General features: G+C 34.4%; 7 protein-coding genes across 12 annotated transcripts; 3 read left to right on the forward strand and 4 right to left on the reverse strand.

Moving 5' to 3' along the window:
* The first annotated feature begins 3,354 nt into the window (after positions 1-3,354).
* On the forward strand, positions 3,355-11,049 carry LOC125848048 (uncharacterized). 5 transcript variants are annotated; one of them, XM_049527837.1, is made up of 8 exons: positions 3,355-3,709; positions 5,111-5,214; positions 6,862-6,929; positions 7,834-7,906; positions 8,261-8,370; positions 8,446-8,553; positions 10,214-10,313; positions 10,682-11,049. In XM_049527837.1, the coding sequence occupies exons 2-8, from the start codon at positions 5,131-5,133 to the stop codon at positions 10,856-10,858; spliced, it is 720 nt and encodes a 239-aa protein (XP_049383794.1). In that variant the 5' UTR covers positions 3,355-3,709; positions 5,111-5,130; the 3' UTR covers positions 10,859-11,049. The 5 variants fall into 5 exon arrangements, with proteins under 5 accessions (XP_049383794.1, XP_049383791.1, XP_049383793.1 ...); XM_049527834.1 differs by having other exon boundaries at positions 3,356-3,709; positions 5,061-5,214; XM_049527836.1 differs by having other exon boundaries at positions 3,356-3,709; positions 5,068-5,214.
* A 1,051-nt stretch (positions 11,050-12,100) lies between these two features.
* On the forward strand, positions 12,101-18,576 carry LOC125848049 (ras-related protein RABF2a). Its single transcript, XM_049527840.1, has 7 exons — positions 12,101-12,327; positions 13,044-13,121; positions 13,227-13,394; positions 13,507-13,555; positions 13,927-14,000; positions 17,421-17,514; positions 18,284-18,576. The coding sequence occupies exons 1-7, from the start codon at positions 12,289-12,291 to the stop codon at positions 18,382-18,384; spliced, it is 603 nt and encodes a 200-aa protein (XP_049383797.1). The 5' UTR covers positions 12,101-12,288; the 3' UTR covers positions 18,385-18,576.
* Positions 18,577-19,940: 1,364 nt separating this feature from the next.
* Positions 19,941-21,401, reverse strand: LOC125848044 (probable aspartyl protease At4g16563). The gene has a single exon (XM_049527827.1). It carries the CDS (start codon positions 21,399-21,401, stop codon positions 19,941-19,943), a length of 1,461 nt encoding a protein of 486 aa, XP_049383784.1.
* Positions 21,402-25,716: 4,315 nt separating this feature from the next.
* On the reverse strand, positions 25,717-34,046 carry LOC125848047 (uncharacterized). The gene is made up of 9 exons (XM_049527833.1): positions 33,669-34,046; positions 32,453-32,697; positions 32,070-32,158; positions 31,850-31,988; positions 28,849-28,923; positions 28,642-28,763; positions 28,476-28,551; positions 28,017-28,076; positions 25,717-26,383 (listed from the first exon to the last, which is right to left on the reverse strand). Exons 2-9 carry the CDS (start codon positions 32,609-32,611, stop codon positions 26,255-26,257), a joined length of 849 nt encoding a protein of 282 aa, XP_049383790.1. The 5' UTR covers positions 32,612-32,697; positions 33,669-34,046; the 3' UTR covers positions 25,717-26,254.
* A 2,724-nt stretch (positions 34,047-36,770) lies between these two features.
* On the reverse strand, positions 36,771-42,145 carry LOC125848045 (probable RNA 3'-terminal phosphate cyclase-like protein). Of its 2 annotated transcripts, none has more exons than XM_049527830.1 (8): positions 42,047-42,145; positions 40,500-40,537; positions 40,159-40,418; positions 39,909-40,058; positions 38,204-38,385; positions 37,925-38,100; positions 37,598-37,811; positions 36,771-37,269 (listed from the first exon to the last, which is right to left on the reverse strand). In XM_049527830.1, exons 3-8 carry the CDS (start codon positions 40,361-40,363, stop codon positions 37,060-37,062), a joined length of 1,137 nt encoding a protein of 378 aa, XP_049383787.1. In that variant the 5' UTR covers positions 40,364-40,418; positions 40,500-40,537; positions 42,047-42,145; the 3' UTR covers positions 36,771-37,059. The 2 variants fall into 2 exon arrangements, with proteins under 2 accessions (XP_049383787.1, XP_049383785.1); XM_049527828.1 differs by having other exon boundaries at positions 40,500-40,755; positions 42,047-42,080.
* Positions 42,146-58,859: 16,714 nt separating this feature from the next.
* Positions 58,860-61,018, forward strand: LOC125848041 (transcription termination factor MTEF18, mitochondrial-like). The gene has a single exon (XM_049527825.1). It carries the CDS (start codon positions 59,204-59,206, stop codon positions 60,968-60,970), a length of 1,767 nt encoding a protein of 588 aa, XP_049383782.1. The 5' UTR covers positions 58,860-59,203; the 3' UTR covers positions 60,971-61,018.
* Positions 61,019-63,836: 2,818 nt separating this feature from the next.
* On the reverse strand, positions 63,837-69,468 carry LOC125848043 (BTB/POZ domain and ankyrin repeat-containing protein NPR1). The gene is made up of 4 exons (XM_049527826.1): positions 68,248-69,468; positions 66,717-67,467; positions 65,766-65,942; positions 63,837-64,348 (listed from the first exon to the last, which is right to left on the reverse strand). The coding sequence occupies exons 1-4, from the start codon at positions 68,800-68,802 to the stop codon at positions 64,086-64,088; spliced, it is 1,746 nt and encodes a 581-aa protein (XP_049383783.1). The 5' UTR covers positions 68,803-69,468; the 3' UTR covers positions 63,837-64,085.
* Between the last annotated feature and the right edge of the window lie 1,545 nt (positions 69,469-71,013).

Consider the following 71,013-nt stretch of genomic DNA (forward strand, 5'->3'; position numbering starts at 1 on the left):
TATTAAATACATAATTGTGTCATTCCTTTTGGGGGTAATTAGACTTCTCATATGCTAACCAATAACAAAACCAATAAAATAGTTTTAAACAATTTTCAGTTTTGGTTCTTAACGGTTTGCTTTCAATTTAACCAATAAGAAAATGTTTATAAAATAAATATATGACTTCTCCAACAATTTGACGCGACGAGACAATAATGCAACTTTACAAATGCTCATACAATTGATGCAATAATAGCTAACATGAAAATAACTATATAAGTGTAACACCAAGAGAAATTAAGAAGAATTGGATTCCTATTTTAGATTTTGACATTTTGTATACTGTAAAGTTGTGAACTCAAAGTCAATGTAAAATGTGAATTGTATGCTAAAAGGATAAGGGCCTAGGGCTGCGTATCGGTCGGTTCGGTTTTGAAGTTTATCGGTTTGGCTTATTATTGGTTATTGGTTGGTAAAGATGCTAAACCGTTAACGAACCATTAAGATATTGGGTTATCAGTTATTGGTTTATCGGTTTTTGATCGTTATCTGTTTAACCGTTAAGATTTGACACAAAAAAACATTGAAAATCACTTAGAAACAAGGTGACAAACCAAATGAACATGAGTTCACAAGTTACATCTTGCTCAAAAGCAAACATTTTTACATTGTAGAATAACCAAGTATTTGAGACAACCAAGAAACCAAACTCTAAGTCAAAGACTTTATATACAAAATGGTATAAATATAATTCGGGTTATCGGTTAACCCGTTAAGAAAAAACTTCAAACCGTTAAGAATCGATAACCCGATAAGAAAAAAAATCAAAACCGCAAAACTAATAACCCAATACTGATAAACCACTAACTTTTTTTCAGTTCGAATTATCGGTTTCGATTTGGTTTTTAATAGCCCTAGATAAGGCAACCAATAAGGTACTGAAAATAATATTTAGTATTTATGTAGGGTAAATAGTAAATTATTATAGTCTTAACGGAAAAGGGTCAAAATTGCCCCCGAACTATATGAAATAGACCATTTATGCCCTTCATTATATTTTGGGTTAAAAAATGCCCCTGCTATTATTCTAAGAGACCACAAATACCCTCAAGAGTTAACACCCCAAATTTTTGTTGACGTGGCAAGCCACATGGGACTAATCCTTCCACCTAAGCGTTGCCAACTAGGATTCACTACAAAAGAACTAGACCTTTAGCGGCAACAACAGTCGCCACAAAAGCCCAGAAAATCGTCACTAAAAGTTTTTAACATTAAATTCTAATTTTGTGTTTTTTTCTTCATTGTTTTTAAAAAACCAAATATGATATCGATTAAGTAGGAGTTTGAAGACACTATATGTTTTATTTTTATGTCATATGTAAATGTATAAAATGTACAATGATGCGTTATATATATAGTAGGAGATTTGAATCGAGAAGTAATTTTGATTATATTTCGTAATAATATTGGATGTTTTTAATATGGATATTGCAAGTTATTTATTTTAGAAAATTAGGTCGCAATCGAAAATTAATTATCATATTTTTTTGTTGAAAAAATAGGTTTTACTAGCGAATGGTTGTTGGAGCCTTAGTCACCACTAAAAATCACTTATAACCTTTAGTGGCAATATTTTGGGATTTTGTGGCGACTTTGTCGCCACTAAAAGTCAAGTTCTTTTGTAATGAATCTTAGTTGGCAATGCTTAGGTGGAGGGATTAGTCCCATGTGGCTTGCCACGTCACTAAAAAATTGGGGTGTTAACTCTTGAGGGTATTTGTGATTTCCTAGGATAACTGCGGGGGTATTTTTTATCCCAAAATGTAATGGAGGGTAAAAGTGGTCTATTTCGCATAGTTCAGGGGCAATTTTGACCCTTTTCCGTAGTCTTAATGAGTTACCAGTTTACCCAATCGCCCAAAATTGAAAAAAAATCGAACGATAACTCGAATTTTTTTTTATAAAATCATTAACAACTCGTTAACCCAATAACCCGATAGCAATAAATTGATAGCATTTTTTTTATTCGATTTATCAATCTATTCAATTTTTGCTTTTACAAAAATAAAAAATAAAATTTGTGATGGAAAGTTTATTTAAAAGAAGAATTAAATAACCACATAAATATTACTAATATATTTAAAATCACAATTTTAATTTGGTATTATAATAAGGGAAAATTACGCGATTAACCAAATTTATACAATTTAATTACTGAACATAACTATAATTTGCTATAATTACCACTCGCGACTAACATTAACCATTAGTTACATGGGCTGACCTCCAGTTTGTATAATTAGCCACGTTTGTATATGTATAATTCGCAACTAACAATTTTTTGTTTGATTTGTATTTGTATACGATGATTTGTATTTGTATATGACGATGATTTGCTTTAGTTTTTTAATTTTGTCATCACATATATTCAATCTTTTTGTGTATAACTTTTTAAAGTTTGTATAAACGTGTAGTTTTCAGATTTTGTATAATATAATTTATATAATGTAATTTATATAATATATTTGGATAATTGTTTAAAGTTCATATGTTTATGTTTGCATCAATTCGTTATTTTGAGTTTTATTACATTTGTATAATTCCAGAATTTATATTACTCAATATAAAAACACGCGAATTATACAAACGTACATGCGAATTATACAAACGAGATGCGAATTATACAAATTATTGTCCTCTCTCCTCCCTCTCCCAATCTCGCTCGCCTCTCTCCTCCCTCTTCTAATCTCGCTCGCCAGAATATATACAAAATACATATGTGTAGTATACAATTATCTAACTGATATACATATATACAATTCACCTCTCTCCCACTCTGTGGCCTTTCTCACTCACCTCTCTCCTTCCTCTCCCAGTCTCGCTCGCTACTCTCCTCCTTATAACATGTAGCTACGAATCGTAATTAACAAACTATAACTATGAATATATGCGAAAGTTCCTCTTATAATAGTACAGTATTTTTTAAAATCAAATCATCAAACTCAAGTTTAAAAGTTTTCCATACCCATATCATACTTATAAGTTATAACCTATCATGATTTGAAATATAATGGACATGCAATATGAAATCAAATTGATATGAAGTTGAAATTTGATTGGTCATATAATTTGGGTTTCTTAACTTATCTTTTTCATAAACATAAAAACCCACAAATTACGAAAACTATCAAAATTTTCTCAATTCTTACTCAATCTTACCAAATCAACAAATCATAGTTCATAAACAAGATATCAAAATATTTTAATTCACCAAATTATATCCATTTTTAACCCAGAATTATAAATTTATAAATTATATTTTGTAAATAAAGGACATATCATTTAAATTTTACAACAAAATTCATACTCGGAGGGAGGAACAGGCACAAATTTTTGGGGAAAAAAAACGGATACAGAAACAGAGTGAACAAACTTGATTCTCTGGGAATCCGATTAAGGACGTGAGCTTCATCTGAAATCATCCATTAGAACTTCTTCCCTGGTAATCCCATTACGACTGGGTAAACTCTCGATGGTATTGGTTTTGACATAGGAGTTGGTTCGATTGCATGGTTTGAAGTTCCGATCGAGGTTTAGTCGTCCGGTCAAGGTTCCAGGTCCTGGTCCTTGGCATTGCATATACTCAGTTTCATTGTTGTTGGGTCTTCGTTCATTTTGCTGTGTCGGCTCGATTCAATTTTGGAAAGGAATTTCAGCTATACAGAAGGTTCATTTCTAATCCTATAGTATTTAATTAGTGCTTGGATTTTGATAGATCTATGTGTTACGAATTGAAATGCTTGGTTTTGATTCTTCTGTGATATTTTTTCATGTAGTGTTCTTATCACTGTTAAATTTTGGATTGATATTGAATTGAGATTTTAAATATATTTGTTGTTAGACAAAGTAAAGGGATAGTAGGAAGTAATCTGAAACTAAATGAAGTGTTTGAGCTCAGGTTCATGGAATTGATCGTACCGTGGGTGTTGCTAAATATTGAATTCGGGTTTCAACAAGTAAAAGGAGTTTTGGATTGTTACGGATGATAGATAGTGTTTGGGTTGGTAGGCAATTCTAGGTCTGTTTAATTGCATGTGTCTTTATTTGCTTTCAATAAAATTAATGTACTTTTCCCAGGAAAATGCCCCGAAGAATGTTTGTAAAGGAGGAAGGCTGTTCATGGACATGTAGCGTAGGATTCTAAGATAGGTACTTTCATTTCGGTTTATAATAATTTAGATATTGTTTTGAACCCATTTTTGGTGCCCGTGATTGCATCTCTTTGAGTTTTTCCAAATGAGTTACTATTTGAGCCAATACAAACCACATACAAGTCAACTAAAGCGACCGTGCTAAAACAACGAGACTCAAGGAGTGCCTCACACCTTCCTCTCGTTCAATAGAATTTCTTAACTGGAATCTCTGTCGTTGACCAGTCTATGAGTCAAACTTGTTTAAAAAGGGATATTTGTTTATTAAAGTGACTTGGCACACCAAAATCCAATGTAAAGTGGCGACTCCGATTTTAAAAATGAATCCCTTTTGAAACACATTTTTTGTCACTTTCAATCTTGGAAACCCTTTTGGAACTTAAAACGTAGATCTATCTTTTATGGTTAAAAATGGGGTGTGACAGTGCTATCTTAGTAGTTTTCATGTTTGTTTAGAGAGATGAATAAATTAACATATGTGACTATAATTATTTCAAAAAGGGACATTTGTTTATTAAAGTGACTAGTTCCTGAGTTGGTTATAGTATGCATTCAAGTGGGCCTTTTTGTTTGATTGGATCATGGTGCATTTATTATGTAGTGAAGTTGATTACTCCATTAATCTGCTTCAATTATTAGTTTGTTTTGAATTACAAATATTTTGAATATGTGATTATTAAGCAATTGAAGTAGGAAATATGAACGTTTAAACTAGGACTATGTACACTTCGTTAGTTCGTGGTCTTAAGATGTGAAGAATATGCTAGAAGTGCATGATAGAGCTAGATGGAAATTCTAAAATAAAGAAGAAACATAATCTGATGTAATGAGTAGAAAAATTGCATATTGTTCTACATTTTTTGCTAGATTACAGACATGTTCGGAAAGATTTGATTTTCTTGATCAGCTATTGACAGCAAGTTCCCCAGAGGGTGTCATGGGGTTGAGCAAAACTGAAGTGAACTTGAAGAGGTTACTTGTAACTGCACCACAGCAGCAAAATCAAGCAAAGCTTATACATGTATGCACAGGTCATTCGAGTTCAACACTTTAAAGAATTGATAATTGTGTTTGTTTATTTTTCTTTACATTCTTCCCTATGGCTTGGGTTTGCATGTATGTGAGATTTGTCGTGAACATGGTGAATTTATCAGCCCATTGATTTGATTGTGCTTTTTTTTTTGATAGTATACATTAAGATATTATATTCTTGAACAGACGATTCTAGTCCTTAAAGGCTTAATCTTTCTGTTTCTGTAGCATGCCTACACTCTAATATTGGTTTTTGTAATTTAGTTTCATTTTTCAGTCTTTGAGTGTGGGTATATCTGGATTGTAATTTCATTTCATTTTTCAGTCTTCGAGTGTGGGTATATCTGGTTATCTAATTTGGAAAAGTTGTGCTCGATCTAAATCACATGTTATAGTTACACAAAACAAAGACATCTGGTAGTCTTGATTTCCTGGGTATTAAGACTTCAGAGGCTCATTTCTTTGACTTTCATGATATGCTTTGAGAAGCTAACTTTGAAACACTAGGCCTGTGTAAATGAACCTTATAGGTATTGACTAGCAGTAGTTTGATGGCTATATGCTTTTCGATATCTTTTTGTTTTCTCTTCCTCTTGCCTATTATTTTGCTAGAGGTTTTGAAGAACTTATGAATTGTGCTATTTAATGGAACTCATATAATCTGTGTGGACCGTAAGCATGTAAGGAAGTCTTCTTTCTATTTTGGAAGCTTTATATATTCGAGCAGCTTCAAGTGAACTGGTGATTCACCAACAGAATGAAGGATAACGAGGATTTCCACTGTTCTGATACCAGTATGAGTTCATCCATAAAGAAGGCTATGTATCTTCATCCTACTTGGGCTGATTGAGTGGGTCTTTCCTCAAGTAATTTTATATGGACTGTTTGGGAAAAGATGGACCATTGTGCCTTTGATGGACAGAGAGGCTAATGGTCAACTCTGTCCCTTGTTAAATATATTCTCCTATTTTAGTTTATTATTGAGTAAAACTATAATGGAAAATGATAGTGTTCTATGGCTTTAGTTTTGGGACTTTAGTGCATACAGAGTAGTTGCATTCTCTAAGGATACATCTTTTTGGGCTTTGCAATACAAATTTTGTATACAATGTTGTACCCCACTTGCATGCCTTCAACACATTTACCTGTCAAATATATTTTTTGGAGAAAAAGTACTTTTCTGATTTTCTGATCTCAACATGGTGATTAAGATTAGTAGTACTGCAATATCACCATACCTAGGATGAACAGGGCTCAGGAAGGCTCCGCCACCTACTGAAGTTTTTTAATCAGATGTAGGATGAGAGATAGAGTCATAGTAATACCTCCTTGTCTTCCCTAATCTTCTGAACAAACATGCATCAACTGTTTTTTTGATGTCTCTGGTGGAGCCTCTATTTCAGGAAGCTGATCCTTTCCTTTTCTGCTGTATGTTCTCTGATGTAGTTGTTATATGTGAAAGTTGATAATTTTCTGTGCATACAGCTGCAACTTGTGGCATAGGTTTTTTCTACTTTCTATGAAAAGCTTTTCAGAAATCATGGCATAGGCAATTGCTTGTACAATTTTTGTCATCTGAATTTTTTCTTCATAGGGTATATGCATTTACTATTTCCTTTTTTTACATCTTTCACAGTATGTTGCCACTTTGCGGGAACTACTGGAGCAGTTGGCTGACGAGAGGAATTCTGATGGATTACCAAGGTCTATATGCTTTGTTCTTTTCCAATTAGATAATTTGAAGAAAACTCTATGTTGCTCGGACTCTTCAAAATCGTCAGGGGGTGCGTGTCGGATTCTCCTTCCATAGTGTATTTTTGAAGAACCTGACACGGGTGCGGCATTGAAATCGAAGAGTCCGACAACTTAGAGAAAACTACATGCTGCTACAAAAATTTCCAGACTGTTGGTTTCCTTACTATCTGTGACTGTTTTTTATAAAGTCCCCGCCTTCTGTTTGTTTAGCTTGAATTATCATTTAAATTTAAATGTATGCTTCTTCCTTGCCTTTTCACTCTACCTAATCAATAAAGTGGAAAGCCCTTATCATGGTCAGTTAGATGGAAACTCACCTTCCTTTGAGCTCAACTCTGCCTACCCTCCTCCAAATTGGACATATATTTTAGTTATATTTTTTGTAGAGTTGACTAATATCCTGCCTAAAATGAAAAAATCGCATCCTAACAGTATGACTAGTCTATTTTATCTCCTTCTATGGAGGAAGTTATGATGCTCTATGCGGACCGTTTGGTGGTGTGTGTAAGCAGTTATTTTCTGCATTTTTCTGCTTTTGTTATCTGTGAAATGACCAGGGATGACATAAAAGGAATTATTGTCTTCCTGTGTTTAGAATAGAACTTTAGCCATATACTTCTAACAACTCTAAATTTTTTCTTTACTGTGTGAGGAGAACGTTTTGAACTTCTATAGACTAGTCATGAGAGTTTTTCCTGTATTAAAAAAGCTAATATAGATTGATTTAATGCTTGAAATACTTTGCTTGAGGGTGTATGTTCTTATTGGATCTCTTTTTCAAAAAGAATAAATAAATTTACTAGATGCTTTCTTCCTGATGTGTGTTCAATTTTCATGTTGTCTCCCAATATAGGGTTTCAAAAGCCAAGGTGAATGAATATGCTGAGAACATTGAAGCTGTTGCTGCCAAGTTAGCTGTGCCCATGGTATGCATGTGCTAGTGTCATTTCTTGTGATTTACCATTCAGATTCACCTTGCTTTCTTAAATGAAAACATATCATATTGAGGTATTTTACTGATTTTGATGGAATATGAAGGAGCTGCCATTTTTTTAAAAATCAAATAGACTGTACTTGAAGTTTAGTGCCTTATTATTTGCTTTTAGTCCATAGAGCTCAGCATTTCAGACTTCATTATCCTTATGAATGTGGTTCAGACTTCAGTCTTCTCTTCTGGAGTTACCTTTCAACTTATTATAAACATATGCTAGTAGTTATTTGAAAATTTTCTTGCTTCTATTTATATGATTAACAAATAAATTATCTTCAACCACGTCCAGTCTGATATGCATACACCCGAGGAACCTGTGGGTGAGACTTCCAGCAGTGGAACTCCTAAAGCAGAAGAAAGTGTGAATTCTGCTTCTGAAGGATTGAGAAGAAGATTTGGGTACCTGTATTTTAGCCATTGTAATGTGCCATTTTATAATTCTCTCTCTTGACCGTTGTTCTTTGAATGAAACAGGGTCCATTCAAACAATGAGGAGAGATCTCGAGATACCATTGATTCTGATCAATCATCAGCTGCAGTCAAACTGGATGATGCTGCACGGACACATATTGAGAAGCATAGGTGCTCTATCTGTACTTCTTTTCTGTATTAATACTTATAGACAGTTTTTTTTGTTTGTTGACTTCTGTTCCACCAAGGCTTTCCCAATGTGTATCTGTTCCTGAGAAGGTACAGCTTGCCATGTGTGACTAAAAGTGTAGTATGTATGTGCCATCTAAAAAAAAAGGTGTAATAGATATCTGCTCTTATGGTGTAATTGATCTAGTTAAATATAAGCAGAACAGTGTAGGAAAAAACTCAAAAAGATTTATGGGAGTATTCTCATGGATAACATACTAACATAGGTATTTGTAAGGTCGAAGTTAATATTTACTAAAGTAGTTCGATGTCACTGTGCTTTTGTGAATGGAGGCAGAAGACAATGAAAAGTAGGTGTCCGTTGTAAATTAGATGTGGAGAAGTGGCCATGTGAAGTGGTCGGTTTTGCTTAAAGAGATGGATTTTGATAGAAATCGAGGACTTGGATAAACTATTGTGTTTCTCTGTTAAGTTCGGTTTTGATTAAAGAGATGGATTTTGATAGAAATCAGGAGTTGCATAAACTATTGTGTTTCTCTGTTAAATTTTCTACATTAGTAAATAGGAGTTATGCTGATTTTTCTTATCTCAAGCTAGGCAGATCTTCTTCCCATTCCTGTTACTGAAATGTCTTGGTGGAATGTTAGACTAGACAATGGAGAAATAATGTTTTAGTGGATTTAAAGTAGGTCCAGAGGACAATAACTTGAAATCTATCTTTTTGGAAAAATAAGAAGACTAACATAAAAACTCACATAGTTTCTACGCGAATGATGCACTGTTAATGTGTTAAACAAGGAAAAACATATGATGTTCCTTAAGGTGGTCGATTTGGCTATGAAAGTTGTTTCAGGTTTGAATATAAACCTAAGCAACGTATGATGTATCCTATTAGTAGTATGGATTATAAGCTAACACTTGCAAATATATCTGGGTGCAAAAGTTGGAGAATTCAATTTATTCGGAGCTCCCTTTAAGAGAAAAGCATAGTTCTATTGAAGTACATGAGAAATTTGAAAAAGGTTAGCAAATTGAAAGAAAAAATATTTGTCAATGTGGGGAAGATTAACTCATAAACAGTTGATTAGAGTTAGACATCAGTCCACCCTACTTTATGTCTTTGTTTCTAGTGCCTTGATAAATTTTTGAAATATTTGGACAAAAGAAGAAAGAACATTTCATGGGAAGGCAACCACAAGTCAAAAAGTTGTGTTAATACTGAAAAAAGAGAGGAAAAGGTGTGTGTGTGGAATGTGGGAGTTGGAAACAGTTGTGAAGATAGAACCAAGAAGATGACACTTGGTGGGGAAGGTTGTTGATGCAAATTATGGTATATAGATGAACATTGGTGCACAAATGTTGTTGTTTCCTCCTATAGTTTAGACTTCATCTGTAGAATTCAAAATTAAGTTCTGTTTTAATTTTAGAGATGGTAAGATAAATCCTAGACTGACTCATGGCTGGGGCATACTCTTTGCCACTGCCATATGTTTGGCCAGTTTTTTTCATTGTAGGAGAAAAGTAACCAGAGAAAGTAATCACTTATTTGTGCAATATTTATTTTTCTCAGAGAGGGGTGAGGTTGGTTAGCTATTAGGTAGAGTCTACTTGATAAACTATCAGATGTTGTCATCTTTTGCAGGAAACTTCAGGAGGATTTGACTGATGAAATGGTTGTTTTGGCACGGCAGCTCAAAGAGAGCAGTCTCATGATGAATCAATCCATCAAAAATACCGAGAAAGTAAGTCTTTTGTTTCGTTTCACTTTGCTTAAATTGATGGGAACTTCCTCAAACCGTTTTTGCTTTGAGAATGAATTTGCTATCTACAATCTAAACTATTATGTCTCTTAAGGAGGCAATTGAGGCCATTGGTAGCTCAAACTATCTTTGCTTTTCTGACACAACAATATTTATTATTCTTCCTCTGATATTACAATATGTTTGAGGATTCTTTACTAATTCAGTGCGAAATAGAAACAAAAAACAGTTAGTACTCAATTTATTCAGATTCATCTTGTCTAGTTACAGACTTCTTCCCTCAGTCTCTGGATTTACTAGTCACTTTGTTTATATTGTCCTCATAGTTTTCATATACAATGTGGATGCAGATACTCGATTCAACTGAGAAAGCAGTTGAGCATAGCCTGGCAAGTACAGGGCATGCAACTTCCAGAGCTATGGACGTCTATTCTCGGAGTTTCAAGACTACATGCTTCCAGTGGCTTTTGATTTTTGTCATGACATTAGTCTTTGTCATGGTTGTATTACTTATTCGAGTCACTTAGCACTTAGCAGCCAACACCTTTGTTACTGGAGATATAACACACAACTCTTGCCTTTTCCCCATCTGTGTATAGTACCAGAACATACCTCATTATTAGGGACAGGCAAAACCACCTGCATTACTCTCCTTTAATTTTATTCAAGTTTAACTCCATATGCTTTATGTTGGATATATTATTGGTTGTTTTTATTACTACACTCTTTCTTTAGTTATTTTTTTTTTCGTACTTACTGCTTGCCGACACTAAGCAGAAGTTCTAATAGAAGTCAAAGTAGTAGGTAAGCGTTGGCGTGTTATTACTCAAAAAAATTAAAAAGGGCCCCGGTTGGGTTAATTACGTGCAACTCCTTCAAGTTTGTAATTTTTAATTCTACCCCATTTATCAAGTTTTATTTATGTATGACCAATGTTTATATCAAAAACAAAATCTCGTTTTCTACCTTCATAGGATAGATACACTATTATTGGTAGACCCTCATCATACAATAACACATTATATTTATTTAGGAAAAATTACATAAGTGAAGGTCTTTTATTTAATAATTACCACTTTAAGTATACTTTTAATTTATTACTATTTTTGTCAACTTTTAGCAATACTTACTTAAAACAATTTTTCCTTTAAACTTAGCAAAAAATGCTGTCATTCGCAACTTTTAGCAATACTGTTATTCAGCCAAATTGTTATATATGGTTAAAAGAATAATGTTGACAAATGACGTAAATATTTTTTAAAAAGGGTACATGTAAGTGATTTTCCCTTATATTTATTAGAACTACCAAAACAATTTAAAAGATAACAATATTAAAATGGAAAAATAAACACAACTAATGAAACTAAACAAGTTAAAATGCAAAATAATGATGACAAAATGACAAGATAAACACAACTAATAAAACAATAATTAACAAAAAAAAAAAGTAAAAAAATACTATACTATATTTATTACTAATAAGAAGGGAAAAAAGGGAGACTTTCACGTCTCATTCACGTAAAAATATTAGGTAAATCACATAACTACCTACTAAGCTTCCATTATATCTTGCGTTCAAACCTTCCTATACTTTTTTTCATTTATTGATGAGATGAGAAAAAGAGGAAAAGGTGGATGGATGGTGGAAAAATACGTAGCAAATTTGCATTATTTTTTCTTTTTTCTGTTTTATAGAAAAATTCAAACGACTAAAAAAATGAGGAAATTTCGAGATAAAATAAAAAGAATCTTTTCTTCATCATTATTCATCAACAAGAGAGAGAAACAACTTTGGTTGAGTGTCCCTTTTTTTTTTGCAATTTCTTGACGTCAACCCTTCTTCTTCTTCCTCTTCCGTCTTTGTGAAGTCTAAATTCTGATCAGAACCCTAATCGAAACAATCGTTAAATCTCCAAAAAATCACTTTCCGCTTTCCCAATTTTGATCAATCATAGCTATGGCGACCAGTGGAAACAAGAATATGAACGCCAAATTGGTGTGCTTCCTTCTCATATTTAATTTATCAATTCTGCTTATGGGTTTAGCTTCAAATTTCAGAAAGATTCTTTCTTTTTGCTATATCTGATCTGGGTCCTCTTTAATTCTTCAGAATCATAGCTCATGACCTATAGTATTTTGTTTATTTTGGGTTTGATCACAAAAAGTTCCTCAATTTGAATGATTTATTGCGCTTTGTGTTTTATATCAAAAAATTGGATATGGGTTTTTTTTCTTTCTCAAAATTTTGCCTTGCTGATAATTTTTGTTTTTTTGTACTCTAATTTGCTAAATTTGATCTTTCACTTGGTTTTTATTTGCTGATGCTATGTTGTGGAAGTGTTGCTTGTTTGGAATACATTATACTTCCTTTTTCCATGACTTGGAATCCTCTTTTACTTCTTCAAGTGCGTACCTATTGTTCATGATAATCCATGTTATTCTTACTGTGATTATTGATTAGTACTTCCGATCTTGAATTTCAATATTTCTGTGCTCCTTTTCCCCTTTTACTGCTTCCATCTTTTAATGTTTGGTGTTCTGTTTCAATAAATACACTTTACACTAGGGGATCATTGTTTCACTTATTCTAATGACGTGGTCCTGATAAAAAAGGATTATTCTAATGATGTAGTTTTTTCTGAACTGCAGGTTTATGAACTTGATGTGTTGACCCTGACACTGATAAACTAATGAAGTGTCTTTTGGTTTTAGGTGCTCCTTGGGGATGTTGGAGCTGGAAAATCTAGTCTAGTTCTGCGTTTTGTTAAAGGACAATTTATTGAATTTCAGGTAGGTGCTTAGTTTACCATTTGATATGTGAAGAATGGTTTCTGAACTTGCGTTTTTAAAATTGGGACCTTGAGACTTGACATAACTTGCTTATGTTTTATGTAGGAATCAACCATAGGTGCTGCATTTTTCTCCCAAACAGTAGCAGTAAATGATGCAACTGTAAAATTTGAAATATGGGATACAGCAGGCCAAGAGAGATACCACAGTCTAGCTCCAATGTATTACAGAGGAGCTGCAGCTGCTATAATTGTTTATGATATAACAAATCAAGTAAGTTTTTTAACCAGATTCTGTCAAATCCTTATAATTCAGTCTATACTGCTGTCAGTAGGTGCTAGCATGTTATCTTTGGTAACTAAGATTCTCAATTCATTATTGATAGGCATCATTTGATAGAGCAAAAAAATGGGTTCAGGAGCTTCAAGCACAAGGTACCTTTGACATCTTAAGACTCATTATTGTAAGGCTGTTTTTAAATGTTCCTAACTTCAATTAATGTAAGAAATAGTTGATGTATAATTAGGGAGAGTTTCAGCTGCTTGAGTTACGATAAAGTTTGATGGCCAAAAAAAGCTGAAAAACTCTTTTAACTTTTGGCTCTCAATTGGTGGGTAATATGAGGGGATGGATTGGAAATAGTGCTTCACCCATGGTTGTCTGAACTTGAAAGTTGTCACACAACCATATCAAAGGAACTAAGCACTGGTTCCTTTTCTCACGTGATGCATACATCAGTGTTCTTTGAATGAAACATATTGCCTGTTCATATGTCTTACTTTTTTCTATCTCACGCTGGTCCCAGGTAATCCAAATATGGTGATGGCACTTGCAGGAAATAAGGCCGATTTGTTAGATGCAAGAAAAGTGGCTGCTGAGGTTAGTGCATTTTATTCCTCTAACTAATCACAGTTTTCCATGCTATAGTTAGTGATGTGCAGAAGCACCACAAAACAAAAGGCCTAGCCAGAGAATAGGCTGTCAATTTAGGCATATGATGTTGTAAACATGCCCAATTATCTAAGAGTTGGGTGAGTGATAGTTTCAACTACAAGCCTGAGATAACTAGTTGAATCTAATAACATTCAGGATTTAGAAGCTGTACCCTAAGGGGTTGAGGTATCCAGTGCGATTTTCTCCTTCTCATGTTACTGCCCATACTTGAAAAGTAAAACCGGTCATTGAAATTAACAAGACACACATGCTTAAAGCTTCATTGTTGGCCTGCTCTTTTATGTTTCTTTTTTCCCTTTCCCCGCTGTCCCTTTCTTTTTTTGGGTTGCTTTTTGAAGCAATTGGGTCCTGGCCCCGCCACTCACTCTCTCAGTCAGTTAGAGTTGATGAAAAAATATTGATGTGCAATCTTTAATTGCAGCGCGAAATAAAGAATGAGAACCTAATTTTATTATTTTAATTGATTTGATCACTTTTTAAGATAGAAGTGTAATATATCCCAAAATAGTGCCATTTCATTTCACGATTAATGGATCTTTTGTTCTAAAGCGGTATAGAGTAACTTCATTTTCTAGGATAAAACATTGTTCCCTCATTTGCATGCTAGTGTGCATAACAACTAAATTGCATTTCGTACTTGATTTTTTTAAGGCTATAATAGCTTAGTATCTTCGGGGTTTATCTTTGTAGTGGCTGAGATGTCATGTATAACAATGATCTGAAGCTCATTAACTGAGCATGAAAATAGAGTGATGGTTCTCATCTGTCCAATCGGCTTGGATACCAGATACAGATAAGTGTGCTAATTGTGCCTACGTGCTGATGCCTCAATAAGAATCCCCTTGAACTGGATTCAGAGGAGAGCAATTTAATTCCTACCCTTAGATCCTTGTCTGAAATGAAAATAACTTTCTTGTTCGGTTCAAATCAAAATATCAGTATTTCTTGGTTGCTGATTCGAAATTTCTAATTTTGAAGTAAGCACATATTATACTTGCAATTTCTTGTGCCAATTTTATTTCTATTTTGTATTGGACGCGCATCTTTCAAAGATTCAACCACCTAATGTCAGAAACCTCACCAAAAAAAGTACTATATTTCATATGAATGAGTGGGAAAATGTTATTGCAAACACAATATGAAATTAAAGTAAGAAAAGAAATGATAAGAAATAAACGACCAAGCAAAGCAAAGATAAAATAAAGAAAAAACCAAAAAACTCAGGGAAGGAAGGTAGACCGACATTACACTGGCTGCTACTGGTAACCCGATATATGGAACTGTGTAAGTATTCAGTAAAGGACTAAAGGTACATTTTTCTTTTTTTTTTTTGGGGGGTGGGGGGGGGGGGGGGGTTTAGTGTCTTTTAAAGAATCTTCTGCAAGTACGGTACTCATATCATACCTCTTTGACATAGATATGGTAAAGAAAATGAAGGATGCATGTATATATACAATTTTTTTATTAGGAATACTCTTTGGCAAATGTGGTGGTGGGGGGTTGGGGGGGGATGAAATCTTCAAGGACCTGTAAGAAGCAAAGAGGAAAAAGTGGGAATTATTGGGGACAGGGAGAAAGTGGTGTTGGATGGCTGAAGAGGAACAACAACAACATCATACCCAGTTTAAATCCACAAGGGGTCTGGGGTGGGGAGGGTAGAGTGTATGCAGACCTTGCCTGCATACATTGGGAGGTAGAGAGGTTGTTTCCGATTATCGCACTATTTTGTTGTAGTTATTGTTCCTTTTTTCAGAATGCTAAAGAGAGTTGGAATTGTAGTCATATATGGACAGCGAAGGGGAAGAGAAGGTAATATTGGCAACCTTTTGTTGGGAGAGAGTGTTTAGTAGTGGCAGAGAGGGCTGCTGTTATTTAAGAATAGGTTATTCATCTGTGTGGATACTTTTCCAACTTCTCTTTCCAACTCACAAAGAAAAGAACAAGGCTCTTGTTGGCTGGAAGTTGCCAATAATCACAAGGAAAAAATATTAACAATTCCAATACATCAAGGATGTTAAGAGTATAAAGCACAAGGAGAGTTTAAGGTATAATTTGCAATGTGGTTTGGCAAAAACAACATACCCAGTAATTCTCTTTATTTTAAAAACCAACAGTGGAGCACCCTTCTTATCAACCCCCCAAGAGATGCACCCTAATTTTGGTCTAGTGGTAAGAGTGCAGCATGTGATGAACGGACAAAAGCCTGGTATTTAAATGGAGAAAAGTAGAGGGGTGGACCCATTATCCACTGAGTTTCGAACCATGTGACCGCTAACTATCGGAGATTTCTCAGTTATCAAAAAGTAAAACAAATTTGGTGAAAGTGGGTAAATCTAGGCACACAGATAATAATTTAAACATGCATTGATATTTTCCTATGGGATCTTGTTGAAAAGTCTCAGGTTTGTTAGAGTTGAGCTATTCTGCTTCCCATCCAATTCTGCATTTTCATTAGAACTTTTCCTCTTGTTTCATTTCTTTCACTGTAGTTTGGCATTGTTCTAGATTCTTAACTGAAATATCTCTGCCTGCTCACTTTTCTAGCTTGATTTTGCCTTAATTTTAAGTTTTATATTTAATGCTGAAGATCCGTATTAGTGATATCTTTAGTTTGTATCATGACGAATGATGGTTTTGGATACACTTGATTGAGTGAGATTTGTATGTCAGTAGAAAAATTTAGAGAATTTCTACTGTTAGAGAACCTATATTATTGGTTATTGGGATGGAATTTGTTCAAATGGAACAATATGTATAATGGGGATTCAAATAGTCAAACCCCAAACTAGAATGGGATTTAGGCGGTCTAGGGATAATTGTGCACCTTGACTAATTATTTGGGTTTATCTATATTTCTCACCAGCATGGGTACTGGGTAAGTATACTAACTGAAGTTTAGGTATATGGGTAGAACTCACATAGCGTTCTATCTACTGGGATTGGTTTCCAAGATCTCTTTGACTGTTAGGTCATGCCCTTGGGGACTAAACTCATTTGCAGTTCCTAACCTAGCTATGTCCTAACTGGCATTTTGGATGTAAATGTAGAAGAAAGCATTAGACAATCACTGGATTTTTTTCTAATAATCTAGGTGGATAGTTAAAAATAATATCGTGGTCTAAAGGTCAGTTGGTTAGTGAGTCAATTTTTTTATGTCAGTGACCCATTTTACAAATATAGACTTCTGTCTATGAGATTTGGTGTTATCTATTCAATTTCTTAAATGTGCATCCAGAAGATCTCAAAAGTTCTTGCTCAATTAGCATTGTGTCTGAACTGGTATTCTGAATAACAGATTTTTCACTGAAATACATCAGTACTGATATGGTATTATTGCTTTTTCAGGAAGCACAAACATATGCGGAGGAGAATGGTCTGTTCTTCATGGAAACATCTGCAAAAACTGCATCTAATGTTAATGACGTTTTCTCTGAAATAGGTAAATACTTGCATTCATTTTGTTGTGTTTTGGACTGCCAGATAGCATTTATGGTAGATCAGTCATGTTTATGCTCTTATTGGCTACACATATCACTATTGTTGTGTTATCAGTTTTAAACCACTACTTATATGCATTTTGTATGACATGTCGTGACTGGGAACAAAAATAAAAATAAAGTAGAGGAACTAGAAATTATTAAACTAGTTATGGAGGATTGTTTTTGATGAGTAGGTCACTAGATGATTTAAAATGTGGTGTTTATTCTGTTTTTGGATCTTTAGATTGGTTAGATGTTTTACTTGGAAGTAATACTAGTACTCGACATATATAGTATAATTTTTTGTTGGCATTTCCAATCCACTAATTAATAAACCATGTATTATCTATGGGTGAAATTGACATTATCATAAATGGCAATTCAATGTGGATAATGATACATGGTATTAGCGATACATGTATGTGATCATAGAAATGACAAGAATGCCTTCGAAATTGTTACTTCTCAGGCTTTGGATATATAAAAACACGTTTGATTGTAAAATCACTCTTAAATTCTATCATTCTCAAGAATAAACATCTCACCGTATAGTGAATAACTGGTTCCTTTGGAACTTCCAAATGTTGTGGTGGTTAATCTTAGCTATTAAATTCCTCTGCAATAGTCTCACCAAGTTGGATTTTGTCTGACTAATTGCTGTATATATCTGGAAACAACCTAACATTTTTATCAACCTGAATATCTCTTGAACTGTTTGTTCACTTGCAGCAAAGAGACTGCCTCGGCTTCAGCCAGCACAAAATCCATCTGGGATGGTTCTTATGGATAGGCCTGCTCAAACACCGGCTACTGCTTCTTGTTGCTCTTAAATCTCTGCTGGTGCTTTTCATCTCAATGTTGTTTTTGCTTAATTTGTTTGTGCTGATTGTTAGAGTTCGTTGTGCCCATGGTCCATCACTGTACAGATTTCATGAAAAAAATCTTCAATGTTGCTGAACTCTCTTCTATGGATCCTCCTAATGTAATGAGATTCTGTGACATGCTTCAGTATGCTATTAAACGAATATATGCATCATATAACTATTTAATATTCATTGGGTCTGTCAGTCGTTTGAGATTGATGTGTAGTAATAGTAGTATCGGAGGGACTTATGAATCAGCCATCAGCTATTCATATACAATCAAACTTCTCTATAATGACGTAATGACGTTCGTTTGTATATTTTTTGACTGCTATATAGATTATTATAGAGCATTGAATAAAGTCGGTTCCAAAAGAAATCAACCTGGCTGTTATACTGAAATATTGTTTTAGAGGATAACTGATAGCTGAGTTGATCAATCTGAATATAGACAAGTACTACTTGTTTTAGATTATGTCTATGCTTTCTAATGATATATAGATATATGATCTTTAGTACTATATGATTAGTTACTAAATATCAACCACTTCCATTGGGATGTATCTTCCTCTTTGGTAATTAAATTAATCGAAATGATATTAAGATGCTAAACTATGCCGAAGAAACTGAACTAATCAAAGATTTAAGAACAAACAACATAGTATGAGAATGAAAAGGGCAATTTGGTGCATAAAGTATCCCGCGTCTGGAGGAGGGCAACTTTATTGCTGTTTCAAGATGCCAATCTACTTCCCACGAGTATTTTTTGCAATTTCATTCGTCTTTTTTAACCTTGAAGAAGACAAAAAGCATTTGAAACTCTAAACTAAAACCTCAAAGTCGACCCAAAGGAAGTTCCAATATCACTGACTTACTGTCCCCTTTTATCTGTTCTATTCCTTATTAATAACTAAAGCATATTTTCTCTATCTTCCCAGTGAAAAACTAAGTGATTCACATTTTATAGTTTTCGTTTTAATTATTGTTCGAAGGTAAAATTTTTTTTTTTTACTTTTCTTCTATCAATTATGTGAACTATATATGTATAGTAGCATATACATTACAGTAATAAAATTGTAGGATTGTTATCCCAATTCTTTGTAGCAATACAAGAATATACATCTATTCCTACGTAAAATCTTAACAATCTGTTTCTCAACCTCTACAAAATTAGTTTCTTATCAATTTCTCAGGACCTCACTTGTGGGGTTACACGGGATATACATGTTGTTGTATCAATAATCCTTATTATGTAATCCATATGCATGTTGGTACTGTTTTCGCTATATTAAAATAAAAATAAAAATGATAGATATGTCATATTGTTGAAAGTATTGCAGATACAATTCAAAATGATTTTTTTTTTGTTAAACTTTCTTCAACAATACACAAAAACATCATAAAACAAAAGCACTAAATTTAAAATTACAGCTCCTGGCTGAGGTCCATATATGTATAGTTTTTATTGGACACAAAAGTAGCTAGCAGAATCCAATTACTTTCATTAATATTTATTTATGTAGCTATGTCTTGTGAAGCCCTTGAGAAGTTGCAGCTGAGGCACAATCAGTAATTTGAAACCCAATCCTTTCTTTCTCCAAATCATACACAACTTCCACATTTTGTTGTTGGAAGTTTCCGAAAATCCCCGCTGGCCCTTCTTCGGAATCTTCCATGCTTTGGAACAACAAACATTTCACCACTGTTGAGTTTCGTGGTGCACCCATGGCATAGAAATTGTTCCCATTAGGCAAAACAAGGCTAACATTATTCAAGAAATGGAATGTTATTGAAGGGAAATCATCGGTAACTAGACTATTAAGGTTGTTATTAGGGCATGGGAGCCTATAACATAGGTCAAACCCTGTCTGTGCCTCGATATCCTCAGCACGTGGGTAATTTATGGATGATCGAAGGGCGGTGAGAAGATTCGAGTAGAATGGTTCAGGTAGGTGAGTGTAAGTGGTTCCGGAATCAATCAACATTCCTCCATTGCCTAAAGAATCAAATTCTCTCAAGGTTAAGGGAACCTGTGTAGTGGCACCATTTCCCACAGTTATAGCTTCTAAGCCAATGTAATAGAAATTAGGGTACATAGGGCTTTTCAACATAGGAGTAAATTGGAAATTTTCTTTGAAGGAAATGGCTTGATCCCCTACAACTAGAGGACTAGATATATTAGGGTTATTTGCAAACTTGAAAGGCAAGAAGCAATGTGAAAAACCCTTTTGAAGAAACCCTAATTGTGAAGGCAAAGAAAGTGGCCCTTTACCAAACCCTACAATCCCAATAGGCTCTCTATAAGTTGTTCCAACACATCCAAAGACAAACTTTGGGACTTCCCTAATGGAATTAGGGTTTGAACTAGTCCCATGAACTCGAAGAGTATCTCTAGTTAGGGTTCCCGATACGATACCTTCACCATATGTGTAAGCAAAAGAAGGACATGGCCTAGAACAAGTGCCCTTAAGTAGACTATTCAATGAGCATCCAGCAATAGTACATTGATCAAAAGGATTATCGGAGCTATGGATATCGATACAAGAGGAACTACCACATAAATCCCTATAGGAAGAAGATGAAAATGAAGGAGAAAAGCTTGACATTAGCTTGTGATCCCTATAGTCATCACAATCTATACAATCAAATGATAGGTTACCACAAGGTACCCAAGTAAGGTCACTTCCAGTATCCATATACACTTGGATAATTTGTGGGGGTGTTCCTATATTCAAAGATATCAAATAACCATCTCTCACTTCTCTCAATGGCTCCCTTATGTCCAATGTTTCTGAGTTTTTTTCCACTAAATTATACGATGATTTAGGTATCGTAAGGCTGGTTTTCGTTTGAGTTAAGCTTAACACCAAGGAATAAGAAGGTTTTTTTCCCTTTGCATAGCATTGGTTGAAATGAAGCAATGCACTAGAAAGAAAGAAGAAGATGAAGAAGTAAGTTGAGAGGCTAATAAAAGATGTTGTCATTTTCCTTGATGTTTAAATTCTTAACATGAAATAATGCAAGAGGAAGCTGGTATTTATAGCAATTTCTAGTGTTAATGGAGGGAATTAGGGTTTCTTGAACTTTAACTTAAGCTTTTCTGTGCTTACAGATGTTGCATGGTGAAGAATGATTAATTAATTTTTCCTTTTCTTTGTTATTTTTTTGTTAATGGGTATTTCAATAAATAAATAAAAATGTATAGGAAAGAAATAAGAAAGTGTACCAATGTGACCTTGTGTCAACGAAGTGGATTCAGGTCTTAGGTTCAAACCTCGGAGACAAAATACATTAGGTGATTTCTCCTATTCAAAGTTATTAATATATACACCATGAAATTAATCAAGATGCGTTACATTAGGTGATTTCTTCTATGCAAAGTTACTAGTACACCGTAAAATTAGTCGAGATGTGGGCCAGAAAGAGGAATCTTGTTGCACAATAATTTAAAGTGAAAATGAAATGAGTTTGCATGGCTTTTCTTATAGTGATTCAGTCATTCTAGAAAGGGATAGTAGGCCGCATATTACCTGAATAGATCGATTCCGTACGTACCAATCAGTTGAAAAACTACTAGGCGTGCTGTTATTTTAATTATTTCTATCAATAATGATTATATATTAGTTTTAGTATCATTATAAATTTATAATTAAGGAGTGTTTAAAGAGGGTGTCATGTTTGAGTTTAAAAAGCTGCCTTATGGAAGTAAATGAGAAGTGGTTTGCACGTGGAAATGCACACAAGAAAATGCTACTACTATACTAATAATACTATGAACAAATTAAATAGTTTTGCTAATTCATATTAGTTAAATGATGACATTACGAGAAGCGGCGCATCTGACACAGATTTGGACCACTCTTTATATGTGTTTGTCACGGAGATCTAAGTTTATAATTGGTTAACTCGACGAGTTAGGCTTGTCAATTTAATATTGATCATGATCGTTGATTTTGGATCGTGACATAATATTCGAATCAAAAGGATTTACAACTAAACATAGTCTTTTAATCTCTTTAATAACGTGCACATTAGAGCAAAACATTAACAAATCATCAATATTTGACTAATTTTGTAGTACTCGTTTACAACTATTTTCAAAATGCTCTTCTTCTTCAAATATCACATTATTTTTTTGTTAATATACAAACGCCTACTGAATTAATCTTTCCAAATTTCATTAATCTAAAATGAATTAAGAAATTAATGTCCTCTACGGATGGATTCAATTCTCCATTAGCCAATTCTTCTTTACTCCGATGATGTAAAAAATCCTTGTGTAAGTTATAATTAATACAAACCAAACAATCTTAACTGCATCAAAATCAATCTTAGACTAAACAAACAAAGGGAAAAAAAACAAAAAAACATGTACTACGAACAAAAAGTAGAAGCATGATCGATGATTCACAAATGATCATGATTTGAGATAGTGGCCACCATGTCACTACCAACAAGAACCGTTTTTTATTTTTCATTTTTCTAAGAAAAAAATATTAAAATAATCATTATCTATTTGAAATTTACTGCTTATTCGAATTTCAACTTCGTATGTTAAAACATTTCTGGTTAAATATAACACAATTCTCATAACTTAAAACGGTAAACATAAAAAAAAAAAAACAAAAAAAAAATAATCTCATCCATTTCGCTACACCCGTTATTGGTACTTGCCTTGGTTGGTTTTATAGTATTGAAAACAAAGAGGCGATATATCATAATCAAAGTAGGATGGCAATCAAAGGTGGAGCTAAGTGGAGGTTTGTGAGTTTGGACGAATTCAATAGTTTTTCTGTAGATTCTATATTTATAGTAGAAAGTTAAATAAATATATATGTATGTATATTAACTTGTGAAAATACTTTTCACGCTAGAGTTGTGGATTCTCAAACCCTACTATCAACAAAAAGTTTCTCTTTTTAATTTTAAAAAAAACTTAGAAACTCCAAACTCCTAATTTTAGATCCCAAAAACTCTTAATCTTGGCTTCGACTTTGAATTGACAGCAATGTCGAGACAACAAAGTTTAATCTGTAATTTTAGAACCATCAAATTCTTAATCATGACTCCGCCTCGCAGCAGTGTCGAAACTCGAGACAGATCATAATGCAGCAAAGTTTAATCTGATGTGGACATGACGCTATATTCCTTAAACTACGCCACCTTGTCATAATATCTTTTTTCTTTTGTTTGTTTAGTTTGTTTTCATTTTACCCCTTTGTTGATCTGCTTTTACACTTCACACCCCTATACTTCTGAAATTTTCTTCAGTGGCTTCCTAACTCCCTAGCTAAATACATTAGCCACTACAACAAAAATAATTTTTAACATCAATAATATGCACATTAATAAAGAATGATAAAGTCTTTATCGATATTAATTAATTATCATTGAATTCAATGTCACTGCAGGCTTTAGAAACATTTACAAAAAGTGTTAAGAATATATTTAATGGCAATTAAGTTATCGCCGTTAATTAATTGCGATCATTCAAAGTGTAGTGATCAGTATAGACCAAAGCTTTATTGTACGATATTATTTTCCCATTTCTCATCGATCTCAGAAATATTTGGAGTGATAAAACATATTTTAGTTTTGCCTTTGAGGCCATATTAATTTGTTGAATATCTAGATCTCAAGTTTCTACAATTTGAGATCTAATTTATTCCCTAATTATAGTAATATTTTAATGTGACTTATTATTCCAAATGTGAGTTCTTTCGTCGTCATGTTAGTGTGTATTTAGACAAACTTGATTGAAAACTAAATTGTAATCTTAGCAATAATAGATGAACTATACTTCCATCTCTTTACTCATAAAATAAATGAGCATTTAGTCATGAAATTTGAAGGTTCTATTCTTGTGGTTAGGTACACATTCAATCTTTTCTTGGTGTATGGAACTAGTGGCGGCTTTACGAGCCTAAAAAAAACAGTTGTTTTAGGTCTTCAAAATTGAGGGGGCTTTTCTTTAAGTAATAACAAATTATAGAATATTGAGTTTTATCGATAACAAATATAAATTTTTCATATAAGTGGAAAAATTATTTGAAGTTTGATAAATCTAAAATACTATGTCTCAAAAATATATGGATCGACTATAATAAACTTCATTTAAAAAAAAATAATAATCAAAATTTAAGACCTCTGTTCGAATTTGATTTTAGGTCACTGATATGTTTGATTCGCCCTGTATGAAACGTTATCAAAGAAGGCTATTTCACCAATTGGCAACTCAAATGGATTCATTAGCCAAATTTTCTCGAAATAAATGTTCAACTTGCAATATTCGATATTGAATTTATTGACATAATATTTCTATTTTGCAATATCCGATATTGAATTTATTGACATCATATTTCTATTTTTCCATCTTATCTTTAGAATTAATTCCTACTACATAGCTTTCAATTCATCCTGACCTGAATATAGGGGGGAAACACGAAAAACTTGAAAACGTAAGGGGTTAATTTTGAAAACTTTCCAAATAATTTTTAAGAAAATGAAAAAAGAAAAAGAAAATATTATTTAAGTATGCAACATAGCTTTTTCTATTTGTAGAAAAATGTCAGTGATTTGACTGCTTTATACTAATTTGGTTAAAATAATGAGTTAGTCACTTTCAAGTATATGGTTTATACAACCCATGAATTGTACTTGCTAATATTTGTTAAATAAAAAAGGTGGCTGCACTTTTTATCGTAAACTTGAGATACTGGAAAATGACATGAAACTATTGGAAATTGAAGAATCAAAGTTAGTATAAGTAACTGCCTGCCTGCACTTGTTTTTGTCTAACTATATAAAATACAATTACATTTTTGTCTCTTTATTACTACTCAATTATATTTTATACCATCTATAACAACCTTTGTTTGTTTTAATCTGCAAATTTTAATATTATTAGAGCATTAAAGATTCGGCGGATTTTAGATACCTCAATTGCATTTAAAGGCGGAGTGTGGGTTATTGAAAAAGTGAGAAGTCTCAAATATGTTATCGAACTTTGAAAAAAGACTCATCAATGTCATTTGTTAAGAATTCAACTTATCTATGTCATTTTCGTTTGAGAAAAAGCTCATACATGCCATTATTTGTCAACTAAAAATAATTTTGATTTTGCAAAACCAATTTTTACATTTGCACAGAGAAATGGACTTGTTCTTGTTTTGGGAAGAGAAATTGTGTGCTCATTGCTCAACTAAAGATGCACATTTCTTCTTAAATGATTATCTAGTTAAAACACATTTAACTGCAATCTATCTTCATCAAAATTCAAGCGCATTTGTCATCTGTATGTTATCTTTGATGCAAAACATTAAATACTTGCAAGAGAAAACAAAGTTCACATTTGAACACTTACATCTTTACAAGGAAAATGAAAAAATCCAAAAACTATACACGCCTTGAAGGCGTGACACCAAACAAAGAATCGAAGCAAAATGAGATGACTCGTACATGAGTAAATTAAAGTTGAAGGAAACAACAAAATCATATGAACACGCTAACATGCAGGTGGAATTACTGGCTCTGAGATGTTTATAGCATGAAAACAACTGTATCACTTATACAGGGCTCTTGTTACTTACTTACCGTTGGGGCTTCTCACTGAATTGCTCTACTTTCCTTCACACAATAGATATAGAATATGTGAGCTTCTTGAACATGCTTTGCCAGTATCCAGTTACATGTATTCGTTTCTGTTGATTTTACAATCTATTCTTCCGAGGTCTTTAATCCTTCTCTCTTCCCCTTTCAGCTAGCTAACTTACAACCCATTTGTACAGTATAGAGGAGTTCATGGGAAAAATGAATTAAACTAACAACTGACATCTCGTCACACCCTTTTCGAAAGATTCTTTTTCAACCCCTTAATAATTTTGCCAAACCACATTAAGTTCATTACACCAAGAGCTGCCGGAACTCCAAAAACCAAAAGAATACCGAAAATGTGCATGTGAATGACCTACAATCAGTTAATGTTTCAAGGACAAACATAAGTAGATGATATAAATCATTTGATACTAGCACATCTTGAATGAGAAGATACATAGATTGCACTTATTGGAAAGAAAGGAAATGAAGCACCCTAAAACTCCTTGAAGTACACAAAAGGAAAAGAATGAGGGGACAAGAAAAAGAATATTGAAAAAAGAACCTCTTATACTATTTCCAAACCTCGTATACTGTTGCAGAGACATTCATGTAGATCCACGTCTCATATATAATACAGAAATAAAAACCATTCATCACTTTCAAGAACAGCATTACTCATCAGCCAATAATTAACTTTTTTGAAGTAAGAAGAAACTTTTAACCAGCAAAAGGTCTGTCTCATATGCTGTCTAATCTTATACAAGATATGTGAAGAAAATGGACTGCACAGTGCCAAAAGTTCTACAGGGGAGACGGATTAAGCTTAGTGTTGATTCCTTCATGTGAATATTCTATAGATCCATATAGGTCTCTTTACTAGTATATCAGCTGTTTAAAAGGTATATTTACTTTATAGAATTTTCTCAGTCAATAAAGATTAGATTACCTATTGCTACTTATGGTTAATCTCCATGTGTAAATATGAATATATTATTTTCTATAATGACAATTTTAAAACTTAGGTGAGATACAAATTTGCATTACTACAGGCATACAAATATGTAAAAGGATTAAAACAAACCTACCAAAAAGAAGACATGATGTAAGCATACCCCCATGTCTAAGTATTTCAAAAAACTAATGGATTATAGGACATAGCATGTATGATTCTTTTTTGATGACAAGGGAAACCGGCAGCGCTACCCTTTTGGGTGCGCACAAGGTAAAAACCCCGCTCCTATGCAATAGCTCGCAAACCACTTAGGAGAGGTAACCCGCACTAGGCAAGCCCAGTGCGACGAGCTTGACCCAGAAGGCAAACCCCTTGCTTTCGCTTGCAAGGGGTTTCGAACTTGAGACCTCCAACATGGAAATCCCAATCCCAAACCACTGGGCCACCCCGAAGGGTCATAGCCTGTATGAATCTTTTGCTTACTTTATGTTCTACTTTTCCCCAAGTTTGCATGGATTCCAAGAGATTGTAGGTCTTATAACACAATAAACAACTTCCTTCCATGGCATTTTGGTCTACCCTGTCAACTTATAACACCTTTCTTCATCATGGTTCCACATCTGCGGACGTAACATTTGGACATCTATGTAAGACACGACCATCTCAAGCAATCTCTCAGTTCATCGTCTATCTATGTTTCTTTCATCTCCTATCGAATATGTCTAATCTTGTATTATCACACATCACTCTTAACATTTGCATTTCTGCAACACTCATTTTATGAATATGTTAGATTCACTCTCATATAATATTGTTAGTCTTACAATTAAGGCCATAAAATTCTTAAGATCAAGACTTTGATGTGTTTTTACGTCTAATGAAGTTAACAAATAAAATGGTTGGATTTTGACTAGGGTAAATAATTATCGGAACTTCTTTGGGCATTTCCGGAGAGTAGTAGAACGTATTCCAAAATAGCCTAATCCCTCAGAAGAAAAAGTTAAGGGTTTGTTGAGCAGAGAGAGAGAGTTGACAAAAAATGAAGAATCACCTGATCATAGTGCAAAGAGACATGGTAAAACATGTAAATGAACAGCAATATTCTTGCAACCTGCAAATAGTAAATAGAATTCAGTTTAGCAAATGCTAATAGGAATCGATCAATAGGTTAGATGTCTTAAAGACAATGGAATCAAGTCATTTATCAATTCTAAGGAGCAATCATTTCCCCGATCTGTCTAGAATTAGAAAATTTAGATGAGAGGAGTAACCAATGCACTAAAAAGTGTAACGGTCCTCTCTATATGACATGCAACTTATGTTTAATGGACTCTTCATTTGCTTTGAATATTCCTGTTAAACAGGTATGACATGATTAAAGTACATCATTCAGATTCTTCAGCATATGAAGAAACTTGCTAAAATCAAGTGTACCCTGGATAATCTCCATTCCTACATCCATGTAACCAACCATGCAAACAAGTTTGTTCATGTTGAAGGTATCACTTACCAACCATGCAAAAAATATCACCACACCATTAATCAGATATGCATAAGACCTTTTCAATCCAGCTGTATCAAGAAACCTGAAAAAAAGACATAAAGAGACATAAGTTCATAGGGTGCTACAACATGAATACTGCTGCACTTCCCCAACAGGTGCTCTTAGCACCTACCATCTCATGTTGATCTCGGGTGTTGTCACCTCAGATATGAGTACCATGAACGTATAAAGTTGTCCTTCTCCAGTGTACATGGAGTATGCTACAGCAATTGCTGAAAGAGAATGATGGACAACCTGAAAATCAACAGTTAAAATTTGACATACAACATATAAATCTTTGCTAAATGAAGTTTTTTTCCACTGGAGAATATGTACTTACATACTCTAATCCACCCAAAGAAGGGTAAAACCAGCAAATCATTCCAAGGTCTGAAACAAAGTACCCAGCTGACACCTGACAGAGTCACAAGGTGAGAGGATTAAAATGGCCATATACCGAGAGAATTTGATATCTGATATACCTACTGGCACATGAAAATAAGAGAGGTAAATCAAGTTCAAAGCTAATAGGTTAGTAAGTCCTGACCAGCATACCTGCTATATTGACTCTTTACGTTCAAGCAAGTTAATGCACCATGACCACATATCCCAGTCCACTAACCAAATGAAATCATGCAAATACCACGGAATAAAGCTAATGAACCACATAATGGAACTCTAATACACATTATACCAGCTTAAAGAAATAAAAACTAACTTTTTGCACTGATTTTTCTGAAGCTACATCTTTTTTCAGGAAGCTGTTGCAGTGTTATAGGAAGGAAACAAAAGAAACAATACATTTTTGTAGTTTGTATTTACAGAAAACACCTAAGCAAAGGAAAGACAATAAGTTCTTGAGTATTTTAATATTTCATGGTTCTTTTTTTTTGGTTGAATATAGAAAAAAGAGCATTCATTGACAGCCAAGCTGGTGTGAACGATTTGAACAAAAGTGAGAGCGACTAAACCAAAGCTCATTTATGCTATCCCATTATGATACTGATATTTCCTACTCCCACCAAATAAGTACATGAAACAAAAAAGATCTTTTTCTCCTACTTGTGTTCCTTGCACTACTAAAGTACGCAAGGCAAAAGAGATCATCTTATACTATTTCTGTTCCTTCACTACTGTAGAACAATCTTGTCTCTTCCATCTCACATTAGTCTAAAAAATATAAGAAAACATAGTTAGAAGCTTACTTTGAAGATAGGGCATTTACATAAACTCTGAAACCGTACCCAGGGAGCCTACATCAGAAAACTCCCAAGATTGCCGAGGAAGGAACAAAACAGAGAAGGAACTGTCTCTTTCTCTCTGTTGACATTTTGATACCTCCGGCTCATGATGGTTTCTTTAGCTGTGATTGGTACTTACAAAGAAACATTGACAGAGAACTAGGGAAATTCCACAACTGTGTAGTGAATATAAAATGTAACAGGAATTGGTTGGTGTTTTCACCAATTATCTTACACAAGGAGCATGAAGTCCCTACAATTCTTCTCCTCTCCTTCCTTGAGTTGTCCACCATCAATAATGCATTGTCCACCAGGTTAAAATAACAACCTTCCTACGTACTTCGGTGCCGTACTCACCTCCCTCCTATCCCACTCTAAAGATAACACCCAATCATATGATTTCACTGACATCTTCCTCCCTTTTCCCCTCAGGCCTCAACAACATCACATCCTCCTCGGGAATCGGGTATCCCTCTAGGCTAGTCAGAGGTGGATTCAAAGTATCAGTACCAAGTTCATTTGAACTCAGTAATTTCGACGCAAAGCATAAATTTATGTGTAAAAAACTATGAAATTTATAACAAATAGTATTATGAACCCGTAACTTTAAGAATACGATGAGTTCAACGCTAAAAAACTTAAAAGGTGAACCCATAAAGCTTAAATCTTGGATCTGTCTGCCTTGAGGCTAGTTAGAGCTTCAAAAAAGGTTCCTCTAATTGCTGCTCCTTTTCTCAATCTTGATTAACCTCCAAAAAGCGATATCTCATATGATTCTTCAACAGTTTCTGAAATAGTCAGGGACCATAGCCTCCGTATAATCCACAACCTTAAACCCCCTTTGGGAATCCCTCCTCACATTTCTCTATACGATGCAATTAAATCATGAATAAATCAACTTTATCCCATTCAAATTATTTAGATTTTATCATATGAATCATCTACATCCATTTTGCTCTATCTTGTCCGTTTTATTCCAATTCTGCAACAGTGCATATCCTTCCAAATTCATGCCCAAAGTGATTAAACTTCAAAAACCGGTTTTTTATCTTCATTATTCCTTTCAATCAATCTTGTGAGTCTAATAAATCCCTGTATGAGACCAACTTTTTCATGTACTTTATGAATCTAAAAGTATTATCATTTAACCAATTTATTCATGTATTAGTTCACTCTAACAAGTCGCTGGTTGGCCCAGAAAAGAGAAGTAATACGGGTTAATAATAGACTATATTAAGTTTATTGTGAAAGGTAATTAGTTAGTCTCAAATATCTTCCCCCAAGTTCCAAATATAAGTACATATATAAATGTGTGTGTGCGGGCGCATGGGCGTGTTCTGTTCTGGAAGGCCAGGCCACAGGAATGGGGAATGAATATGACACTCAATAAATGTCTATAAAACAATGTGGGTTCTTTTTTGGTCTTTAATGTGGGTTCTTCAGATGTGGAATACTGTTATCTTTTTTATGGTCAACTCAAAAGGTGATTTTAGTATGCACAATTGTTTTTTTTCTTTAGTTAAGATTTAGCATCAAATACTTGGTTCAAGGCAAGTTATTTGAGTTGAAATCAGAGAACGGTTTTAAAAGAAATGCCACCATATTACCGTTCTCAGCACCTTCACCACCTGGTTTGCACATAAAAAAAGAAGCAAGGGGGGGAAAACATAAAAGACACACAAGTAAATAAGCCTTAGCTTAGCTAGGCGGGCTGGCACCAATGGGATTCTACCCCATGCTAAGTGTGAATTTGTATCCCTTTGACCCCCAAAAATCAATTGTCTTTCCCCTATAGAGAAACAGGTACATATAGGAAACAACAATCAGTAATCTTTTGCAAAAGAAAAATTGAGCCTAAAATTTCTAGTAAAGAAGCAGAAATAGAGATGAATCCACAGAACATACTTAATAAATAATTTATAATTGAAGTTCCACCTACACTAGCATTACAAGTATCAATACCAGAGCCATCTTTGTTCTACAGCAGAGAGATATGTCACTGGATCTCAAATTCCTAAATATCAAAACCTTTCAAGGAAATCCAAAATGAAAGGGATATAACTAGACAATACTCATCATATACGGTAGAAGATTACTTACCCCTAATGCAAAAGTTGATAGTGGTGAACTTCTGGTGATTAAAAGGCCATCGGGATTTTGATCAGAGAAAAGATTGGACCAGAACGCAAAATACGTGGACACAGCAGATATGAAAATGGCATGAACTGTTGACATGCCACTGCAGAAAAATAAGTCTCACAAACATGAGAAGTGAATCATTAAATCCTTGGGAAAGATAGAGATAGAGATGACTAATTACCGGTTGTTCCACTCAGTCCTTTGAATTTTTGTTAGGGTAGTGTACGTCCTAAAGTAAAAACTGCTGATCAGTTGACATAGATCATAGACCTGTGAAGAGCCAAAAGAGTTTAAAAGGAACAGTAGTACAGGGGGGAAATTGTGCAGCACATGAAAGTATATTATGTAGGACATGATCTATAATTTTCTGGTGAAACCAATTAGATGTTTTATTAGTTTCCCCCAATCTTTACTTTTCCTTCACTACCATGAAGAGAGAAGACCAAGAAAATGTCAAAATTTCTTCATCAAGTATGACTCAACTTTTAATAAAAAAGGGAACTCCTTTCTTCAATAGTCACAAGAATGAAAAGGATAAAAGGATCTATAATCAATAAACCTTACCATTTTGCAAGCAAATATGCCAGCAAAGACAGAAGTGTAAGGTATAAAAGGATCTGCTAACAAATAAGTTTTAACCAGAGTCTCAGCCTGACTCTGATAAGATCTAAATGCCACTACATTCCGTGCAGGAGCTGCCTTTCTACCGATTGCAGTTGTCATGTCTTTAGCTCTCTTCTTAACAACTATCTATGTTTATACAATGAAGATCACCTATACATGTACACTGCAATATATCCCAGAGCTTCCTGAAATGGAAAATTCAGAAATACATCTATTAGCATGAAGCAGCTTCTTAATATAGTATGAGCATGATAAATGTTTGTTAATAAGGACTATGAGCATAATAAATGTATTTGATGCGCGTTGAGAAAAGACTTGGAAGGATAATTTTGAAACCTTTCAAGATGAAAATGAGTAGCTGCAAGTATCCTAAAGATCAAACTGCATACAGGCAGCTATGACAAGAAAATCATCTGTATCCAAAATATATATATCAATTTAACTATGAATAGCTCAAAATATAAGCCACAAACATCATTTAATACACTTGAATGCCTTATATTCCCTCCTCTGTCTTCCTCCTAAATCACTGGAGTGTCCGATCCTCCAAAATCACAATGAAACAATCATGATCCAACTTGAACCCACTCTTGGCATCAATCTTCTTGATTGCTGCCTTCCTAAGATAGCCAGTCAATGAACTCTTACTGGAAGTAAAAGAGCTCGCATTAAGATCATGTAGAACTTAAAACTACTTCTCCACTACGACTATTTATCCCCTGTGTTAATATGAACTCAAAAACATTCTGCAAACTATCATACCACTTAAATCAACTAAAAGTTCTAGCTCAACAAACCTTAAGATAAACAGAAAACAAATTGCACCAGAAAAACTAAAATCACAGCATTACAACATATGCAAAGTGAATCAGCAAAGTAATTTCACCTTCCTTCCACACCCACCCCAAACCGTCAGAAACAACGGCAAACTAACTTCTATTCACCGACCCATTTTCAAGATTTTATTTTTATGACCACTAGATGCTACCAAATCAAAGGTCAAACAACCCAAATCTAGAACAATGTAAGAGATCAGGTCCAGAAAAGTAAGCAAAGTCACAATACTCCAATCAATACCCAGAAAAGAAATAAACCAAAGATATATAACCAATGCACACAAAAGCTTACAGATCATAACAAAAACATTGCTTCTTACCCCGCAAAAATCTGCAGATTTCAGAAAAATCAACAGCATGCACCTCCCAAGGATGCAACTTTCCACAATACACAAAACCCAGAAACAAAAACCGATAAGAAAGCCAAAAGATGATATTTTTATTAATGTAAAATGGGTATTGAAGGAATGTGAAGAAGTAATCAAAAGTGAAATCAAGAAAAGGCAAAGAACCCGTGACAGGGGTGCAAAAATATAAGATACAATCAATTTGGAGGAACAACAAATGTAGATTTCGTGATTATTGAGCTGTTGTTTTTTCCTTTGTATGATTTTTTCTTAATTGGAACTGTAATGGAATCTCCAACCGAAGCAATGAATGAGAGAGAAGGGCGAATATGAAAATGTTAAAAATAAAAATTGGGTGTGGTGGGAAATGGTGAAATGTACAATCAATTAAAGTACACTGTTTTTTTTTTTTTGATAAGTTGTCTTTTTGGTGTTAGCTGCTACGTGTGGGCTCATTCTTGGTTGCTATTTCATTGTTTTTGAGTGGATGCTATTCTATCTTTACCTCTTCTTGATAATAATAATAATATTCCTATAACCTACGTCTATATTACTCGTCCACTTTCTCTTTTTATATGCCTAGATAAGTAATAGAGAAAATTGAAAATACTTTTATATTTAATGTGAATTATTAATTTTATTTTTGAACTATTGACAACATTAAAAACATTCACTTACTTCACTAATGGAACTGAAATACACAAACCATATGAGTAAAATACACCTCTAAATTCTCACTAAGTTTAGTGGTATTTTCAACACTTCTCTCCAACTTTTTATTAAGAGTTGCGCGTTCCTACAAGAGTTTGAAACTACTTGTTATGTCATGTCGCAGATTGGGTAAGGCGGAGCTACCCTAGGTCAAAATTACATTGTATTTATTGATCAAAATTTGATTTAATAAATATATATACAAGTGTTAACACATCTTGACATAAATTAAAGATTTAGTGTAGTGATTAAGGGGTTGCAAAACTTGTTTGAGGTTTGAGTGTTCTATTCTTGATATCAAATTTTTAGAGGTATTTTTAATATTTCTCTCTAAATAATATGGACGGAGGTAGTATTTTTATAAAAGATGTGAGGATAAAAAAAAGTCTAAAAATAGAATGAAAAAAAGCTAATGAAAGAAGTAAGTACTACGTCATAAATCATAATGGAAAGATTCAAAAGATTTAGAAGGAAAAAAAAAAGAAGAAGAGACAAATATTGACACCCATTTCCACCTTTTTTTTCTTTTTTATATATTTTGGTTACAAATAGAAAGGGTCTTTAGGAGGAGCAATTTTAATCAAAGGGTTGATTATAATTTATAATGGTCTACAATCAATATTCACAAATAGTCAAAACAATCATCGTAACTTTGGGAAAATTGTGACCTTATTGTTTGTCGTTTGGGAAAATTTTATTGACAATTCGACGTAAATAAAAAGGATTAAAAGAAAAATAATCTATTCTATAGAGTTTATAGTCCATGTTGCTTTTGAATATTCAAGATAATTCGAGGATTGACCAAAAGAAATTTTGTTTAACTAAAAATGACCTGTCATGTTATAAAAATGGGAGGTAGAACTGCAGAGCTTTTCAATGTTACCTAATTGTACTTATTAAAAATATTTCCAATTTGAAAGAACCTTTGTGCACTATTTGAATTAAATCGAATAATTAAATCAAATTTTTATTTGGATTGATCTTTTGGTTTTTTGAATTAATTTTGGATTAATAAATTACTTTGTTTGGTTTTTTGGTTTGGTTTCAGGTTTTAAAAAATAAAAACTGAAAAACTGAAGAAAAAAAAACCCGAATTATATATATATATATATATATATATAATTTTTAGGTTTAGAATTAAGTTGGAGTTAACCACTTTTGTCCCTTTTTTATTATTGCTTTTCATGATGATTACGTTTATATTTTATGTTTGAATTACATCTATAATAGATATACTTATAAGTATTGGATTTTAAGTTTTACTTATGATTTATATTAGAAAGTATATTTAAGGGATTAAATATTATTACTTTGATTATGTTATTAATTATTGACATAACCGAATAATCAAACCGAAAAAAGTCTAACCGAATAGGGAAAAACCAAACCAAACCAAACCAAATTTATTTTGAATCAGATTGAATTACACTTTTACAAAACCAAAAACCAAAAAATCCAAACCAAATAGTGCAAAACCAAATAAAAAAACCGAATGCACACCCCTATTCTGTAGGGAATAAACAAGTTTCAATTTAGAAATTAACTAAAAGTTGATCATTGAAAATCAAAAAGTGAGGCAAAATGATCAAACAACTTGAAAGTTTATTTCTGGAGGTAAAATAGTTATGTTGTAGTTTCGAAAGGCAGCGAAGGACCCCAAAAAAAGATTAAAAAAAAACAGTTCTAATAGTTTCAACTTCCAAGTTAGAAACTTGACAACGAAGAAAATGATTTTTTCAACCAAAAGAAAAATTACAAGATCAGTAATCCCACAAGTGGGTCGGAAGGGTGGTGTGTACGCAAACCTTAGAAGGTAAAGAGTTTGTTTCCGATAGACCAAANTATTAATTATTGACATAACCGAATAACCAAATCGAAAAAAGTCGAACCGAATAAGGAAAAATCAAACCAAACCAAATTAATTTGAATCGGATTAGATTATACTTTTACAAAACCAAAAACTAAAATATCCAAACCGAATAGTGCAAAACCAAATCGAAAAACCAAATGCACACCCCTATAGGGAATAAATAAGTTTCGATTTAGAAATTAACTAAAAGTTGACCATTGAAAATCAGAAAGTGAGGCAAAATGATCAAACAACTTGAAAGTTATTTCTGGAGGTAAAATAGTTATGTTGTAGTTTCGAAAGGCAGCGAAGGACCCCAAAGAAAGAGAAAAAAAAGACAGCTCTAATAGTTTCAACTTCCAAGTTAGAAACTTGACAACGAAGAAAATGATTTTTTCAACCAAAAGAAAAATTACAAGATCAGTAATCCCACAAGTGGGTCGGAAGGGTGGTGTGTACGCAAACCTTAGAAGGTAAAGAGTTTGTTTCCGATAGACCAAAGAAAAACCAGAACCTGAACCAGAAAAGAAAGTATTATCAAAAATATATATGAATTAGAACACTCTAATACCGAAAATTTCAACCCCAATGGGAGATGAGGGCATGTGATTCTATGTTTGCTTCCTACAGTACTCTCATTACAAGCTTTACAACTAGCGACCACATCAAAATCTCCAGCCTGTGTGACACTCTTGTGCTTGATTTCACTCAAAACCACCCCATTGATGAATGTCGAGCCATTCAGAATATGCTGATACAGAAGTGTCACACTTTTCTGTATATGAAACCACCACCATTTCTTTATCATGATACTTTTCTGGACAAATTCTGAAATCCAGAACCAAGACACATAAGATTGACAGTTCCTGTGGAGGCATCAGGCTTCATGACAAACTTAACACCCAAAAAATCTCTGATGTGCCTTAATGCTTCTATTCCGTAGGGTGACAGCTTCCCAACGCGAACTTCTGAAACATCTTTGGGACACAAGGCACATAGAAGAAACAGCAGTCCCTGTTATGATAGACAAAAAAGAGATTGGTGAGCATTGGAACCAAGAAGTCATAGAACAGGAGAGAGCACCAGACCATCTTAAAGTAGATATCCTTGCTATTTTCAGCCCTAAATGGTGCTAGGCAACATTTATGAATGGGAACTGGAAGAAGCTTGCTCCAGGATTTAAATGTAGAAGTACTCATAAGCACACCAAAATGTCACATGAGTCAACGGAGATTCAAGTCAAGATGCAAAGGTAAAAGACTGTGTCATGTAGAAAGTTGAAAGAGCCTGATATGATCAGCTAGAACTCATAAAGAGTAACGTTGTCAGAAATTACACACACCTGATGTGTTGAATCAACAACTCCTCCCTGTTTAATTTCCCCAAGTAGTGCAGAAGCTATTTGCTCGCCAACTTCCTCAGCAGGGATCAGATCTTTCCTATCATCCTCTAGGTCAGCATCATCTTCTCCTCTTGAATAAGAAACTGCAGTATCAACAGATATAACACAACCAGATGTAGTCTCTGCAACTAAAGAAATTCCATAGCCGGGTGACCTGCAATCAAAGTTGATCTTCAGATATAATCAGCAGTTCCAACTTAAAATATGACCTGAATAGTTGCTACATAAAAAGAAAGAAAGTGCGAGATATCTACAAAATGATCATACATTCCGGCTTGTGCTCCAGCTTTATGATCTGTAAAGATGTGAACATCTGAAAGGAAAGGATTCAAGACTCCACGAGCTGCATGTATCATGGTATTCTCAAACTGAACAGAGACCCTAGTTGAAAAGGAAACCCCTCTAATTCTCTTCACCAGACCTTCATCAACCCATTTAATAGCCTGTATAATAGCAGTCACCAAAACAATTGGTCAAAAAAATCATTAATAGTTACTGAGCTACCTCAGAATAGAAAACAATGAAGTCTATGAAAAATAAACTCACCTTTAAACTATTTGGGACCATAGGGACTGAAAGAACTACTTCTCCACCAGCTTTAGGAGCGACTCCCCGACTCTCAATTTTCAGTTCCAATCCTTCTGCAGGGACTCCGAACTGCTTCAATATAGGCAAAGTAGTTGATCGAAAAGTATCAATAGATGGGTCCTTTGAATCATTTGTGATCCCTGAAAAAGTTATTTCAAGCCTTACGATAATAACCAAATTCATAAAATAACTGCAACATTTTCGAACTCACATTTGGTTATAAGGAAATCAACGGTTTTAACGTCCAAAAGCTGTAAAATTCAAAGCGAGAGCAAGTTTCCGTACTTTTTGGGATTTATCTTTGCACTTGACAACTTTTTAGGGGAGTGATACTAGAGCTCCAGTGAGCTTCTTGAGCTATTAAACCCAAGCAACTTACTGGATAACAAACCTATCTCCCTTTTTATGTCCTCAACTTGCATTGAACCACCACCCAAAAGAGTAAAAAATAGGCCGATTTCCTTACAAAAGGCGGAGTTGAGACTAATAACAGCTACCAAGGGATTACAGACTTGCTATTTCCTCAACCACCTCCAGGGCTGTGTAACTATCAGGCTGCCAATCTCTTACACGTAGTTGCCTAGAAATCTTTTAAGCTTCTCATCTTAATTCATAGAATTTCAGAATTTGTCATTTTTTTTATGAAAGAATTTCAGAATTTGTCATTGCTATTGCACTTCTCTGCTGTCACTCAAAATTTATATGCAAAAACTCAAGGGATCAAATTGCAATTGTGTATGTGGTCATCTAATCCTGGATGAAATTGATTGGTTGAGGACAATCAAAGACTGACAACATGTGAGGAAGTGGAACTAGAAGCTAATGTGGTTACGAGAAGGAACTGATTTCTTTGATCAGGCTTCTACTTTAGGTGAAGCTGGAATATCCACCAGGCATGTTCCAATCACCAGAGCAACTCTGGTCCCAAATTAGGCTTAAAAACATGGAAGAGATGATAGATGTCCTGAAACAAAAGAGAAAAAAGAAGTAGAGACAGTTGAACAATGCTTTCAGCAGCAGACTGAGAGAATTGATAAAACCAGGCAAAGGTTGGGGAGGAGCTAAGATGAGGAAAACTGGTTCAAGGATGTTTTAGGAATACGACTAGGGGATTGGAGTGCCAAAGAAAACTGTGAAAATATGTGATATATTAAGGTTTGAAAAATAACATAGAGATGAGATGTCGTACTGAACATTCCAGATGATTAATCCAATTAAGTTGTTTGGAAAAAATTTATCTATAAAAAGACACCTCAGTTCACGTGCCCACTTAGTATTTAAGGAGTCGTTTGGCCATGAACAAGATTCAGAATATTTGAACTAATATACATTTCAAATAAGTATTTGTTTATTAAATTGTCCCATTATTTCAATTTCAAACTTGAAATATAGAATTTGAAGTTTGAAAATTGGTTGTTTCAAGTTATTTAACTTTTCACTAACAACTTCAACTTTGTTTTCATGTCCAAACACGACTTTCAGCTTCGAAATACCTTTTTCCAATTTAACTTCAAATACTACTTTTTTCAAATCTCAATCAAATCATGCCCAAATGCCTAATGCAATAAGTTGAAAGTACAGCTGAAGGGAAAAATAAACACCAAACCACCTTTAAGAAAAATTAAAGAAGTAAAAATGGATCAAAAGGAGAGTAAAGGCATGCCTTTAAGCCTGATGGTGAGTGGTTTCTTTCCAAACAAACCGAGCACAATCAACGGTTCCAAGAAGTAGCTAATGGAGCGACTGACACCACAATCATGAACTAAATGTCTTCCTCCCATAATAATTCCTGGTTTGTACTTCAGTTTTGTGCCTGCCAAAAATAGCCAGTTAAACTCTAACTCCAATATCCACAAAGAATCAATTTTAGCACAGAATATAAGCAATCATGGAATGGTGGAGCAGAAGTTTACCAGTTTCATTGATTTCAACAACACAATCATCACAGACTTTTTCAAGGAGGCGGAGGAAAGAGACCTCATGTGGACGAAGGCCAGGCCAAGTAGCATCAGCACGTATATCCTCGATGATAATCGATTTGGTAGAAAGGGTTGCCAGTAAAAGACGTATTCTCAAGTTTTGGCTACCCTTCAGCTTCATGTAAGATACTTTCCCCATCTTGTTGCTCGTCTTTCGCCTCTGTCTCCACGTATAAATATGTATAATATATGCTCTGAAAGTGTTGTTGTCTACTCAGCATAAAAATTAGAGAAAGTATGTACAAAGAAAGACAGAGAAGATAGAGGAAGCATACCTTTGATTCTGTCAGATAAACAAAAAATGGGGAGTTAGCTGCAGGAAGAGATGGGAAAAGAGCAAGTTAGCAGCGGGAGTGGTGGCAAGAATTTCAGGGCTGAAAGCGGTTCCCACTAAACAGGTTCAATTTTTAGAGCCCATTTTAATTAGCAGAAATTAAGTAGCTTTTGAGCAGCAAGTGTTGAAAAGCACTTTTCAAGTGTTGGAGCTGATTTTATAAATAAGCAGTACGCACTTGGCTAAAAGTGTTGAAGCTGAAAAAACAGTTGTTGGTGTGTTTGGTAAGTGCTAGTAAGTACTTTATCTGTTAAAATGAGTGAAATATCCTTAAATCTGTTAATACTATAAAAGAGATTACAACACTTTCATTAAACAAAGGGCAAATGCTAGCATGTATACAAAAAGTACACCAAAAGTAGACAACCTTAGAAGAGGACATGTTTTCTACAAATAACACCCATTCATCTATACATGTAGGAAACCTATGGGTGCAACTCAAGTGTACAAAGTCTTTCTCTGATCTATCAAAAGCTCTTCTATTCCTCTCTAACCATATGATCCACATAAGTGCTAGAGGAACAACATCTCACTCCTTGCATCTTTTCTTCCTACTTCTAAATGCCCAACTTAACATTGTTTCTTTCATAGTACTCAGCATCACCCACTCAAGTCTAAACCATCTCAAAATTTTCCACCATAAACAAGAATTTATCCAACAATGTAGAAGAAGATTCACATCTTCACCTGATTCTTTGCACATGAAACACCAACTAACACAAGTTATCTTTCTCTTCCTCAAATTCTCCACAACACCTACTCAAGTCTGAACCATCTCAAAATTGTATATAATTTTATACAAGATGTTTGTTGAACTTGTAGCTTTTAGTTCCTAAATTTACACAAAGAGAAACTTCACACTCCCAAAGTTTCTCCAAAGCTTCTTATATCTCATTGTAACAAATTTTATATTGTAGCATTTGCTTTAAAAGGCACATGCTCGAGCAGTTGAGGTGAGAAGGTGGCTGTAACGAAGTGAGCGAAGGAGGAGAAAATTTTTCCGTTGATATTTTATTTTCACTCCCTTGGGATGCTTCACATGCGTACAAAACACCAACTATCCTAATTACATCTACATATGCAATCAAGTTTGAGTTGGATTTGTGCAAAGTGAGATCTCTATATTTTAATTTATTGCACAATTCAAATTCCTCTCATCAGTGGGACTTTAAAGTAGGAAGTAGCTGAAATCGATGTTTTTCATAGTTTTACCTTCTTCTTTTTCCTCATCTTAGCAATTCACTCATCAAACTACCATAAAAATTAACTTGCAAAAAACAGCCAAAACAACGATATAAAGAAAAGAAAGCAGAAAACTCCTATCAACAACCACAACCTGAAAAACTCAACATGTGATGACGCTCGTTGTTTGAAGATTTAAAGCAAATAAAAAGTAAAGCAGCAGTGAAAAAAACGCAGAAAGCTGATAAGGTAACTAATATCACATAGAAAAAATGAATCGAGAGAAAACACGAGAGTGAAGCTTACTGTTCGCCACTGAAATCGCAGCAGAAAAAAAACGTGTGCAGAGATGGAGGAAAGGAAGAAGAAACGAGGAAGAGACAGAAAAATAGGTTACGGCTATCGTAGAGGGTAATGTTGAATTATGAAAACTTATTAGGGATATAAACGTAAAATCAACTGTCACCCTAAAATAGATGAAAAGCCCAAAAAATAAAAAATAAAAAAATGGGCTAAAATATAATTGTTGAGTTCTTTTAAAAAATTTAAAACTTGTCCCAAATTTTATGTTTTATATAAAAAAAAAGTCCATCTATTTATGACTCTAACTAATTTTATCTACACTTTTTCCTCATTAAATAACTTTTGATCTGAAAATGCATGCTCGCTATGAAGAGATTATTCTAGAAAGTAAAAATATTATATTAAAGAATAGTTAGTTACTATAGTTAAAATTATTATTATTTATTAATTTCTACCAATGGATATTCCTAATTAATTATAATTTAACGAATTATAGTAGTTGGTAATGGTGTTATTTATAGCTTTTATTAAAGTACCATTTTATGATTTTTGGATAATGTATTATCTAGTTTATCATTAAATTAAAAAAAAAATGAGTCGAACTTACGGATATTTTTAATAGTTTTTAAAATTTATGGATACAGATAATGTTTCATGTGTTTTTTTATAAAAAAAAGTAAATATGTTTTCAAAAACTATGATCAAACATGTGTTGAAACTTCAATCCAAACTTCATCCAAATCTAATTTTACAAAAATATTTGAAAATTTATCATCAAACTATTGCTTAAAATTACGATGTAAATTGTTGAATTAATATAGTATACTAATGACATTTATTATTTGTAAGAATTTACCTTTTTTTATCTTTAATTTTGATTTTATAACTCAAAAACATTTTTATAACACACTATCCTTAAAAAAATGAGTACTCGTTAATATAGGATATATACACACGCAATGCATGCGTCAAGAGCATTGTAAATGTGAAATGCAAATAGTAATAGGATGATTTTTCTAACCACCAATTTATTGCCAAAACAAACGTTTTCACAAATTTAGTCAACAATAATCAATGTTGTTAAATCTAGTAACCATAAAGTGGATTATATGTGATTATCCCCTATATATAAATATTTGTTTTTTTTAAAAGTTCATATAGTCCGATATGACAAATTTTATTTTATTTCCAAACATTGTGTGATTTTCTCTCCTATATATATTTGAGGGATGGGAACTAGTACAATTAGAGTGGGAGAAAAAGAGCAAAAAAATAAATAAAATATATATATATATGGAAAAAAAATTGCTTCTTCTTATTTTCTTCCATCTACTTAACAATTCATCAGCAAATGTTATAGATTCTATTTGTAAGGCAACTCAAGATTATAAAATTTGTAATGAATCTCTCACGTCAAATCCTTATAGCGCGAATGAAGATGCTAAAGGTCTTGCACGTATAATGCTTTATTTGGCTTTACACAAGACCACACATATTATTGTTTATGTCAAGCGAATGATGATCGAAAATAAATTTCCAGATTATCGTTCAGTTTGCGAAGAATGCCTTCAAGTTTGCGATAAAAACTACAAGTTTATTTTGCATTATTTCGTCCTAAATGCTATTAAATATTTTGAGGTGGAAATGTATCATGATGCAACTTTTGCCATCGGACTATCTGGTCTGAATGTTTCAACTTGTGCAGATGCTTGTGTAAATTGCAATACTTTTAACTTAACAAATAAGAGCAATGAATATGCATATTTTGTTTTAGTAGTTGGAGATGTAATAGACTTCTTGTATTAATAAAAGTATATAAGTATTGTAGTGTACTAGTGTATTGTATCAAATTAAGTAGTTAAATTTAAAGATTTTCTTTGTTTTATTTTTTTTGCTCCATTGGTAACTCGAACTCACAACCTTAGAGTTGAAAGTGAGGGATATTACCATTCGAGCAACTCTATTTGTCTAATTTAAAGATTAGAGAAAAAAAGAGCTAAAATTTTAGTGTTTGTCAGCGTGTCTATAATTAACAACGATTAAGTGATAAAAAAGTTATTTACAAATCAAAACACATAATATATGCATTGATTTGTCTTATTCTAATGTTAGTGTGGACAAACAATTGAAAAGAGAGAAGACGAGGAAAGAGCTTGACAACATTAATATCCAAAAAGAAAGCTTAGATTGAAAAAATATTTTTCAAAGAAGTGTTTTTTTTTAAAAAAAATGGTAAGAAGAGTAAATTGTATTTGCTAATAAAAATTCAAATCACTATATGAACGATGATTATTTCTAATCAAATCTTTTAAAATGCATGTATTTTTTTAAAAAATACTTTTTAAGAAAGATTTTTTTTTTTAATAAACGCAATCTTTTGACCTCTTAAAAGTTTGATCAAACAGACTATTGGAATGAAAACTAAAATAGTATATTATGGCAATAGAGGATACCCATGGGGGAGGGGGTTGAAGGGAAAGTTACATGAATACTAATTTTGCTATTTTTTTTACTCTTTTTAGACGTTACATTTACTCATATACTTTATCTTTAAGTAATTTCATTCTAATTTTGGTATATTCTACCTTTTCCTTTTCTTATTTCATGTACTTTAAGAAACAATGAAGGATATACAAACATTTTGGTGAATCTATGGATAATTTGTTAATTTCGATGCAGATGGGATTTTGATCAATAACAGTTTTTCTATAATTGAGGTCATTAAATTTGATACTAGATTTGATATGAGTTATGTTTAATAAAATTAATTAATCTCAACTTTGTATCTATTAATAATGAAGAATATGGTATTATAATCTTGGGCGAAAGCATATCTCCTCATACTTATGAGAGATGTTGTAGGATATAAAAAGTTGTACACTTATTATATAGTTAAAATTTTGGATAAGATTATATATATAAATTCCAAAATTAGTTGTAACTTTTAGAATTATCATTTTTGTATTTGTGTGATTTTCTCAAAATAATTAAGAAGAAAAAACATTTTTTGTTTTGTTTTTCAATCGGTGTTTGGTATCAGTTTGCACGCTTTCTTGCAAGCATGAAATTCTTAGTTCGCCCTCTATCATATGGGCCGGTGTACTCTTATCGCTAACCCTGAGAGAGACTATACTCTAAGAGCCAACCGACTCATTATCCCTGGATGCAACGATTAAGAAATAGTGATGTATCAGGGCTGAGCGTACTTTCCGATCAGGAACAAGAAATGGAGCTATTAAGTTAAGGTGTCACTTTTCTTTTTTCTAGCCCTTCTTTGTGTTAGAGTCCGATTAATTCGAATTTGTTCGCATAGGACTGTATTTAGAGGAAAGCACCCCTACCAAAAAAATTTAAACGAAAACTGGAAAAAAATAACTAAATGTTTGCTTTTGGTGAAAAAATGGGAAAAAATAACTAAATGTTGGGCAGCCACAGTCCACCCAAATTGTCGATACAATTAAATGTGATACCAATATGAAAATATTATTATTACCAATTATGTTTGTATTCTAAATTTAATGTATTACCCCTAATATATGGCAACAAGAATATACAAGTTTTGATAACAAAGGAAAAACTTATCGTTATAACTTAAGAAGTTTCATGACTATAGCCATAACTGAATCAAGTAATTGTCATTTATTAAAATAATACTGTGGATGTCTATAAAAAAAGTCATTTTAAATTAACCGTAAATATGAATCAAATAAGAATATACTAATAAAAAAAAGTTGCGGTTAAAAGTTATTTATTGAAATTAAATTGTTGGTGCCATTTATATAAATTAACCAACAATACTATGATTTGGTAAAAATATGTTGCAAATTAAAATTCATACTTTATTGTATTATAATTTTTAAAAGCTTTAATTATTTACCAACAAGGGGTTGCTCATAAGTCATATAGTAAACACTTTCTAGCCCTCTATTTTTAATTTTACGGTTATGGATTTGAATCAGCAAAAAAAGTAAAACGGTGAAAACTAGGATAATATATATATATATATATATAATATTAACAATTCTGGCAATGGTAACAAACCATTAATAGGTCATAATCATTTATTCGTTGGAGCCTTTACTCTTACTCTTGTACTCTCTTCGTTCATTTTTAATTGTCATGTTACGCTTTTCGAAAATTAATTTAACTATTTTTTAAAGTGAAAGTAGATTACATTATAATTTGATATTTTAAACAAAAAATTTAGATATTCAAAACCTATACGAAAAGCACTATAAATTGTAATTTTTTACATATCAATATGATAGAAGAAATACATTGTAAAATGTTAGTAAAAAATCTTATCGTTTGACTTAAAAAAGGAAATCTTGACAATTAAAAATGGACGGAGTTTTTTCATTTTTTTAAACCTATTTATAGGCAAGTTCTTTCATTTGGTGGGATAGAAATATTTAGAGAATTTCTTCCTTCTCAATTTTTATAATAATATTCTTTTGTGTTGATTTTTTTCTCAATTTAATCTTTGCTAGTCTATGTGCTCTTAATAAGGACTTATTAAATTTAGGAGTTGCATTTAAACGTGATAAAAATAGCTAATTAATTGATTACATATGATATTTTAGGTTCAAAATATGATTATTAATGACGGCACGTACGTAGTTAATTATTAGTAGTAATTCAGTATTAATAGTGACCACTTAAATTTTGAGTGATACAAGTGTTCCATAGAAATAACTTCAATTTTGAGCTAAATTGAAGTATTCCTATGTATTTGATCTCTACTCTTTGTGTTCTTCTACAAGTTTTTGTGTGGTCGTCTCAAATTCTCCACACTATTTTTCAACTGAATCGGCTATCTTGAATTAGTAGGTTGTTTAGAATTTTCCGTATTGATACTGAGTCGGTCACCGCAAATTCTCTACATTATTTTTTGATTGAGTCGGCCATCTTGAAGTCTCTGCACAGTTTTTTGACTAAATATATACTGAATTGGTCACCTCGAATTCTGTGCACTTTTTTTACTGAATAAAATACTAAGACGGTTACCTTGAATTCTCCGTATTGTTTTTAACTGAGTTGGTCCACCTCAAATTATCCACTTGTATTGTTTTTCGACTAAGTTGGCCTACTTCGAATTTTCTACATATACTATTTTTCAACAGAGCCGTCCTATCTTGAATTCTCCACATGTATTGTTTTTTGGAGGAATTTGATTTAAAAAAATCGGTCCATGTTCGTTTGAGTGAAATAATAATTGCATATTTAATATAATCTCACGAGATTAGTAGAAAATAAAATATACATAGATTATGTATTCTTCATACTGAATGATGGATAAAACATTTTTGTTTTTTTGAGCTTTGGGAGATTTTTAATTCGTTTATATTAGGTTTGCTGCCTAGATTATTCAAAAACTTTATTTTCTTATTCAGAAATCAGAATGATCTATGAAAGAAAGAAAATCAGTTTGCTATTTCATATTTATTAATTCTACCAATTAACAATTATAAAGTTAAATAATATCCACAAACCAATAAATCCAAATACCCTTATATATAATATTACTTGGTTGTAAATACACCTATCTTATAGTAGTAAATAAACTTACATTTTTTACTATTGCAATATTATGGTATTACTCATATGTTTTGAAAATAAAATACTTCTATTTTTCAAATAATGAAAATCTTACACAAATTAAAGAAACGTGCATTGAAGAAAACAAATTCGAAATAATAAAAAACAGAAGAATATTAAACCAAACTAAAATAGAAAAGGAAATTTCATATACATTATATATAAAATAATTATTTTTTAAAAATGTAACTCGCTCACACGTTCATAATGCAAGAATTGACTAAACAATATTAGGTGAGCTAACGTGAGCCACATCTGAAATGGCGAGGGAAGGGGGAAGAAGATGACCATTCTTACAGGAGACAAAGCGAAGGTCCAGGTAATGGGCATACATGACATGGAAGGGAAAGAACAATGGCCAGCATTAGTGGGTTCTAAAACCCCAATTTTGCACACTGAAACCCCAATCCAGACCGCTGTGATTGGGACTGGAATGATAAATTCAGAACAGCCAGGTGGGGAAAATGTTCCGGTAACTCAGCGAGCTAAAACCCCGGTGGTGAAATCACCGAAAAAGCCAAAATGGGTGAATCTATTTCAAAGGAATCAATTAGCACACAAGGGATGACATTACAATATGTAGCTCATGTAGTGCGCAATGGTGAAACAGTGGTGGAACTATCCAAGACAGAAGTGGAGCTTGAAACCCAAAGATGAAAGCATGCGCTAATCCTTTATGTGGTGGGAGCTAATCCTACAATAGCAGCACTTGAAAGGTATATTGCAACTAACTGGAATTATATTACGAAGCCCAAAGTGTATTACCATAATGATGGATATTTCTTTGTAACGTTCACGATGCTAGAGGATAGAGATGAGGTTCTCTATGCAGGTCCACATATACTGAATAATAATCCCATTATTGTGAAAACATGGTCCCCAAAGTTCGACTTTAACAAGGAGGTAATGCAGACTATCCCAATTTGGGTTCAGTTTCCTAATCTGTCATTGAACTGTTGGGGTGTGAATTCGTTAAGTAGAATTGGAAGTGGTTTGGGGGTACCTATATACGCAGATGAATGCACCACACAGGTGGATCGAATCTCATATGCAAAAGTACTTATTGAGATAAACATCAATAAAACTTTACAAATAGAATTAAAAGTAGGGGATCCTAATGGTAGACTGTTCACACAGGAGATAAGCTATGAGTGGGTTCCAACTTATTGACCTAAATGTTTAACTGTAGGACATAAGTGCCAAAACATGGAGGGAGTAGCAAGTAGGCCAGCAGCAAGACCTAAGAAGAGAAAAATGGAATGGAAGACTCGAGCATAGGGTGGTAAAGTAGTTCAGGGGGATATACCAGGGACTATTACTAATCCTAGCACTAGTACTATTCAGGAGGTGGTAAAATGATGAAACTGTGAGCCAAAAGCAACTTGAAAAGGAGACACCATGGAAGGAAGTGAGAGGAAAGTCTGTAGCAAAATAAGGATTGAACTTTGACAAGGGGATGATCAGCACTGCTAATGAGTTCAATGTACTACATGATCATGCTACAAGACTTGTGATAGCAGGTGGTGGAGGCCAAGGTGGTAGCAGAATACTTGGAAGGGGTTCTACCCTAGCCAATTCATTATGCAACTAGTAACATGGAACACTTGGGGTTTGAATAAAGTTCATAAGCAGAAGGAACTGAAATTGTTTATTATAACACATAAGATTAGTATACTAGCTTTACTTGAACATAAGGTGAAATAACATCATGCAGTCAGAGTACTTTAAACAATTGCACCAAGGTGGGCTAAAATAGACATCTATAGTTGTAGTAATAAAGGGAGAATTTGGATTATATAGGACCCCCAAGTTATAGATTGTGAAGTTGTGGAAGTGGATGAACAATATATTCACTCAGATGTGAGATCTTTATCAAGGGGCTGTAGGTTTTCTTTTACTGCAGTATATGGTCTGCATACCATTGAGAATAGAAGAAGTTTATGGGGGAAGCTAAGGAGCATTAACCTAAGACAGCAGGGTCCATGGCTGTCTATGAGAGATTATAATGCTATAAATAGAGCTGAGGACAGGTTGATTGGTTCTACAATCCATGAAGCTGAAACTAAGGACTTTGATTCTTTTTTGAAAGACACAGGAATGGCAATACTAAGAGCTAATGGTAGGGAGTTCACCTGGGCACTAGTAAATGCTATATGGTTATTAGATATGCAATCATTGGAAGTGCAAGTAATGAACCATGGATGCTTAGACTACTCACCTCTCAGAGTTGTTTTGGCACAAGAAGATGACATAAGTCTTTTAAGTTCCTCAATCACTTGGCTCAGCATGAAGAATTTCAGAGGACAGTGCAAATGGCTTGGCAGCAAAGTCACAACACTGGTACAATGTATGGGGTATGGCAGAAACTTAAAAGGGTGAAAATAGCTCTGAAAGAACTGAATATTGCTGAATATTAGGAAGTGGAAACAAAAATTAAGATGTATAGACATCAGTTGCATGATTTGCAAAACACTATGAGGCAACCTGGGCAAAGTACTAATATCCTACAACTTGAAAAGGAGGTTAAGGAAAACTTGGAGAAATGGCTAAACATTGAAGAGAGTATACTCAAACAGAAATCTAGAGTGCAGTGGCTACAATTAGGGGATGGAAACACAATATATTTTCATGCTAGTTTGAAGAATAGAATATCTCAAAATAAGATCTTAAGCTTGACTACTGCTGATGGAATAATGGTAAATAACATTAACGATATTGAGGAAGAAATCATAGAATTTTATAAGCAACTATTGGGATCTTGTGCTACCCAACTACTTGTTGTAAATTCAATGGTGATGAGAGATGGACCTGTCCTGGATAGAAATCAACAAGCTCAATTGATTAAACATGTGACTAGGCAAGAAATAGTAATGGCTTTACAGGGCATAAATGATGCTAAAGCTCCTGGATGTGATGGCTTTAATGCCCTATTCTTCAAAAAGACCTGGGCAAATATAGGAGAGGAAATCAATGTTGTTGTATTGCATTTCTTCTCTGCAGGTATGATGTGTAAAGCCATTAATTGTACTACTATCACTTTGATACCTAAAGTTACTCATTCTTCCAAAATTTCCGAGTATAGACCTATATCTTGTTGTACTTTATTATACAAAATTATATCAAAAGTTCTAACAAATAGGATGCAATGTGTGATGGATGTCTTGGTGGATAAAAATCAACCAGCCTTTGTTCCTGGTAGATTGATAAATAATAACATCATTCTTAGTAATGAATTAGTTAAATGATATGGAAGGAAGAACGTGTCTCCAAGATGTATGTTTAAAGTAGATATGAAAAAAGTTTATGATTCTGTGGAATGGGGGTATCTTAAGCAGGTAATGGCACACTTGCAGTTTCCTAGGAAGTTTGTGGATTTGATTTATCAGTGCACTAGTAAGTTTCATATTCTATACTCATAAATGGTCATCCCAGTATCCCTTTCCCTACAAAAAAAGGGATTGAGACAAGGGGACCCAGACTTGTTGTCATGACCCGAGTCTACACCCTGGACGTGGCCGGCACTCAANACCCAGACTTGTTGTCACGACCCGAGTCTACACCCTAGACGAGGCCGGCACTCAAGAACCATTGCTGTCCCCAAACGAACCCTCATCCTGGCTGACTACAAGCGGAAGACTAACTTAAGCATGCAAAAGCTTAAAACTGAAATAAAATTCAATAAACTCAACTTTTGAAACTTTAACTCTAATGAACAACTTAGAATAAAAATAATATATTCAACTTGCCATAAAATAGGCACTTAAGTCTTTAAAATATTTAATAAAATAAATGAATAATACAGACTTCTTAACTATACTGACTATCTACGAAGCCTTTAACTGATAAAGATGGAAGTTGGGACAAGACCCATGACATCCTGACTAAACTGAAAAGCAAATGAAATCTTCTGAAAAATAAGAAGGCTCACCATAGCTAACTTGAAATCTCGGATGTATCATCGAATCTCCTGTTGATGATCCTGAATACCTGTGTCTGCATCATGAAAAGATGCAGGCCAAGTGGCTTAGTACGTGGAATGTACGAGCAGGTAAGGGGAATTCTAAAGCCTAACATAAGCTTGAAAGAATCTGAAAGAAACTGAAGAACTTACCTGGCTCAACTCAACTCAACATAACTAAACTCATTTCATTATAAAGCAGTTTAAAACAAGTGCAATTTAAAGAAAAATTGTTGAAAACATGCTATCAATTCATAATCATAATATCATAAAAAGACAAATCATGCTCCCTCTCAAAGTCTACTTGTGCAATGCATGAATGAAGTCACATACCCCCATTCACACTAAGTAGAACCCCTTGAGGAACCATACTACTACTGCTGTGGGAGTTTCTCTAACCGACAACCATTATTTAAGAACTATAGTGATGATACAACGTTTTACCTCACGCTGCCGAGGCCCATCCTATACCTTGTCGTGATATAGAAAGCTAACTCACTAAGTGGATCCACTAGTCTATGCGAAAATGATTCATCTAAAAAGTATGACCTTGTTCTACCCATAATGACTACATGGTTTATGGAGACTTGAGTTAATATGAACTCGCATCCCCATATCGGTGATCAATACTACTCCCAAAAATATACTTAGCTCTTTATGTTTAAAAACATACTTCTTCTGTGATTTGAGATTAGTGCTAAAAAACTTAGCTCAAAGGCTATCTTGGAAATCTCAATTTCCCTGCTTGCTTCATGTAGAAAGTTATTTCTCTTTTCTAAAAACTAGCTCGAAGGCTCTTTAAAAATCGAGGTTTCCTTTCTTGTTTAAATCTGAAAACATTTTAAACTCTTTGGGAATACATAGTCCCCATATACTTTTGAAGAAAATGACTTCAAATTTTTACTCTTTACTCAACTTGATCTTTAAGTCTTAAAACAAAGTTAAAAGACTTCTTGAAAAGGCTCTAAGAACTTCCTAGACTTGGCTCTTAACTTTCCTTGAATTTGAATTTATGGATTCAAGGTTCATGATCTCATGTTTATGGAGGATCTCAATAACAATATAGCAATTCAATAATTAGGAATAGAACTTTTCAAAGAAACACGAACTCAAAATCAACTTATCTCAAGAATATTTAAATCTAGGGGGAAAATCCTAGATTCTTCTTTTACTGATTTAAACGTAGATGTAGGGCGTGAGGACGAATTAGTCCAACACTATGATAGCCTTACATACCTAGAAGAAAAAGATTCTTGAAGAATCTTGAAGAAGAACTTGATTAGAAGCCTTGAAACCCTAGCTTGAACGTAAACAATCAAGAAAACCTTTCTTGAGATTCTCGAGTTAGTTTCTTGAAATCTCTATGGCCAAAATATATGATTTTTATGAGTGAAGATGAAAATCTGATTGTTTTGAGCTTTTTATTTGCCAAAAAATTTGTTGATGGTTTTCTTGGAGATAAAAAGACAAAAACAATTATTTTCAATATATTCCCGTCGGCTAATACGTAATAGCACTATATAGGTTACTAAAATAGTCATCACTTTTTACTCAGATATTGGATTGACGTGAAATTGGTGAGGTTGGAAAGTAGATTTAATTACCTTTAATTGGATAGGTTATGGCTCACGTAACTCTTAATATTCTAAGAGATATAGTCGTTTAAAGTTGACCCAAGCAGAATCTTACATCAAAACTTAATGAAACTTCAAGAACACTTATCAAGAACTCATCAAGAACTCTAATCTTTAAATTTCAAGAACGAAATTACGCTGAATAAATCATGATTGGTGTGTGGTGAAAGAACCCAACACTATGGAAGCTTACATACCTCGGGATTAAACCCATGGCGAAAATCCGCAATAAGATGCAAAAATCTCGACGAACGCTTTCATTCTTTCTCTTTTCTCCTCTTTTCTCTTCTTGAATTCTCAACTAAAACCCTAGGCGTATTTTAGGATTATAAAATGAACCTAATAGGATTAGACCCTTAAAATATTACTAAAAACGAATTAAATCTGATTGGGTAAGGAAAAGACCAAAATACCCCTCTTTATTTTCGGCTAACTTTCCTTAACTGGACAACCTATCATCAAAAGGCCATATCTCACTCATTCGACCTCGAAACTTAGCAAACTCGACGGCGTTGGAAAGCTAATTCAAAGATCTTTCCTACGGTATCTGGTAGAACACCTAACTCATCCTAAGCTAGGAGTTATGGTCATTTGAAGTCGATCCAAAACTCATACTTAACTTGCAAAATTCCAATTTAATTCTTTTTGGAACTCAAGGTGTTACATCTAATGACCATAACACTTAAGAAATTTTTAATTCCTTGCAAAAATCTCACTCACTACGAAGAAAGGTTTGGGTCTTAGCTAAAAATTTTCTGGTGTGTTACACTTGTCACAACCCGATTTCTCGAGTCATGATGGCACCTACTATACCCTACTAGTAGGTAAGCCAACACGTAACCCAGAACATCAAGCAATGAGCGTAAGAACAGAAACTAGCGAAAACAGTAATCTAAACGAGAACAACAAGGTGGAAGCAAACCAAAATAAATATATACATAAATCCTTCCCAGAACCTGGAAGTCACTAGTACAGAGCTATCTAATAAAGAGTACAAGTCCCAAAAGTGGACCACATAAAGCATGTCTCAAAAGTAACAAGACTAGCTAAAACAAAAGAAGGAGACAGAACAAACCCAAAGCCAAGTGCTAGCCCTCGTCTCCGAGTCACAGTTGCTAAAAAGGGCTGAAACTAATCACCGCTGGTAACTGGTACTGGGACCTACATCACGAAGTAGATGCAGAGCGTAGCATGAGTACCAACACAATATGTACTCAGTAGGCATCAAAGGCCGACTGAGCAAAAAGGGTAAAAATAATAAGAAAGGATAAAATCTAGACACGGAGAGGTCAAAACAGATATGAAAATAAAGCACACGAGCATACCAGAAATAAACTAAGTACAACTAAACTAAACCTAACTGGACCCCCATAAACCTAGAAGGTGCACTCATGCGCAAGTTTAAATAAAACCTGAACGGACCCCCATAAGCCCGATAGGTACACAGAAAAGCTAAGTCTACTGAGAAAGAAGAAAATCGGGATCCCAGCCCAAAGTAACCAAGATAACCCATCAGACTCTACCCATCCAGCAGTGCACTCCGAACCCAGCTAGAAAGAATGACCCCAGGAGGGTACCCTACCAAACAGTCCACTCCCAGCCCAGCTAGAAAAGGGACCCGAGGGTGAGGTTGATATCGCGAGTCGTCCTACCATGCAGTCAGCTACTAGCCCAGCTAGAAAGAGCAACCCGGGGACACCTAGCAACTCCCAGCCCAGCTAGAAAGAGAGGCCCAGGGGCGATCGCTGAAATCACCGAGTCTACCCAGCCAGCGATACGCTCCCAACCCAGCTAGAAAGAACGATCCCGGGGGTGATGGTATCTCCAATAGGATCCAATCCAACAACAACCACCATGAAACGCCATCAACTCTAAGAAATCACAGAAAAAGCTCCAAGCATATACTATCTCAATCTCATGCCTTTAGTGATGCACCGAACCTTCGATAACGCGTTGGAATCGCAAAATAAGAGGGAGAAGATACAAAGGTGCAACATGCAACGATAACGCCTAATCTAAGGCTCAACTATCAGACTCAAGTCTGTTACTCCAGTCTACAAGGAGCTAAGTCATCCAAACGACGTCGACAGAAAGTCAAGGCTATCCAGCTCACACGGGTCATAAGTCTAAGACAATGCTAGCCTATCCTAGATTAAAGACATCATGCTTACGGTTAAGGATGAACAAGCAAACAACACATAACATACAAGCATACAATATCATTTAACACATAAACATGCAACTCTACTAAACCGGTTAACAGGATACTATACCTGAAATATGGCCAATCGATCTTAGCATAAGGTATCAAATCAAAGTAAAGTAAGAAACTGGTTCCCACCCCCAATTCACTTCAATCGACATGCTTTTACACAATTAATCTCAATCTAATAGAAAAGAAGTCGTTGCCTACCTTAAGCCGATCGCGCGCGCTCCAAATCACTTTATCGGAGCTTTTCCTTTCCGAACGACCTTTGAACGTTGTCACTCTATCAAATATAGGATCACAACGTTAGTACGATCGTTTAGACACCAAAATCACAACAAACAGAGACGGTTAATTTTGGAGTCAAAACGGGAATCGTGGGACCCGCACCGAACTGTTCGATTTTGATTCCATTAAGAGACCCAAAACAGTACACTGAACTTGTGTTCCAAAATGGAACACAATTCAGGGCTCAAAACGCACCAAAACCCAACAAGCAAGAAAACCACACTTTAATCAACTTAAAAGAAAACATGCAGCAGTCTAAACTCGAAATCTACAAGGATCTAATGGTGCGCAGCACTTCTTGAACACTCCATGACGAAGCCACGACAATTCCCAACACGTGGGACTTTGAATCACCCAAAACCATGCTAAAATGAGTGAGATATGACCAAAACAAGAATGCCAAAAACAAAAAGCTCAAAAAAGGGTACAACAGTCAGGTTTATCATGAAATTACCTCGAACTACGTGCATTCGACAGCTTCCAAACACTCTACCGCGAAGCCACCAAAAATACAAAGCTCCCGCACTTCGAATCGCCTAATTCGGTTGAGATATGAGGATTCTAAATTTGGAAAAGGGTTGTTGATATATCTGCACTATATAGCAGATTTTTCTGCTTTAACTTTCCAAAAACTTAAAACTCTGACGGGGTGCTCCGATCTCGTTCGAAACCCCATGCACGCAAACAAGATATGCAACCATACCAAATTTAATATTTCGGACTCAATGACGCAGTCAAAATTTCCATACGAGGTTATCTTGATAAAAAGTAGGTCCCACACCCAACCGCCATTTTAATTCAAAAACCACAAAAGGGCTTGAAAAAAATTAGAAACCTCGGAACAAAAAAAAAGGGTCAATCTAGACTAAACTTGATATTTTGGAGCTGACTGCGCAGACGAAATTCTCATCCGAGCATGTTTACTCAGAATGTTGACTAAAGTCAAACTTAGGCTTAAACTTAAAGTTAAAACGCTTAATCGCACCGACTCACACTGAAAACCTCGGGAGTCATGCCGACCATGCTACTAGTCTAAAATGATCCTTCCGGAGCTGATGAAATCGTCATAATTAGATTCTGATATTATTTTCTTGAACTTTTGATCGAAAATGATCGTTCAAAGTTCATAAGCTCTTAAAATACTAAAACTCTCACAATAACCAAACAAACGACCAGGTGACCGAACTGTCAGTCCCAACAAATCATAAATGACTTGATTGCTACAGGAACTCTCTAAACGACACACCGAAGGAAAAACACTGAAATGACCAGGAGGGTCATTACAACTCAATGTCCTCATATCTATTTGTGTTTTCCATGAAGTATTTGTCAAGATTATTCAAGAGACTACAACACAATCCTGATTTTAATTTCCATCCAAAATGTGAGAGATTGCAGATTATACAGCTAAGTTTTGTTAATATTTTTTACTGTTTAGTAAAGGTGACATTGGTTCAATTAAGCTGTTGTATGATGTTTTTCATGAGTTCTCTCTAGCCTCAGGGCTAGTAGCAAATGCTGACAAGAGCTCCATTTATTTTGGAGGAGTGCCAAGGGATACACAAACAGAAATCCTATAAGAGTTGGGCTTCTCACAGGGGTTACTACTTTTCAAGTACTTAGGTGTTCCCTTAAGTACCAAAAGAGTATCTATCTTACAGTATCAACCACTAATTGATAAGATAATGCATAGAGTTCAGAGTTGGACTTCCAAGTTTCTATCTTATGCAGGAAGGGCTCAGTTGATTAAGAGTGTGTTGTTTTCCATCCAAGTGTTCTGGTCCCAAGTGTTCATAATCCCAAAGAAAGTGATTAAATGTATATAAACAATATGCAGGACCTTCTATGGACAGAGGGTGTGAATACTTCTAAGAAGGCATTAATTGCATGGAACAAGTGTGCAGGCCTAGGATAGCAGGAGGACTCAATATATTGGATGAACAAATATGGAATAAGGCTGCAATAAGCAAATTGTTGTGGAATCTGTGTGTTAAGAAAGATAGATTATGGGTGCATCAATACTATGGGAAACAAGGGACCTTATGGGTGTAGAAACAACTAAAGCTTCTTGGATGGTGAGGAAAATATTACAAATGCATCAAGAACTTGAAATCATTGAATGGAATGAGATGTATATCAAGCAGATGGACATATTCTCTATCAAAAAATTGTATAAAGCTCTTAGGGGAGAGAGTATCAGAAGGTTGAATGGAGAAGACTAATTTGCAATAATGTCGTATGCCCAAAGTGGAATTTTATACTGTACCTAGCACTGCAAAAAAAGGCTACTCACAAGGGATAGACTGGTTGCATGGGGGTGCGTAGAAAAGGTGCAGTGTGTGTTGTGCGAAACTAATGATGAAAGCCATAATCACTTGTTCTTCCAATGTATGTTCACAACTTAGGTGTGGCAAAAGATTTTGCACTGGTTAAATATACAGAGAGAGGCTCGAGGATGGGATGAGGAAGTGTTGTGGGCAAATACTCACTGCAAAGGCAAACAAACAAGAGCTAATGTGTACAGGATGGCAGTGGCTGCAAATGTTTATGTTGTGTGGCAAGAGAGGAATCAACGTATCTTCAAGAAAATAATCAGAACTCTTGGAATGTTGGTGAGGAAGATTGTTCAAGAGGTGCATCTATGAGGAATAAAATGGGCAAGACTTGATCAGGTGCTCCAATTCCTGAATACATATCCTGTTTAGTGTAAGGCAGTTTGATTGATGATGTTGCTAATCATAGTGAAAGACTTGATAGTTAAGATTGAAAGCTAGTTATTTGATGCAAGTCTGGGGGATGTCCAGCTTGCTTTTCTGTTTTGTAATTCCTACTTGGTAATAAAATTATTTATTTACCAAAAAAAAATAAAATATATATATATATGAAATCTTTTGTAATTTAATCATTCTATTTTATAATATTAAAAAAAGTTACATATATATGTCTTAAATTTCCAAATTAAATTCTTAAAGCTCTTATAAAGTAAAATATTGTTCAAGCTAATATTTGTGGTAGTTAAGTGTATAATTTTAAAAATATAAGGGGACATCTGTAACTGAGTAATAAATACATGGGTCTAAGTGTAACAATAAAAAAGATAAAAAAGATAGAGGGAACAGAAGGTTTGGGGTTAATTCCTCCTTCTAGGGTTTTAGAATTTTGAGGTTCCTCTTTGAATCTAAACTAAAACCCTAAAATCCGCTGTGTATCTAAGCATTGCAGATTAAGGCACAGAGAAGCACAAAGTACAATCAGAGGTATCAATTCCACAATTTGCTCTCTGGGTTTTCTGTATTACTTCAATTCTACTCTGTTGAGTTATAAACATCACCAAAAAGAAACTATCTTTTGCTGAGGAATTGTTCATTAATGTGATATTTCTAATGTAATTGTGTAGAATATGAATCACCCTTGAGAGTTTCTTGGAAGATATTGTATTTTGAATTTGGTTTAGAATCTTTTGTTGCTAACTTGAGATGCTAGTAATTCGGAAAGTCCGAAAAAGTGTATCTTGTAAAATGATATCTCACCTCAATCACCTGTTTAGTACTCCAATTTCTGAAAAGGGTTCCACTTCTCATAGTCCCCAGAAATTTTCGTCATTGAATATTCGATGTTTTCGTAGTTCACCTAATGCTAAGGTTGAAGTCCCTGAATTATCAACTCAGACACCCATTTCCCCTGCTGTCAATAAAATATCACGGGTTGCAAGAACTGATGGACAAGCAGTACTCTTTGAATACTTGCATTGTACAAGAGGTTTTAATTATGTAGATGCTGAGCACATTAGCAAGAACTCACCTTGTTTTCTTCAAAATCTGTTGTCCAAGGTTGATAATGATCAAGATGTAACAAGGGCATTGACCCGTTACTTCAGGTACCATCCGATTAATGAGTTTGAGCCCTTTTTAGAGAGCTTGGGGTTGAAGCAATCCGAGCTTACATCTATGCTTCCACGAGATTTGATATTTTTGAGTGATGATCATGTCTTGTTTGATAATTATCATGTTCTTTGTTATTACGGCATCCCTCGCACTAAAATTGGGAAGATTTATAAGGAAGCGACTGATGTATTTGGATATGACCATGGAGTATTAGCTATGAAATTGAGGGCTTATGAGAAACTGGGTTTGAGCAGATCAACAGTAATAAAATTGGTGACTTGTTCCCCTACTCTTTTGGTTGGTGAGACGAACAATGAACTTATTCAGGTTCTTGAAAAACTGAAAATTTTAGGGTTTGAAAATGATTGGATGGGAGGATATTTATCCAACAGGCACTCCTACAATTGGGGTAGAATGCTTAACACATTGCATTTTCTCAATGAAGTAGGATATAGTGATGAAAAGATGGCGACTTTGTTTACGATGAACCCTGCATTCTTATTTGAAGGCTCTGGGAAACAGATTTATGTATTGGTTGGGCAATTACTGAAGTTGGGTGTTAAAATGAATGACATATACTTACTTTTCTGTCAAAATCCTAATATTCTATCTCTGAAGTGTACTAAAAATCTTTGGCATGCATTGTACTTCTTATCGGAGATAGGATTAGAGACCGAAATAATTGCAAATATTGTATCTACACATATACAACTTCTGGGTTCACATTCTCTGAAGGGACCAAAGACTCTTTTGAGGGACTTCAAGGGTGACAAGTTTTGTTTATGTCAGACTATAAAGGATGATCCTTTGAATTTGTTCAGATTAGCTTCAAAATCAAAATTTGACGTGGAGCAAATGACTTCCCAGGACCCGGGAAAATTATTTCAGAAAACTACTTTTTTATTGAGATTAGGTTATGTAGAAAATTCAGATGAGATGGCAAAAGCTTTGAAGCAGTTCCGCGGACGAGGAGACCAGTTGCAAGAGAGGTTTGATTGCCTAGTAAACGCTGGTTTGGACTGCAATGTTGTAATTAATATGATTAAACAGGCTCCCACGACACTGAACCAGAGCAAAAATGTGCTTGAGAAGAAAATTGTTCTACTGAAAACATATTTAGGTTATCCGGTGGAATCGATTGTATCATTTCCATCTTACCTCTGCTACGATGTGGACAGAGTCCATCTTCGGTTTTCAATGTATGCATGGCTGAAGCAAAAGGGTGCTGCAAAACCAACATTATCAGTGAGCACTCTTCTTGCTTGTTCAGATGCTCGCTTTGTAAAATATTTTGTTGACATACATCCAGAAGGTCCAGCAATGTGGGAAAGTTTAAAAAGTTCACTTCAATCCAGCTGATTGACTTCAGTATCATTTTTGATTAATAAAGTTGCCATATTTCCCTTATCTAGTTCTAATTGATTATCCAATTTTCTTCTTGTTGGTTTGTCTAGGTATTTCTTTTTAATCTTTAATACGTCTCTTGTTAGGAGACACACATCACTCAATGATATTTTGAAGTGTCAGAAGGGGGATTGCTTGGGTTTTTTTTCTGCTTTCATTCTGTTAAAGGACTTCTCATCCCAGTTGCTAGTTGCTACTCCCATTGCAGCCCTTTCTCTTCATGCTGTAGATGAGGGGACTCTGGATATTTTGTTAGGGTCTTTCTGACAGGACAAGAAGGTACCATGTACTGATTGAGTGATTTCATATAAAGAAGCTTGTGGTAAAATCTGTATGTTACATATCTTTAAGCTTGTAAAATAATAGATCTGACGTAACACCCTAGCCATCCTTCTGATAAACCTTGGTGGATAGAGTTGGCTGGTATCAATGCTGATGGGAGGTAGTGGGTGCCCGATGAATTAGTCGACATTCCGCCTAGTTGGCTAGGACACCAAAGTTATGAAAGAAGTCCAAGCCACCACCCTTGAAAGAAAACTGTTAGTAATGATCTTGGGTGCAGTCCCTTCGTTATCCATCAGACAGCAAGTCCTTAGACCTGTATAAGAGGTTTGTTGATTCTTTCAATCTTCTATTGTTTTTGCTGGTGAAGTCTCTTATCCTTACTAAGACCCAAGAATCTCTTTCCCAAGTGGGGAGGGGAATACTAATAAAGAAGTCTATCTATTCTGTTACTATCAGTAAGTACACTTTTTCTTGGTGTGTGTATCATCAATTATCAGTGTTACTTTTCCTTGTTTCTTTATGATAGTACATTTTCTGTTCAGCCTCTGTATTCCCCTGGTTTTCATAACGATGGATTGGGGCATTTCCTGTTAGATATCTTCTTCTTTTGTTTTGGCAAACAAACAAATTGTGTTGATAGCAAGTGAGATAGTTACAAATCCAGCTAGGAACAGACCTCTCAAAGGAAAACAAAACAGCTCTACTATTCGAGCTTACAACAACAGGCTGTAGTAGCTATGGGGTCCTGGAAAACAAAGCTTAATCAAAACTACAGTCTATACATAAAGACAACAAGCAAGATTAAATGTCATAGTAAGCAGCTACCAATTAAGGGAGGCTTGGTAATATAGAAGCTAGTGTTGTCCCCCATTTTGGCAGTTCTTGGCCTTTGATGTGTATATGCAAAGCTACCTCTCTGCATACTCTATCAATGTTGTAGTGGCCTGCTTTGAATCTCAAGCCATTCCTCTCTGTCCATATGATAGCCACAACCATAGCAACCACACTGCACAGGATTGCTCCTTTGCCAGATTCGGACATAGCACACATATTGGCCCATAGAAGCTCCTCATTCCAGTCCCCTACAGGTCTGTTTATGCCCAGCCAGTTGAGCAGCCTAGTCCATAACCACCTTGATTCACCTAAAGTATAAATGATCAAAAGACTCCACTGCTGTTGTGCAGAAGATGCAATCCGTAAGAACCTGGATGCCAAACTTCTGAAGCCTTTCAACTGTGGCCAGTCTCCTCCAAGCAGCTTGCAGGAGGGTGAATTTTCCTGTTAGATATCAGTTTTCTCAGTTTGTGTACGTGTTTCTTTTTCCCTAATGTTGATCCGAAATAATTAACTGTTCATGATGTAATGCTATGTAATTATGAAACACTACAGTTTTGGCCCCAAAACTCCTTTTTCTTGAACAGGTCATTGATTTGTGTGCCTGCGCTTTCTTTTCCTCTCCTTTATGGACGCAGCTCGACATATTATGTGTTCTTGTTTGCTTATGACTTCTGAGGAAGTTATATACTATCTCATACTAAACCTGTTGGAGTATATTGGTGAAATTACTTCCTTCTATGCAATTTTAGAGCATAATTATCTTTATCCTTAAATTTACTAATATTCTAGGAAGAAATTCCAGAGAACACTGATATCAAGTTGTTCTGGTGGAATGATTTTGTAAACCAAATGATAGATCATTTCTTCTCATATGCAAGTCTTGGTGGACAGAACTAATTAGTAACATGTACTAGCGAGTTGCGCACAAACTTGCTCAGACACCACCATTATAAAAATAATTCCTTATTGTCTTTTTAATGAAAGGTAAATTTCACTGCTATGCATCAATTTGGTGCCAAATATTCTAGCAAAACATGACTTCTATCCTCCCATGTCTGAAGAGAGTTGAAAAAAATCCACAAAAATGTTAGCATCCCGGGCAACTTCCAAATCACTCAAAGAATACAGAAGCTGTAATGCTTTGTATTTTACACATGGTAAGGGCTGATAATTGTTTCCAAAACACCTATAATTTCTGTTTTACAATTTGTCCAAACAATACAGACAATTGTTGCAATATATAAACATCTGTTGAGGAACTTGTGAGATCATATTTAACTTGAACTTGTATTCTAGTTCGAGAAGAATAGAAAAAGATAGTAGTGGTGGGATAAGGAAAAATAAGCCCCACAAGACGCAAGTTGTCTCTTTCAAAGACAAAGAGTCCTTGTTTACATCAAAATGATCTGCAGCTCAACATAAACGCCATCTTCTGCAACAAGAAATGACTATTACTCTCAAAAGTTTATCTGGTGCAAACAAAGAGATGATCTAAATATCTCTACATAGTGATAAAATACGATAAATTCTCCATACACGTTAATNGACGCAAGTTGTCGTCTATTTCAAAGACTTTCCTTGTTTACATCAAAATGATCTGGAGCTCAACATAAACGCCATCTTCTGCAACAAGAAATGACTATTACTCTCAAAAGTTTATCTGGTGCAAACAAAGAGATGATCTAAATATCTCTACATAGTGATAAAATACGATAAATTCTCCATACACGTTAATCATTTCTACATCATTAATATTTCCACAAGCTTGTTCTTATGCAACTTTATTTCTACTATAAACAAGCAAGCTTAACAAGATGAACTATGAAAATGGTCAACGATAGAGCAGCCACTATAATGAAAATTTTACAAGATAAGTGTTTTGAAGACTATTTATCTTACATACAAAACTGAGTTTAAGAACAATTCGTAGGGTAAAACCTAGTTACTATCATAGGTACCTAGCTTTGACACTTGCACCATCTTTAAAAGTTGTGGAAGATGATGAGGAAGACAAGCCAGAGCAATGAAGTCCAGCCTTGTCTTTGTTAAATGCCCTTTGAACATCATCTTTGAGCTCCTTAAATCGCCGCCTCTTGATCTTTTGTTCCTCTGGAGTGCCCTTCTCAAGGAAAAATAAGTCGGGTAAGTCATCCTCCATAAACTTATCCAGAACTTGGGAGCAATGAGGAAAGTAGCGTTTGCCCAGCTCAACTGCAACCATGAAATCAGAATCAGTTTAGAATAATGAGAAGAGCTTGAAAATACAATTCTGAAATTGTCAATTCATAATGGAACCTATGTGCAAACAAGAAAATGTTAAGGAAAATATAAACCTGCTGAAGGAACAGTTAGCAGTAAATACGGGGAAAAGCTCAACTAAGTTTTATGCCATGTTTCCAGCAACATTCAGTAGTAAGCTGGAACGTTGCGAAATCAGTGATATGACAGGCTTAAATGACCAAGGGACTCAAAGCACAAAGACATGATATCATGAATAAAAGACAGCAAGGTAGTGAGCTGCACTTGAAAAGTGAGGCATAGCATAGTCCATAGGACTCTCAACCTCTAACCAACGATGTTGGAGGTTTAAGACACCATGGTAGCACCACCATTGACTCCTGGACAGAGAGTGTCTAGGGGTGGGGTGGCGTGGGGTTTACCATATAAAGAAAATAATAATGAACTGCTAACTTGCTTTATCTTGTTGATTCTTCTCTATTTCAGTTTTTACTTCTTCATGCTATGTCTAGAAACTAGGGAAGGAAAGAGAAGATAAGAGAAAAGAACACGTTTGGGAATAAGAGAGAGAACAGTTGGTCCAAACAAAAACTTCTCTTCACTTTCTGTCCTAAAACAAACAACAGAAGGGGAAATTATGCACCTTTCCCCTCATTTTCTTCCTTCTCCAATTTGTAAACAACAAATTAGGTGTTTGCCAATCTTCTTTTGGAAGGGGCAAACTTCAACATACTTAAGGATAAAGAGGTCCAAACAGGTGATAACCTATATATATAAAGAACTACAAACCTGGTGTTGCCCTTCTTGCTTATTCTTAACCGTAAATGTTCAAGGGAGGGAAAGGACCAACAGTACGAGATGGACAATTTTGCGACAGAAGATATGGTGTGAAAGTAGGATAAGAAGTAGTTATTTGCCATCTTTTTCTCAAAAACATTACAATTTGTAGTCTGAATTTCCACTATATATAGTCATACTTACAGGCATGCCATATACATGCTACCAGTTATATATATAATCATTCTTTCAAGTCAGAAGGGTATTTGATGAAAAAGAAAATTGCACATAAAGTGACATACGTCAGGTAGGAGGTTGGCAAAAACCCTACACACACATGCACATATTTTTTTATTCTATTATCCTGAATATTTCAGGGATTTAACATCAATTGTTAATGCTACAGAATAGACCAAAAGTAATTTACATTCTTTGTTTTTCTTTCTTTTCCTCTTTTGGGAGAAAAGGAGGAAGTAGGCAGAAAATGGGTTGTCTAGATGCTCTTCATGTCGAGTAAATGGCTACTGATTAGATGATGATGATATTAGAAATAAATAGGAAATCTGGTGCATGTAAGATGATCTTAATCAACAGACTGGCTATCAGTGGATACCTGTCTTCGAGAGTCTTTCTTTCTGCATTATGGGTGTCTCATTCAGATCAACCTCCCTCAAGTTTCCAGATGAACCTTTAGATGCCAAATGATCAGCGAATTCAGCTGTTGTCTCAGCACTTGCAATTTCCATGGCTAGTTTGGCTTCAAGAGGGAACAATAATCGTGCAAATGCCACTGTAATACAAAAGCCATCATTAAATTACTTGCTCAGTGGGCATATTTAATTCATTTTTTTTTTTGAAGCAGTAGTGGGCATATTTAATTCATGTGAGGACCACAACAGATTCATCAGAATTGAATGAAGAAACCAAGTCAAGTTTTGACAGAAAAGTATCGTACATAACAAAAACAAACACTAGTAAATGATAACATCATGGCTTCATTCCAAGTCATCATATAATAGAGAAATTACTCAGGTGTGTGTGTGTTATGTTTGTTTATCTTTTTTTTTTTTTTTTTTTGCTTTCAGCTGGATTAGTTAGTATACCCTAAATTCCCTCATACTCTCAGTGTGGCATCAACTGGTACCGTGACTGGTCTGATTGTCCAAAAAAGGATAGAACTATAGTTCCTGTACCAAAACTTGGCCCCACAGAGATCATCTCGTAGAATTTAGAGAAAGCTAATATAAATGTCTATTAACCGGGTCTGAGAGTCTACTAATCAACAGCATATCCTGGTGTAAATAGGCCAACACTTTACAATGCTTTCAACATTAACAGTCAAGGTTGCCCTACAAATTCATAGGTTACTCTCTTCGGAGGTTCCCAGATTTGAGATCATGATCTAATGATATGAAATGCTTAAATCTTGATTACGTAACTACTATAAATGAACAAAGTTCAGTAGGACCACTGATTCTTGCTTAGTATGAACTTTCAACCAAAGAAGCCTAACTTGAGCCTTGATTGGTAAAAAGAGGAAAACCAAGCATATTATAAAAGGTACCTCTGTTTTCCAGGTAGAGCAGTTTCATGGGCAGATCATCGGCCAACATGGGCGAAGAAAATAATGCATCTCCGGTCATTGGGTTGCGACGCATCTCTCTCTCCAAAACATCAATACATACCCGATCTTTGTTTGCTTCCTGGCCTTGTTCTGTTTTTGCATGGTACTCCTTAGGCCTAGTCAGCCTCCTACAGATACTAACAGCACTCTGCCCATCCAATGTAATTTCTGATGCATGAGCTCCCTTAGTCAAAAGTGATACAATGATTGAGGGTTCCTTACGCATGGCAGCAATGTGAAGCACAGTGTAACCACGTGTATTCCGAAGGTTGACATTAGCAACACCAAGTCCAAGAACCTCAGTAACAACCTTGGGGTCACAATATGCAACAGCGTAATGAAGAGCGTAGGCTCCATCTAAACTTATGTCAGACTCATTAAGTAGAAGCTTGACAAGTTCAACATCATCCGAATCCAATGCCTTGTATATCCTATTTTTTCTCTTTTCATGCAACGGATCCACAGGTAGAACCTTACTTTCATCACCCTGACATTTCAGCCGCGATAACTTAATACTCTCTGCAACTTTAAAGGGAACCTCCTTCTCAATACATGTGCTTTCAAGATCTGATCGCGCTACTCTATCAACGCAATGAGTGAGAAGCTCGCTCAATTGGCAATGGAAAGCAACTCCAAGTATTGGGATAACATCTTCCACAAGAGCCTTCCCGACAAAACTGATAAGGCGTCGCTGCAATTATACGAGCTAGTGTTAGCAGAATGTTCTCTTGGTTGTTGCTACAAATTCTCTATATATTTTAAACAAACACATCCAACTTCTAAGAAACTGGAAGCAGCCACAGTAATGCGTGTCCAATATTCATTGTGTTTATTTCCATTAGGCAGATCTAAAAAGGCTACTGCAGAGACCACTACCCTCAAAAACTTAAACGGACAATGATGACCGACTGCCTAAAACAAAATTATTAGATATGCATTCTAAACTCAAAACATACCAATAAACTTTATCATAGACAAATCAAATTTATTGCAGAATAAAATCATTGAGTTTCCAAAGGTTATGTCCATCGATGTGTAGGAGATATTCCATGTCAACTTCACCAGGTCCTGTTTAAGACAAACTTAGAACTACTTCTCTCCTAGTGACCGATATTAACTGAAAATAATATCATGGTGTAAGAAGGGACTAAGGTATGAGCAAGTGAATCAATTTGGGTTCACATCACAATGGTATTGCAGTGTATGACAGTGCAGAATATTCACCACCTGGATGCCACTTTCATATGATGAATGCATTGAATTTTTTCTTTCTTTGACACTACAACAAAGTTTAGAGGAAAAAATCATTTCAAAACAAAAAACTCACATAGAGATTTCATAATATGATCTAATTATCTTTTATTGAGATACACAAATAACCTTTTGCTTTCGTCCTTGTTAGCTTGAATCGCAATGAACACTACAAAGCCACTTGAAATGTAAATTAATCAGTAGAAAGCATGTTACATACCAGAAAAAGTGACACCAGCTCTGGAACCTGAAACACGAAAGAGGCATACATCAACTCAACATGAAAATTGATTGCTGGTCTGCAGAAGTCATGGGAACATAAACTGTCGACACACGTTGATGCCTCAGGAGGGAAATGCTTCAATTTTCCCGAGTACAAATAGCTTAAGAAAGTACGGAAAGCCTCATATCCAACCTTACCACAAGGCAATATATCAATCATAGAGTAACTTGGCTTACCTTCCTTTCCACAATTTCCGTTTTCGTTCCTAAAAAGATCCCGAAAAAAACTACTCCTGGCAGCTAATATACAACGATGAACACCAAGTGAAACACCCTCAACAACAATCTCAGCATCACTAAACTCAGGGCTGGAATCTAACAAGAGTTGCTCTAAACTATTACTGAGTTTACTTAAGCTGATGATTTCATAACTACTCCCTGTCTCAGATCCACCACAAGCACATGTGTTTTGGCCTATGCCAATGGACCCATTCGTCGTGTTGGAAGTTGAAGTAAAGCTTATAGAAGATGATGGTTCAGCAGAACTTCCCATTTCACAATTGTATAGGCTAAAAATACACAAATTTTATCTACATCTAAGATAGTCAAACTCCAGAAAATCAGAAAGTCTCCACACAGGCTCTATGCACCAAAAGAACCTCTCCAAAACCTTAATCAATCACCAATACAAGAAATTCATCCTTTCTCCTCAGTCCTCACATTCAACAACGAAGATGAAGAAAAGAAGCAAATTCCAAAACTACAACTCAAATTCTCCCAATTTCAGCTACAACCAAATCAACCCTTGAGCAGAAACTAACAATTCCACCATAACTAACATCAGCTAAACTGCAATTTCACAGTAAAAATATTATCTTTTTCAAGAATACAACATGCAAATTTACAACAGCTTGATCACAACTTACCCAAATGAAAATTCTACCAACTAATAACCCTTCAACTACTTGATCACAACTTACCCAAATGGTATAACATTCATTCCAGTCAAGACAACCAAAAAAAATTCCAATTGCAGAGAAAAAAAAACTATTTTGTTAATTCTCAAGCTAGATCCGATGAACAATCACAAAAGATTAAAGGGTTAGAATTCAAGAAAATTTGTCCCTAGTTACTTTAAGAAGACAACAAAGTGGACCCACGTGTCGCAAGGAAGTTTCCTAAAAGGCGGAACAGTATACCGAGTTGAAATATATACCGTAGTTAAATATTAGAAGCAGTTTTTTTTTTTGGTTTTCCATCCGGTATTCGGAGTTCACATTGGAGCTCTGACTAAATTCGAATTGCGCTTTGCAGGGTCCATTCAGAGGTGGTGCTCCCAATAGAATTTTTTTCATACTCAAGGCTCAAATCCAAAACCTAGGATAAAACATTCTCACCAATGTACCACAACCCATGTTGCTAGAATCAATTTTGATAGCCCTAATTTTAGATTAATTGAACTTTAATATAGTGAATACTCAATAAAAAGGTAAAATGAAATAATTTTAAAATTGCCAAAATATAATATAAATCGATATACATTATATTTATTGGCTACTTTTTCCTAGTGAGTTGTTTTTTAAGTTAATTTTCCCCCAAAAAGTGATTTTCTTATGGTTTTTATCTGGTGTCCAAAGCTAGTGTTAGAGCTTCGATTAAAATTTGTATCAAATAGTGTTAGGCCTTTTAGTTTGACGCTTTCAATATAATTTTTTCTATATTTAGAATTTGAATTTGAATTCTCTCAGAAGCAAATCTACTATTGCGCCACAATTCATGTTAATGTGAATGGTGAGGTGTCGGTAAGAGGGTGAAGTAGTTAAGCTGACGAAGCAAATGCTGTCACCACTCTTTGTTGGGTCCTGAACACGTCATTGATTCCGTAATCTATTTTACGTTTTATTTATTATTTATTTTTCATTAAAAATCTTTTTAGAAAAAGAAAAGAAACTTATAGTGGAATTAAGAATCTTGACTTTGTAATGTGAGTGATTATAAATGATTTTTCTTTCTTTATACCGACCTTTTTTTTTCATTACACTTTTGACTTTCTTTGGCAGAGTATATATAGGTGGATTTAAAGTTCAAAATTGTTGAATTTTTAAAATTTTATAATAATTAATTATAAATATTAATAAATAAATTTTAAATTTATTTGCATATATATATATATGTAAGATGTTTAGTAATAGAAAACTAGAAATGCATAATTTAAGATAAATCTATTAGATTTGTTGTTTCAGCTCTGTGCGGAGTAGTTGTTTGCTGTCTATATATTTAATATTTAATTACTTGAAAAAAATTGTATCTTTTCTTTAGACATCAAAGTGACAGGTCTTTGTCATGAAAATATAAAAAATCGCATGCAGAAAGAAAATAAAAAACTAGAGTATAATCTCTATGGTGTTATTCAGATATGAATAGAAACTTTGGGCTTGAAAATTTTGAGATCGAATAGAAGTTTTTACTTTATTTTTTTCTCCGCATGGGTGGAGTGTGTAAGGAGCGAAGATGAGGATAATGAGATAGTTGTGTACTAGGCATATTAGAAGAAATAAGATAAATAGAACAAGGTTGAAGTGGCTCAAGTGATGACAAGATGAGGAAATCGAAATGAAGATAGTTTGAAAATGTGAAAAAAAAAGATGCATTAGTGAGAGGTGCGAGATTGGTTGTGGTGGGTTTTAGGAGATCATGTAAATAGGCAGAAAGAAGTGATTAAACATGACACGACACACCTACAATTTATCGAGGACATGATATA

The sequence above is a fragment of the Solanum stenotomum genome, chromosome 12, assembly GCF_019186545.1.
Source record: "Solanum stenotomum isolate F172 chromosome 12, ASM1918654v1, whole genome shotgun sequence".
In the NCBI taxonomy this organism is placed as follows: domain Eukaryota; kingdom Viridiplantae; phylum Streptophyta; class Magnoliopsida; order Solanales; family Solanaceae; genus Solanum; species Solanum stenotomum.

Excerpts from the sequence above, each read along its gene's own strand:
- LOC125848048 (XM_049527837.1), top strand. The coding sequence starts at position 5,131 with ATGGGGTTGAGCAAAACTGAAGTGAACTTGAAGAGGTTACTTGTAACT. Across the intron at positions 8,554-10,213 it reads ACACATATTGAGAAGCATAG|GAAACTTCAGGAGGATTTGA; the intron begins GTGCTCTATCTG and ends CATCTTTTGCAG. Across the intron at positions 10,314-10,681 it reads CCATCAAAAATACCGAGAAA|ATACTCGATTCAACTGAGAA; the intron begins GTAAGTCTTTTG and ends ATGTGGATGCAG.
- LOC125848049 (XM_049527840.1), top strand. The coding sequence starts at position 12,289 with ATGGCGACCAGTGGAAACAAGAATATGAACGCCAAATTG. Across the intron at positions 13,556-13,926 it reads TCAGGAGCTTCAAGCACAAG|GTAATCCAAATATGGTGATG; the intron begins GTACCTTTGACA and ends CGCTGGTCCCAG. Across the intron at positions 14,001-17,420 it reads CAAGAAAAGTGGCTGCTGAG|GAAGCACAAACATATGCGGA; the intron begins GTTAGTGCATTT and ends TTGCTTTTTCAG.
- LOC125848044 (XM_049527827.1), bottom strand. The coding sequence starts at position 21,401 with ATGACAACATCTTTTATTAGCCTCTCAACTTACTTCTTCATCTTCTTC.
- LOC125848047 (XM_049527833.1), bottom strand. The coding sequence starts at position 32,611 with ATGACAACTGCAATCGGTAGAAAGGCAGCTCCTGCACGGAATGTAGTG. Across the intron at positions 28,077-28,475 it reads TGATATTTTTTGCATGGTTG|GTTGCAAGAATATTGCTGTT; the intron begins GTAAGTGATACC and ends TACTATTTGCAG. Across the intron at positions 26,384-28,016 it reads TCTCTTTGCACTATGATCAG|GTCATTCACATGCACATTTT; the intron begins GTGATTCTTCAT and ends AACTGATTGTAG.
- LOC125848045 (XM_049527830.1), bottom strand. The coding sequence starts at position 40,363 with ATGGGGAAAGTATCTTACATGAAGCTGAAGGGTAGCCAAAACTTGAGA. Across the intron at positions 40,059-40,158 it reads TGTTGAAATCAATGAAACTG|GCACAAAACTGAAGTACAAA; the intron begins GTAAACTTCTGC and ends TATTTTTGGCAG. Across the intron at positions 38,386-39,908 it reads ACTCACCATCAGGCTTAAAG|GGATCACAAATGATTCAAAG; the intron begins GCATGCCTTTAC and ends TAACTTTTTCAG.
- LOC125848041 (XM_049527825.1), top strand. The coding sequence starts at position 59,204 with ATGCTAGTAATTCGGAAAGTCCGAAAAAGTGTATCTTGTAAAATGATA.
- LOC125848043 (XM_049527826.1), bottom strand. The coding sequence starts at position 68,802 with ATGGGAAGTTCTGCTGAACCATCATCTTCTATAAGCTTTACTTCAACT. Across the intron at positions 65,943-66,716 it reads GCTCTACCTGGAAAACAGAG|TGGCATTTGCACGATTATTG; the intron begins GTACCTTTTATA and ends TTTGTATTACAG. Across the intron at positions 64,349-65,765 it reads AGAAAGACTCTCGAAGACAG|TTGAGCTGGGCAAACGCTAC; the intron begins GTATCCACTGAT and ends TCATGGTTGCAG.